The sequence below is a fragment of the Lontra canadensis genome, unplaced genomic scaffold (genome assembly GCF_010015895.1).
Source record: "Lontra canadensis isolate GAN:19392208 unplaced genomic scaffold, GSC_riverotter_1.0 scaffold136, whole genome shotgun sequence".
Lineage (NCBI taxonomy): Eukaryota > Metazoa > Chordata > Mammalia > Carnivora > Mustelidae > Lontra > Lontra canadensis.
Window position 1 is genome coordinate 3,528,665 of NW_022631130.1, and position 72,089 is coordinate 3,600,753.

Consider the following 72,089-nt stretch of genomic DNA (forward strand, 5'->3'; position numbering starts at 1 on the left):
TCAATTAAGACTTAAAGGAGCAGGCCCCCGGGCCACAATAAACCCACAATAGGTCCTAAGAAATCTTTGCACATATTTACTGGATAATCCTAGAATAATCTGTCTTATTTTTCAGGGTTGTAGTTGCAGCAAGCAACCTTTTGAGATGGAATAATGTCTCCTTCCAGCACAAAGAACAGGCTTGGCATAAGACAAGTGACTACCAACTCCACACACAAGAATGGAAATAATCAAGATTAGAGCAGAGATCAATGAGATAGAAACTAGAGATACAGTAGAACGCATCAATGAAACTAGAAGCTGGTTTTTTGAAGGAATCAATAAGATTGATAAACCATTGGCCAAACTAATCCAAAAGAAAAGAGAGAAGGCCCAAATTAATAAAATCATGAATGAAAAGGGAGAGATCACAACTAACACAAAGGAAATAGAAACAATCATCAGAAATTATTATCAATAGTTATATGCCAATAAGCTAAGCAACCTAGATGAAATGGATGCATTCCTGGAAAACTATAAACTTCCAAAATTGAACCAGGAAGAAATTGACAACCTGAATAGACCAATACCTAGTAACAAGATTGAAGCAGTGATCAAAAACCTCCCAAAAAACAAGAGCCCAGGACCTGATGGATTCCCTGGGGAATTCTACCAAACTTTCAAAGAAGAAACGACACCTCCTGAAGCTGTTTCAAAAAATTGAAGCAAAAAGAAAAATTCTAGACTCTTTTTATGAAGCCAGCATTACTCTGATCCCCAAACCAGGCAAAGACCCCACCGAAAAGAATTTCAGGCCAATATCACTGATGAATATGGATGCTAAGATTCTCAACATGATCCTAGCAAATAGGATCCAACAGCACATTAAAAAGATTAGCCACCTTGGGGCACCTGGGTGGCTCAGTGGGTTAAAGCCTCTGCTTTCGGCTCAGGTCATGATCCCAGGGTCCTGGGATTGAGCATTGCATCAGACTCTCTGCTCAGCGGGAAGCCTGCTTCCTCCTCTCTCTCTCTCTGCCTGCTTCTCTGCCTAATTGTGATCTATGTCAAATAAATAAACAAAATCTTTAAAAACAAAAAAAAGATTATCCACCATGACCAGGTGGGATTCATCCCAGGGCTACAAGGATGGTTCAACATTCGCAAATCAATCAGTGTGATAAGAGAGAAGAACTACATGGTCCTCTCAATTGATGCAGAAAAAGCATTTGACAAGATATAGCATCCGTTCCTGATTAAAACAATTCAAAGTACAGGGATACAGGGAACATTCCTCAACTTCATAAAATCTATCTATGAAAAACCCACAGCAAATATCATCCTCAATGGGGAAAAGCTGACGGCCTTCCTGTTGAGATCAGGAACACTACAAGGATGCCCACTCTCACCACTCTTGTTCAACATAGTATTAGAAGTCCTAGCAACAGCAATCAGACTACAAAGAGAAATAAAAGGTATCCAAATTGGCAATGAAGAAGTCAAACTCTCTTCGCAGATGACATGATACTTTATATGTATATAAAAACCCAAAAGACTCCACCCCCAAACTACTAGACTTGTACAGCAATTCAGTAATGTGGCAGGATACAAAGTTAATGTATAGAAATCATTGCTTTCTTATGCAATAACAATGAAAACACAGAAAGGGAAATTAGAGAATTGATTCCATTTACTATAGCACCAAGAACCATAAGATACCTGTGAATAAACCTGACCAAAGAGGTAAAGGATCTGTACTTGAGGAACTAGAGAACACTCATGAAAGAAATCGAAGAAGACACAAAAAAATGGAAGACCATTGCATGCTCTTGGATTGGAATAATAAACATTGTTAAAATGTCTATACTGCCTAGAGCAATCTATACTTTTAATGCCATTCCAATCAAAATTCCACTGGTATTTTTCAAATAGCTGGAGCAAATAATCTTAAAATTTGTATGGAATCGGAAGAGACCCCAAATTGCTAAGGAAATGTTGAAAACGAAAAACAAAACTGGGGGCATCACGTTGCCCGATTTCAAGCTTTACTACAACACTGTGATCACCAAGACAGCATGGTACTGGCATAAAAACAGACACATAGACCAGTGGAACAGAGTAGAGGGCCCAGATATGGATCCTCAACTCTATGGTCAAATAATCTTCGAGAAAGCAGGAAAAAAATATATAGTGGAAAAAAGACAGTCTCTTCAATAAATCGTGCTGGGAAAACTGGACAGCTATATGTAGAAGAATGAAACTCGACCATTCTCTTACACCATACACAAAGATAAACTCGAAATGGATAAAAGACCTCAACGTGAGACCGGAATTCATGAGAATCCTAGAGGAGAACATAGGCAGTAACCTCTTTGATATCAGCCACAGCAACTTCTTTCAAGATATGTCTCCAAAGGCAAAGGAAACAAAAGTGAAAATGAACTTTTGGGACTTCATCAAGATCAAAAGCTTCTGCACAGCAAAGGAAACAGTCAACAAAACCAAGAGGCAACCCACGGAATGGGAGAAGATATTTGCAAATGACAGTACAGACAAGAGGCTGATATCCAGGATCTATAAAGAACTTCTCAAACTCAACACACACAAAACAGATAATCATGTCAAAAAGTGGGCAGAAGACATGAACAGACACTTCTCCAATGAAGACATACAAATGGCTATCAGGCATATGAGAAAATGTTCGTCATCACTAGCTATCAGGGAGATTCAAATTAAAACCACATTGAGATACCACCTTACACCAGTCAGAATGCCCAAAATTAGCAAGACAGGAAACAACATGTGTTGGAGGAGATGTGGAGAAAGGGGAACCCTCTTACACTCTTGGTGGGAATGCTAGTTGGTGCAGCCACTTTGGAGAACAGTGTGGAGATTCCTCAAGAAATTAAAAATAGAGCTTCCCTATGACCCTGCAATTGCACTACTGGGTACTTACCCCAAAGATACAGATGTAGTGAAAAGAAGGGCCATCTGTGCCCCAATGTTTATAGCAGCAATGGCCACGGTCGCCAAACTGTGGAAAGAACCAAGATGCCCTTCAACGGACAAATGGATAAGGAAGATGTGGTCCATATACACTACGGAGTCTTACGCCTCCATCAGAAAGGATGAATGCCCAACTTTTGTAGCAACATGGACGGGACTGGAAGAGATTATGCTGAGTGAAATAAGTGAAGCAGAGAGAGCCAATTATCATATGGTTTCACTTATTTGTGGAGCATAACAAATAATATGGAGGACATGAGATGGAGAGGAGAAGGGAGTTGAGGGAAATTGGAAGGGGAGGTGAACCATGAGAGACTATGGACTCTGAAAAACAACCTGAGGGTTTTGAAGGGGCAGGGGGTGGGAGGTTGGGGGAACCAGGTGGTGGGTATTATGGAGGGCACATATTTCATGGAGCTTTGGGTGTGGTGCAAAAACAATGAATACTGTTATGCTGAAAAGAAATAAAAAATTTAAAAAAAAAAGGAAGATGTGGTCCATATACACCATGGAGTATTATGCCTCCAACAGAAAGGATGAATACCCAATTTTGTATCAACATGGACGGGACTGGAAGAGATTATGCTGAGTGAAATAAGTCAAGCAGAGAGAGTCAATTATCATATAGTTTCAGTTATTTGTGGAGCATAATAGGTAACATGGAGGACATGGGGAGAGGGAGAGGAGAAGGGAGTTGAGAGAAATTGGAGGGGGAGATGAACCATGAGAGACTATGGACTCTGAAAAACAATCTGAGGGGTTTGAAGGGGTGGGGGGTGTGAGGGCACGTATTGCATGGAGCACTGGGTGTGGTACAGAAACAATGAATTCTGTTACACTGAAAAGGAATTAAAAAAAAAAAAAAGGAGTGACTACCCACACTCAGCGATCCTCAGTTGTGACACAACTTCACTGCTTACGAAGTACCCACTTGGCATCTCAGTATTGACTCCATAGGATTTAGGGGGCAAGAAGTCCCACAGACATGATGCTATTCCAATTTGCTATGCTATGAGTAATGAAGTCCTTTGACTCTGAGCCAGAAGTATCATGTCTTCTTCCAGGATCCATGAGAGAGTAATAGGTTAATTTATTATCTCAAGGGTCAGCAAACTATGGCCTGTGTGCCAAATCTAGCACAAGATCTGTTTTTACACAGCTTACAAGCTAAGAATGGCTTTTATACTTGTAAAGGGTTTTAAAAAATGAAGAACATGTGACAAAGACCTTATTTTGCCCCCAAGGCCTAAAAATATTTACAATCTCACTCATAAAAGGAAACCTATACCAGCCCCCATACTATCTTATAAGGGTAAAAATTAGATCTGAGTTTCTGAACAATTCCATTCTTCAGTCAATTTCCTGAGAGTAGGAACATCATCTTCTCCCCCTGAAGCCCTCACAGCACCAGGCTTGGGGTTGATACTCACACAAGACAACAAACACCACAGTGGTTTTCCACAAAAATTTGGTGCCTGGCACTGTTTCAGGAACTGGGGACACAGGGGTGACAAAACAATAAAAACTCCTAGCCCCACAGAACTGACATCCTAATGGGAGAGAGAGACAATAAGCAAATATGTTTTGGGTAAGGGCTATGGAGAAATTATAGAAGAGTAAAGTTTAGGTGGGTGGCTGGGGTGGGAGGGTGGGTGAAGCTGGCTACTATTTTATGCAAGGTATTCAGGGAGGGCCCCTCTGAGAAGATGGTATGATTTGGTAAGTCAGTGCCTAACGGGTATCTAAACTGTAGAGAACCCTGAAGCCCTGGGGAAGCTCATCTCACTTCCATTTTCTAATGCATGGTTTTCTGAACTAAGTACCCATTCAAGTTGGGTTCCATCCAAAAAACTCCCCATCTCTCCTCTTCTTGTGAGAATTATACTCCTACACACTCCCCTGGAAGCCTGAGGGCACAAATTCAGTGCAAGTTGGAGCTGACATGTGTTTTGCACTCTATCTCCACCAATGAGTGTGTCCATAAAATCCTACTTTGGCACTAAAAACCCTCAAATTAGGAGTCACCATACTTATATTCTGATTTATTTTATTCTACCAAATACATAATTCTGTGATCTAAAACACATGAGTGATATATTCATACATATCTAAAAATGAGAAATAAAATGCATATATACATAAGAATCACTGAACTTTCACTTTGGTAAAAAGTATGATGACCTTGAAAGGACACAGGCTTTGGGATCATTTGGAGCTGGGTCCAACTCTCTCCTTCATCGCTTGTTGGCTGGCTGGACAACAGACTTCAGGCAAGTTGCTTTAACTCTCTTAGATTAGTTTCCATATTTATAAAGGGGGGGCAGTAATACTTACCACTTTAAAAAAGATACTAAATGCAGAGCACCAAGCCACACAGTAAATATTCTATAAAGTTGGTATCTTAATTGTCAGGTAGTACATGAATCCTTCACTTATTCAGTAGGCTTTAATGCTCCCATTTTTTGTCAGAGTGTGTCAAATGAGGGGACTCCTCCCATCAATAAGATTATGTGCTCTCAAGAAGAATGCAGAGTAGTAAGACAGCCAAGTAAATAAGCAAAGATGATACAGTGTAATATGTAATAAAGATAATCCCCAGTAGGATAAGAATGTATCAAATAGGGCTTCTCAATATGAACAGCTGAACTAACTCCTAAGGCAAGGCTCTCATCCAGAGGAAGCAGACATTCCAGACAGGTTATGTATAATGAGAAAAGCTGGAAGAATATGTAATTTGGGAAAGTTTAATGATGAGAATTACAGGGAAGAGGTAGAGTGCTAAGAGAGAACTGAATCAGAGCTAAAGGCCCTTGATTGCCATGCTTAAGGCATTCAGACTGATCCTAAAGAAAACAAGGGAAGAACCTCTGGCTTTCATATGGAGATGCAATTAGAGCAAGGAAATACTGGAGACGCAATGAGTTAGAAGGCTACCCAGCCTGATACCTGCCCAGGCCCACTAGATCCAGATCATGAAGGTGGAGGAGAGTACAGTCAGCAAATGCTGCCAACCAGCAGTCAAGCAATTCCATAACTCCAAGATCAAGTGCCCTGCCAGGTCACTTGTGACTTGTGAAGTGTGGTGAAGCCACACCTCACCACCAAAAAGCCCAATACCTCCTTTTAGTTCCAGAGCCTCCCTGTCCCCAGGTCTGCCCAAATAATGTCCTGGGAGAAGAGCAGGAGTGGAGGGAAGAAAGCTGCCTAGAAGTAGATTTTGAAGTTGGAGGGATAGAAATGAGATTGAGACCAATCTGTCTGGATTATGTTAGCAGAGTGTCCAGGAGGCAGACAGAGGTAAAAGAGTGAGATCTATGTTGGAGACAGATTTGGGAGTCATCAATATGTAGATAAGGCCATATGAATGAGACAATCTAGATTTTGTGTGTAGAATGAGAAGAGGGCTAATAAAGGAGTCTTAATAGACACTTACATAAGATGAAGAAGGGAAAAAGAACTCATGAAAGAAAGAGCATAAACCAGGAACTAGGGATAATGAAAATCAGAGCATTTTTATAATTTTCAAGTCATATTCCAGGTGAGTGAGATCAGTCAGCATAATAGCAAACTAGAAAGCTCTAAGATTTTTCTTCCCTTCCAAAAAACTGTATTTTAATAAATCAGCCAGAAGCTGCCTGAACCATTTTTTTAGAAGCTCTAAGAAACAACCAAGAGTTTACAGTATTCAAGTAAATCAAGCAATCAAGGAGAACCCATCTTTAAAACTGTAGGCAAGTTTTGTGGTATTTTTGCTGACCCCTGCCCCACTCATAACATAGTATAGTGGCATTCTTGATCTTGAGCAGTGTAAGCCCAGTTCTCAGTTCCTTCACTTAAAGAGCAGATCTTATCTGCAAATTATTGTCTGTTCTAACCTGTCTATGGAGTACCTGAATGATCGATTTACCTATTTCTGTTCTGCATGCAAGCAGGAAAAGTGGCAGTCACTGATCTTCAATGCTACAAGTGGAATCCAAATTCAAAGTTGCCTGGGGTAAGAGATTCTGGGTGGAGATATATAGTAGACCATCTAAAGGCTAAGAGAAAAGCTGGGGTTATGTGTTTAGGGAAATGAGGAAATTTATTTATTTATTTATTTATTTTGTTTTTGTTTTTAAAGATTTTATTTATTTATTTGACAGAGAGATCACAAGTAGATGGAGAGGCAGGCAGAGAGAGAGAGAGAGAGAGAGAGAGGGAAGCAGGCTCCTTGCTGAGCAGAGAGCCCGATGCGGGACTCGATCCCAGGACCCTGAGATCATGACCTGAGCCGAAGGCAGCAGCTTAACCCACTGAGCCACTCAGGCGCCCGGGAAATGAGGAAATTTAAAAGAAACTGCAGATGCAGGGGAACTTAGAAAGCCATGTATGCCCAGTCATGTACACAGAAAAGACCTGAGAAGACCTTAAATTTTACCTTGAGATAATCTCAGTCTTGGAGCAAGTTTAACTAATTAGTGAAGGACCACACTAGCACAGAGCCAGTCTTCAAAGACTATGAGAGGTGGTTGTTTTCTGTTTGTTTTCATTTTTGATGGTTTTGTTTGTATGCCTATTTTTGCTTTTGGCATTTAAGGATATTTCTGTTAAAACATTAAATGAAGGTAATGGCGATTAAGGAGTGCACTTCTCATGATGAGCACTGGGTGATATATGGAATTTCTGAACCACTATATAGTACTCCTGAAACTAACACTGTGTGTTAACTATACTGGAATTAAAATTTTAAAAATTAAAAAAAAACATTAAATGAACATGAGTTAAAAGAACAGAGATTTCATAAGCACACATGACTTTCAAAAGTAGTTTGGAAAAGTCTCAAAAGGAAAAAAAAAGCAAACCATGAGAAGAGGCAGAAATCTGATTTCCAGAATTACTGCATTATAATAACCAAATGCCCAATTTCTTCCCAAAATCATATGGCATATGTAAAAACTGGTTCTCTCAAAGGAACAAAATAAATAAAAAGAAACTATCCCTGAGAAAGACCAGGCATCAATTTTACTAAACAAGTTCTCTAAAACAAAAGGCTTAAATATGCTCTGAGATAAGGGAAACCACAGATAAAGAAATAAAGGAAATCAGGAAAGCAATATATAAACAAAATAAGAATATCAATAAAGAAATAGAAATTGCAAAATGATCTAAGCAAAATTATGTAGCTAAAAAAATAAAGTAACTGAAATAAAAAATTCACAAGGGAAGTTGACCTGCGCAGTTAAGCAGACAGAAGAATCAGTGAACATAAAGACAACATTTGAAGTTATCAAGTATTAAGAGCAAAAACAAGAATTTTAAAAAACAAAACAAAAAACCATCACTGTGGATCAACACACACATTTTGGGAGTCCCAGGAGGAGAATACAGAGAGAAAGGGGCAGAAGGATTATCTGAAAAAATAATGGCCAAGACTCCAAATTTACTGAAGTTTCTGAATTTATAAACCTTAAAAACTCAATAAACTCCGAGTAGTTTAAACCCACCAAGACAAAGTATAATCAAATTGTTGAAAGTCAAATACAAAAAACCTTGAAACCAGCAAGGAAGAAGTGATTTATCATGTACCAGAGACTCTTAATATTATCAGCCATTTATAATCAGAGACCTTGGACCAGTGAAATGACATATTTAAAGTGTTGATAGAAAAATACTGTAAATATATAATTTTATATATGGCAAAACTGACCTTCACAAATGTGGGATAAATTAGGTGTACCTATATAAAAAAATTTATGGACTTCAATACTGCTAGATCTACCCTACAGAAATGATAAACAGAGTACTTCAGGTTAAAAAAAGAGGACACTATACATTAACTCAAAGCCATATGAAGATACAAAAATCTCCAGTAAATATAAACATATGAATAAATGTAACAGGCAGTGTTATTGTAATCCTAGTTTGTAACTTGAATTTTAATTTTCTACAGGTTTGAAAGACAAAAGCATAAAAATAGTTAAAATCTATACTACTGGACACACAATGTATAAATTATGTACTTTGTGACACCAAAACATAAAGAGGGTGGAAGAAGCATTATTGGCGTCAGTTCAAATTAGATAATTATAACTATAGGGTAATATATGTAATCTCCATTTAACCATACAGAAAATATCCATAGACCGGCTACAAATGGAAATGAGAAGGGAATCAAAACATGTCGCTATTAAAAAAAAAAAAAGGCAATTAAACACACAAAAAGAGATAGCAATGAAGGAAATGAAAACAAAGTTGTAAAACACAGAAAAATGACAAAAGTAAGTCTCTCCCTGTCTGGAATTCAGAAGTAATGGCTTAGCCTTTCCAATCAAATGCACTGAATGAGAAAATTGGTTAAAAACCCCAACAACTGCATGATCCAACTCTATGATGTCTGTTAGAAGAGACTCATTTTAGATTGAAAGCCATAGATAGGGTGAAAGTAAAAGGATAGAAAAATATATTCCACGCAAATACTAACCAAAAGAGAGCTAAGGTGTGTCTTCTAATTTGGATAAAATAGACTTTAAATAAAAACTGTTACAAAGACATTACAGATTGATAAAAGGATCAATGCATGAAGAAAATATAACAATTTTAACATATATGCACCAAACATTGGAGCCCAAAATATATGAAGCAAACATTATAGAACTGAAGGGAGAAATAAACATTTCAATAATAATTAAGCCTTCAAAACATCACTTTTCATATGACAGGAAAACTAATGGAGGATCAATAAGGAAACAGAGGACTTGAATAGAACCATGAACTAAAGTTCTGAGGTTACAGAAATATACTGAATGCCCAAGAACAGCAGAATACACATTTTCTCAAGTGCATATAGAACACTCTCCAAAATGGACCATACATTGGACACAAAATGAGTCAGTAAGTTTTAAAAGATTGCAATCACAAAAAATATTTTTTTTATCTATCACAGCATGTAAAAATCAGTAACAGGAAAACTAGATTCACAAATATAGGGAAATTAAACAACACATTCTTTTTTTTTTTTTTTTTAGATTTTATTTATTTAAGAGAGAGAGCATGAGTGGAGAGAGGGAGAAGCAGACTCCCTGCTGACTGGAAGCCCCATGTGGGGCTTGATCCCAGGACCCTGAGATCACGACCTGAGTGGAAGGCAGACACTTGACCGACTGAGCCATCCAGGCATCCCTAAGTAACACATTCTTAAGCAATCAGTGGGTCAAAGAATAAATCAAAAGGGAAATTAGAAAATACAGACAGTCCCCACTTATGGTTGTTCAACTTATGGTTTTTCAAATGTATGATGATGCAAAAGTGATATGCATTCAGTAGATACCATACTTTGAAGTTTGAATTTTTATCTTTTCTTGAGCTAGTGATATGAGATATTATTAATACTTCTGTGATGCTGGGCAGTGGCAGCCAGCCATGGTTCCCAGCCAGCCATGTGATCATGAGGGTAAACAGCCAATACAATTACAAACATTCTGTACCTATAGAGCCACTCTGGTTTTCATTTTCAGTAAAGTAATAAATAAATTACATGAAATATTTGACACTTTATTATAAAAAAGGCTTTGTGTTAGATGATTTTTGCCTAAATGTACATTAATGTAAGTGTTCTAAGCATGTTTAAGGTAGGCTAGGCTAAGCTATGATGTTCAGTATGTTAGGTGTATTAAATGCCCATTTGAATTATGATACTTTCTTTTACTTTTAAAATGTTTTTATTTTAATTCCAGTTAGTTAACATGTATTTTTATATTAGTTTCTGGTGTACAATTCAACACTTCCATACATTACCCTGTGTTCATCATGACAAGTGCACTCCTTACTCTCCACCACCTATGTAACCCATTCCCCACCCCCTCCCCTCTGATAACCATCAGTTTGTTCTCTATAATTAAGGGTCTGATTCTTGATTTGCCTGTCTCTCTTATTTTGTTCCTTTAGCCTGTTTGTTTCATTTCTTTAATTCTACATTTGAGTGAAATCATATCATATTTGTCTTACTCTGACTGACTTACTTTGATTAGCATTATACTCTCTAGCTCCATCCATGCTGCAAATGGCAAGATTTCATTCTTTTTTATGGCTGACTATTCCAGCGTGTGTGTGTGTGTGTGTGTGTGTGTGTGCACATGCATGCATCTTATATGCAGGAGTGTGTGTGTATATATGTATACATGTATATGTATATATCTCACATCATCTTTATCCATTCATCAATCAATGGACACTTTGGCTGCTTCTATATCTTGGCTATTGTAAACAATGCTGCATAAACATAAGGGTGCATATATCCTTTTGAATTAGTGTTCCTGTATTCTTTGGATAAACACTCAATAGTGTGATTTTTTTAGATCATAAGGTTATTCTATTTTTGACTTTTTGAGGAACCTCCATACTGTTTTTCAAAGTAGCTGCACCATTTTGTAGTTCTATCAATAGTTCAAGAAGATTCTCCTTTCACCACATCCTGGCCAACACCTGTGGTTTCTTGTGTTGTTGATTTTAGCCATTTGGACAGATATGAGGTGATATCTCATTGTAGTTCTGATTTGTATTTCCCTGGTGAGTATATTGAGTATTTTTCATGTGTCTGTTTACACATGTTTTGGCCAGCAAATTTGACAGTCTGTATGTCTTCTTTGGAAAAATGTCTGTTCAGGTCTTCTGCCCATTTCTTAGTTGGATTATTTGTTTTTGGGGTGTTGAATTTTATAAGTTCTTTATATAGTTTGGATACTAACCCTTTATTGAATATGTCATTTGCAAATATCTTCTCCCATTATATAGTTTGGATACTAACCCTTTATTGAATATGTCATTTGCAAATATCTTCTCCCATTTGAATTATGATACTTTCAACTTATGATAGGTATATTGGGATATAACCCCACTGTAAGTTGAGGAATATCTGTACATTGAGACAAATGAAAACAAAAATACAAAATACTATAATCGATGAGATATAGCAATAGCAATGGTAGGAAAGGAATTTACAGCTATAAAAGCACAGATGAAAAAAGAAGATCTTAAATCAAGAACCTAGGTTCATACCTTAAGACAAAGAAAAGCAAATTAAACCCAAAATTGACAGAGAGAAGAAGATTCATAATACTAAAATCAGAAATAAAAACAAAACAATACTACTGAGGTACAGAAATAGAAAGATTTTGATGAGCATTTTTATGCCAACATATTGGTTAACTTGAATGAAGTAGACAAATTCTTAGAAACACACAGTGCACCAAAAGTGAATCATGAAAAGATAAAAAATCTGAATAAAAGTATAACTAGTAAAGAGATTAAATTAGTAGTCAAAACCTTCCACTACATCAAAAAGCTTTACTGGTGAATTAGATGAAATGGCTTTACTGGTTAATAGTACTAAACATATGAAGAAAAATGAACACATATCCTTTTCAAACCTTTCAAAATATTGAAGAGGAGGAAACACATCCTAACTCTTTTTATGAATCTAGGAGTACAATGACAGCCAAATTAGACAGACAATACAAGAAAACTACAGACCAATACTCCTTATAAATACTGTTGTAAAAACCTGCAATACAAGAAACTCATTTTAGACCTAAAGACACTTCCAGATTTAAATTGAGGAAAACAATTTACCATGCAAATGGACATCAAAAGAAAGCTGGGCAAAAATGAACTACTGGAACTTCATCAAGATCAAAAGCTTTTGCACAACAAAGGAAACAGTCAACAAACCAAAAGACAACCACCAGAATGGGAGAAGATATTCGCATATGACATATCAGATAGAAGGCTAGTATCCAAAATCTATAAGGAACTTATCAAACTCAACACCCAAAGAACAAATAATCCAATCAAGAAATGGCAGAAGACATGAACAGACATTTCTCCAAAGAAGACATACACATGGCCAACAGACACATGAAAAAGTGCTCCACATTACTCAGCCTCAAGAAAATACAAATCAAAACCACAGTGAGATATCACCTCACACCAGTCAGAATGGCTAAAATTAATGAGTCAGGAAATGACAGGTGTTGGCAAGGATGCAAAGAAAGGGGAACCCTCCTACATTGTTGGTGGGATTGCAAGCTGGTACAACCACTCTGGAAAACAATATGTAGGTTCCTCAAAAAGTTGAAAACAGGGGCACCTGGGTGGCACAGTGGGTTAAGCCTCTGCCTTCGGCTCAGGTCATGATTTCAGGGTCCTCGGATCGAGTCCCTCATCGGGCTCTCTGCTCAGCAGGGAGCCTGCTTCCTCCTCTCTCTCTCTCTCTCTGCCTGCCTCTCTCCTTACTTGTGATCTCTCTCTGTCAAATAAATAAATAAATTCTTTAAAAAAAAAGTTGAAACAGAGCTATCCTATGACCCAGCAATCACACTAATGGGTATTTACCCTAAAGACACAAATGTAGTGATCCAAAGGGACACATGCACCCAAATGTTTATAGCAGGAATGTCCACAATAGCCAAACTATGGAAAGAACCTAGATGTCCATCAACAGATAAATGGATAAAGAAGATGTTTTACATATATCTATATCTATATCTATATCTATATCATCTATATATATACCAAACACACACACACACACCCCACACACACACCCATATACACAATGGAATACTATGCAGCCATCAAAAGAAACAAAATCTTGCCATTTGCAATGACGTGGATGAAACTAGAGGGTATTATGCTAAGCGAAATAAGTCAGTCAGAGAAAGGCAATTATCATATGATCTCTCTGATATGAGGAATTTCAGAGGCAGGAGGTCGTGGGGGGTAGGGAAGGAAAAAATTGAAATAAGATGGGATTGGGAGGGAGACAAACCATAAGAGACTCTTAATCTCAGGAAAGAAACTGAAGGTTGCTGGGAGTTGGGGCGGGAGGGATAGGGTGGCTGGATTACAGACACTGGGGAGGGTATGTGCTATGGTGAGCGTTGTGAAATGTGTAAGCTTGATGATTCAAAGACCTGTACCCCTGGGGCAAATAATATATTTTATGTTAATTAAAAAAAAGAAAAAACTGGAAATGACCTGGATGTCCTTCAGCACGTGAATAGTTAGACAAACTGGTACATCCATGCAACAAAATACCAGCCATGGATATACACATAGCTTGGATGCATATGCAGAGAATTATGCTAAGTGAAAAAAATCTAAACCTAAAGTATTACATACTGTATGAATCCATTTATATAATATTCTTGCTTTATTTTTTAAAGTTTTTATATAAATACCAGTTAGTTAACATACAGTGTAATATTATTTTCAGGTGTATAAGATAGTGACTGAATACTTTCATACAACACCCAGTGCTCATCATAACAAGTTGCCTATTTCACCCATCACCACCATGTCCCCTCTGGTAACCATCAGTGCGTTCTCTATAGTTAAGATCCTGTTTCTTGGTTTGCCTTTCTCTTTTTCCTTTTGTTCATTTTGTTTCTTAGATTTCTCATATATGGTATTGTCTTTCTGTTCACTTAGCATAATACTCTCTAGCTCTACCTATGTCATTGTAAATGGCAACATATATAACATTCTTCTTTTAAAAATATGGAATACTTCAGGAATGTGTGTCTTTTTTAGGCATGCTAATCTTCTCTGTATCATTCCAATTTTAGTATATGTGCTGTTCAAGTGAGCATTATAATACTCTTGAAGTGATAAAATTATAAAGATGGAGAACAGATTAGTGGTTGTTAGTGGTTAAAGATGGAGGCATGGGTGTAGCTATAAAGAAGGAACATGAGAGAGCCTTGGGGTGATGGAAGTGTTGTGTGTCTTGATGGTACAAATGTCAACATCTTGGTTGTGATATTGTGCTACAGTTTTACGAGATGCTATCATTTAGGGAAAATGGGCTCCCTTTATTACTTCTTATAACTTGTATGTAAATTTATAATAACTCCCTCCCCAAATTTAAGTTAATTATAAGAATAAATCTTATTCTTACACTAGCTAATTTGAATCCTCAGGGTGCCCTTTAAGGAAATTTGAGCAAATTTTTCTCCATTTGCCATATAAGAAAAGAGAGGGCACATATACAGGCAAATTGTGATGATGAATCAGGTCTGAGTGTTGAGCCTGGCCATGTTGGAAATATGAACTGGAGACAGAAGACTAACTTTTAGAGCTCTGCTCTGAGCCAACCTGCACATGCCACAATTCCTCTGACCTACTCTCCTATCACCTGGGGATAACACAGAAGGAGAAACGCTTGTATTGCCACCTCGTGGTTTGACTGCTGAAAATAAGAATAAGCCAGTTGGAATAGACCGTGGATTTCTGAGTGGGACTGAGATGCTGACTTTATGGATGGAAGATCACTAAGAGGCTGGTAACTTACTAGAGTCAAGCAGTTAGTAAGCTATTCATTAATTAATAATGGAACAAAACCCATAACTATTTTATGCTGTTGGGTCAGAGGTGCCAAAAAAGCTAAAACGGAGAAACAAAAAGTTCAAAATTCTTCTTTAATCCGGTGAGCCAATTTCAGAATAGCCTCCTGCTTTCATCTCTCAGGGAAAGAGCCTCATGCAATCTGTTACCACCAGGGGGCAGTAAGGAATCCAAAACAGTCCTTTTCACTGGCAAGGAACCTTGATCAAATCAGGTTATTCACAGAACCTGGGGGTTTCTCCTGGAAATCCAATGCTATGTATCCCTAAGCCAAATTCCACCCCCAGGAGCACTCTTGCCACCTGCCATCACAAATGCACATTGCCCAGTGTTGCTCTATGTGGTTTCTGATCTACCATTTTGGATTCATTTCTGACCATGAACAACAGCTGACATAGAGAGGATTATAACTGTATCAGATATATGTCCTAGTTAGTTCTGCCACTAGTAGCTAAGTAAAGAGTAACCAGGATTGATTTCTGAGTCTTATTGTCTTCTTTCATAAAATGGGAGTAATGACAATAATATTTATTGAACCTTTACCTTACATGAGTCTCACGACAGCCAGATGAGATAGGCACTATAGTCTCATTTTATAGAAGATGAAAATGGGGCACAGAAAAATCAAGTAACCTGGTCATGGTCACATCAGCTAGGAAGTGGTGAATCAGGATTTAAACCCAGACAGTTTGGCTCCAAACCTCTGTGTGCCCATTTCTCTGAAGATTAAGAAAATCAACAAAAGAAAGTTAGTGCCCACAGTTAGCCCTGTATTAGTCATCTGACTTAGAAATTCGCAGCCTTAGGAGTCTTTAAAGCATGCTCTGCAAGCTAATACTGAGCATGTGCGTCTGTGGCCACAGGTGAGCACATGGACCAGCTGCAAGCTGGGAGGTGTCCATGGGCAGCCTAATAGAGGCTCTTCGAAGGTGGGCTACCATGAAGTCCTGAAACCATCCCACCAAACTGTACCACAGCTCTGTGAGGTGCTGGTGCTCCCATTTTACACATATGGCATTGATATCCCAGCCCTTTCTTTCTCCTCCACTCCTTTGTATCTTCTGGTAACCCATAATCCCCAAACAACAGGGAAATTCTTCCCTCTCATAAGGAGCTGGCAGAAAGACAGTCTCCTTTCTGAGTGACTCCATTAGAAACCCTATTAAGAACTTTGCACCTATCAGACAAAAGAACTTGCCAGAAGTAAGATTTGCAATTGTACCGAGTGGTCACAGGGAAGGAACACACAACTGGTATAATTCAGCTCAAAGCAGTTCAAAGAAGAAAGCTGGGAAATAGGAGGAGCCGAGCTCTGGAGTAATGTCTGCTGACAAGAAGCCTGGATGGGGGAACCAGAAGGGGTTTTTGCTGTAGCACTGAACAGCCTGTGCATACAGAAGCCAACAGGGCCAGTTTCCCAAGACAATCTTGATTTCAAAATTTCATCTGCTGTCCATCACATACTTATGGTTTTAGTACAAAAACTATGGTTTCTTCTAGGGCAGGTTTTAGACTAAATAAATCTTTGAAAACAAGGCTTACGTACTGGGATGTGCCTGGTGCAAGGCTGACATGGCATCTCTCTGCATACCCCTCCTCCCCAGCATCTCCAGGAAGCTTGAGTTCTGTGTTTTGATAATCAGCAGAGGAAGACACATTAACCCTTATCAATAAGGTGAACATCTTGAAACAGGCTTGAAGTCATTTTCAGAAAGCTAAGCCTACTCTCTGCAGAGAAAAAATGGCACTTCCCGTCCTGCTAGATGCAATCCCTATTCTTTTTTTATTCTATTTCATAAGTTTTATTTTATTTTATTTTATTTTAATTTTCAGTGTTCCAAGATTCGTTGTTTATGCATCACACCCAGTGCTCCATGCAATATGTACCCTCCTTAATACTGACCATCAGGCTTACCTAACCCCACACACCCGTCCCCTCCAAAACCCTCTTTGTTTCTCAGAGTCCACAGTCTCTCATGTTTCATCTCCCCCTCCGATTTCCCCCAATTCACTTCTCTTCATCTCCCAATGTCCTCTGTGTTACTCCTTATGCTCCGCAACTAAGTGAAACCATATGATAATTGACTCCCTCTGCTTGACTTATTTCATTCAGCATAATCTCCTCTAGTCCCATCCATGTTCATGCAAAATTTGGGTATTCATCCTTTCCGATGGAGGCATAATATTCCATTGTATATATGGACCATATCTTCTTTACCTTTTCATCTGCTGAAGGGTATCTTGGCTCTTTTCACAGTTTGGCGACTGTGGCCATTGCTGCTATGAACATTGGGGTACTGATGGCCCTTCTTTTCACTACATCTGTATCTTTGGGATAAATACCCAGTCGTGCAATTGCAGGGTTATAGGGTTGCTCTATTTTCAATTTTTTAAGGAATCTCCACACTGTTTTCCAAAGTGGCTGCACCAATTGCATTCCCACCAACAGTGTAAGAGGGTTCCCCTTTCTCTACATCCTCTCCACTTGTTTCCTGTCTTGTTAATTTTGGCCCTTCTAACTGGTGTAAAGTGGTATCTCAATGTGGTTTTGATTTGAGTCTTCCTGATGGCTAATGATGATGAACATTTTTTCATGTGTCTGTTAGCAATTTGTATGTCTTCTTTGGAGAAGTGTCTGTTCACGTCTTCTGCCCAGTTTTTGACATAATTATCTGTTTTTTGAATATTGAGTTTGGGGAGCTCTTCATAGATCTTGGGTATCAACCCTTTGTCTGTAGTGTCACTTGCAAATATCTTCTCCCATTCCGTGTGTTGCCTCTTTGTTTTGTTGACTGTTTCTTTTGCTGGGCAGAAGCTTTTGATCTTGATGAAGTCCCAAAAGTTCATTTTCGCTTTTGTTTTCTTTGCCTTTGGAGATGTGCCTTGAAAGAAGTTGCTGTGGCCAAAGTTGAAGAGATTACTGCTATGTTCTCCTCTAGGATTTTGATAGATTTCTGCCTCATGTTGAGGTCTTTTATCCATTTCGAGTTTATCTTTGTGTATGGTGTATGAGAATGGTCAATTTTCATTCTTCTATACATAGCTGTCCAATTTTCCCAGCACCAATTATTGAAGAGACTGTCTTTTTTCCCCTGGATATTTTTTCCTGCTTTGTTGAAGATTATTTGACCATAGAGTTGAGGGTCCTTATCTGGGCTCTCTACTCTGTTCCACTGGTCTATGTGTCTGTTTTTTCCACTCCCTATTCTTATGTAAATTGTAGAGTAGGCTTGCAAGGCACCATTTGCTCCATTTTCCAGATGGGAACTTTGTTCTCTGCCAGGTTAAATACTCACCTAAGGTGACAGCTGACACAAGATGCTGTGAAAACACATTTTACCATTTTCTATGCCCAATTTGTTTTGTGGATTTTCAGAAGGAAAACATCAAAGGCAGGGAGACAGGGTCTTTCCCTTTTTCTTGCTCTAGTGGTGAGAGAACCATAGGGAGAGAGTCAAGTTGATTTTTAATTAACAAAAAGGGTCTTCCCAGGATCTGGGGAAGTGGACCTGAGTTTCCTAGATTGTTGGCATGAAGCATCTCTTGAAGCAGGGTCCATGGGATTTGGAAGACAGGTGATGAGACTGACAATCAAATAATTTTGGAAAATACCATAAGATTAAATTGATTTTTCTTTTACAGACTTCTCAAAGCATCTGTACATTAGTGGTCATTTCAAAGGTCCAAGAGCAGGAAGCTGAGGTATAGATAATTTCCTTATAGGCCATTAGAGGGCTGAAAGAGGTGACTCATGACCCAGCTCTCCAACCGTCTGGCTGGGTCCCTTGGGTCCCTTTACGAACTGTGGTCTTTCTTCTGAAAATCCACTTGTCCTAGTAGAGCTGACGATTAAATGACCACCTATATTTAGAATTCTGACATGTAAGTAGGCACCAAATAGTTCCCCCTCCCTCAATTTCCATCTTGGAACTGACTAAGACTGCCATGACTTTGGGAGCTTGTTTAATTCATTCACCTCAATGCACACAATTCTGAGAGGATTACATGGGAATGGACACAATAAAATAAGGACCATTCAAACATGAAGCAATGCTCTATTCTAGAGGAAGGAGCAAGGCCAGAGAGCCTCTCCAGGACAGTGTCCTGGCAGCTCAAGGCCCATGACGCACTCCCTCCAGCTAAGCCAGTCTCTGGGCCCTGCCCCTATAAATTTCATGCCCTTTTCTGCTTTTCTATCTTAATGTGCTCATCCCACCTTCTCAAATGTACCCCTTCCTGACTATTCAGTTCTACCAAAAGTCTTATCCTATTTTCAAGGGACATGTTAAGTCTCACCTCTCCTGTTAAGCCTTGATCTTACACATTTTGCCAACATTGACCTGCTCCATCCTCTTAACTCCTCTCTCTTCTCCAGACAGGGGAGGAAGATGCATGAGGGAAAAGTAGCAACACATATAGAAGAAACAGTCTCAAAGGTCATGGATCTCTCCCGCAGAAGTATTTCTATACAAGGCCCCTGTATGGGAATGACTGAAGAGGATGACTGTTGTTCTCAGAGGCAGGAGACTTTTGCATTGCACCAAAACCTTGAGGCTCTTCAGTGAATGTGCCCAGAAAGGCAAATAATAGAGCTTTTCAGTTGTTGCCAGGGCAAGCCTGAGAGCAAAATGGTTCCCATTAGCCATTACTCATTCCAGTGAGGGGACCTCACTTTACTCTTTCTATGTTTGCATGCACCTAATGTCCAAGAAACAGTCCAGTTCCCAGCTAGAGCTCCTGGCCCCCAAGTTCAACAAGCAAAAACTCAGAACCATTTCTACCCTTTTCCTGCAGGGTTTTACTTGATAAGAAGTGGCCATTCTTCAGGGGAGAAAGGACTCTGTTTGAGTGCAAATGCATTAACTCTCTGCTCCAACACAGGACGTACTCCGCTGGTGCTCTGCCTGCTTCTCTGGCTTCCTCCCACACCCTTATTTCTCCTTAACTGTGGAAGTCATTGTCACCCCAGGGCAGTTTCTGTGTTCTTTCTAATTGTAGACATAGCCCCTGGGTCATCTGGTCTACTGTGGTTTCAAGTGATGCCTGTGTGCTCAGCACACCAAATAGCTGTCACCACCTTCCTCTCCAGACCTGCAGACCTGTCTACCAGGACTCACTGCTTATCTCATAGACACCTCAAAGTCAGATTCCAAACAAGCACAGTAATCTCTCTCTGCCTCCTCTGTGCTACCTATTGATCAAGGATACCATCATCAAGCCAACTGATGAACACAGAAACCTTGAGCCCTCTCTCATTCATCCCACATCTTAACTGGCTCCAAATCCTGTGGGTTATACCTCCTGAGTGCTCTTCTCTGTCCCACTGCCATTGATCCAGGTGTACCCTCTAATTAGCCGCAACTTCCAAAGTACTCTGCAGTCCTCCAGCCTTACTATTCCCATTTTGTTACCAGCCAGATCTTTCTAAACCATGAATTAGACAGTTTATCACATCTGTAAAATACCTTCTGTGTGGACTGAATAATAACTCCCATGGTGCTTATGTCCTAATATCCATGACCTGTGAAGGTCACCTTTTATAGCAAAAGGGACTTTGCAGATATGATTATGTTCAGGATGTTGTGATGGGGAGCTCACCGTGCATCATCCAGGTGGGCCCAATGTAATCACCATGGGCCTTCTCAGGGGGATGAAGGAGGATCAGAGGAAGAGACTGTGTGATGCTGAAAGCAGAGAGGAAGTAATGCTTTTGAAGATGGAGCAGGTCATAAGCCTAGGAATTTAGGCAGTTACTAAGAGCTGAGAAAGGCAAGGAAATGGATTCTGTAATAAAAGTACCAGATATCAGAATAATGAGGCTCTAGGAGGAGATATTTCAAGAGTTACTAAGCCTATTTTATTGAGTACCATGTAAATGGCCACCTCTTACTTTATTTATAAGGCTAGTCCTAGGTGGAATGAGGCCATCCTGCTGTTAGTTAGGTTCAAACCTCATCCAGACCCTATAGCAGACCTGGTACTTTTATTCAGTTCTAAAAAGTTTTCCCTGTTCAGGTTCTGAACCTAACTTGGCAGGGATTTTAATCCACAAAGGAATGTGGCTGCCCAAAGAGCTAATGCCATCTTAGGATGCATCAGTTGACAAACACTGTACAGAAGAAGGAGATCAAGTCCCACACTCAATCATTATTTGTGCTGTATACAAGCTACATCTGATGTCACCACTCTGACTCTCTACCACCCTCAGAAAATGTCTGGACTAAAACCCATACAGGCCCTACTCTCATTTCCAAAACTATCTCTTCCATGTCCCAGCACATATCCTGTGCTTCTCCTGAGAGTCCCATGCTTGCAACATATACCTTTACTGATTTTTTTTTACCTTTTTGCATGTTGTCCTTTCCTGATTCATCAGGCTCCCCTCAACTCACTCTTCAGAGTCTCCCTCAAGTTCCACTTTAGCCTGTAGCCTTCTTTGAGGTTCTGTGGGCAGTAGGCAGTAGGCACCCCTGACACCAGTGCTTCCCACAGTCCTACATAATGGCCTATTTACTTCTCAGTCTCCCTGGTTCCCCAGGGTTCTCCCCTTACTCCCCAGGCAGGGTTGGGTGCTTTCTCTCCTGGGCACCCTAATTCAGACTACTTTTTGGTTCAAACCCAGGCTGCACAGGAATTGCTGTCATTATGGCCATTGATGCTGTTGCTGCTGCTGCAGCTATTGGCTGATCTCTCTCCTCCACTAGACAGGCACTGCTGAGGGGACAGCATGACTCAGTCCCTCTAGAACTCCAGCTCCCCGGACAGGGCCTGCACAGAGCAGCTGCTCAGCAGCACTTCTGAGTGAAAATTGTGCAGTTGGAGGAATTTGTCTCTCCTATTGCAAAAATAACATCTATAACAAAATAGTTAAATATGAAATGCTCACCACATGTCTAGTACCTTTTTATACATTATTTAATCTTAAAATGATGCAGGTGGTATTATCTTTATTCTACAGACATCTTTATGAAGCTCAGAAGACCAACCTGCCCAAACTACTTGCACAAGTTACTATCTGGTGGATTTTAAATCTGGATGAGGTCTTTCTGACTCCCAAGCTCTGAGTGTATAGACATTAACTCATGATGTCTCGTGAACATTATAGAATCCCCAGGACAATGGCACACACTTCATATTCTTACATTTCTTGCTGGCTATGTACCCAGAGGCCCTGTGAGGATCAGTGACTTGCTCTAGATCACAGATGAGCTGATGACAGAGCAGTCAGGAGGATTATAGTAGACATGTGTCCATGTTGGTGATGTCACTCTGCTTCTTCTTGTGACCCACAAGATGCTGGACTCTCACCTGCAGCTTCGCAGGTACACTGGAGGTCCACAGCCTATCCCACTCCAATCTCTTGGACCAGAGACAGCATGCAGCTGCCCACCCAAATCCTGGCTGCAGCTCCTGTTCCTCCTTAGGCCTAACAAAAGAGGTTTGCCCAAGCCAAAGGAACTGCTCCCGGGCACTCATTGGGGCACATTCTTGCCCACATATCTTAGCAGTCTATCTCATGGGGAAGAGTGTGGCCTTCTTTTTTCTGAAAAGACACAGCTGCCCAAGAAACAACACCACACAATCTACTAATGCAAACCAGAGCTGGGTGTGGAGCCTGCACAGACTCTTCTCCCAACAAGTGAAATAATGAGCCACATACCAGGTAGGTCTCACCTGCTTGTGGGCAGCAAACAATGTCTGTCACCATCTATGGACATGTCCTGATTTGCATCTTCTCTGCCTTGTCTTTCCCAGATGGCGCCTCTCTCCCACCCTGCCACAGGCAAAGAAAAGGCAGGCGCTGACCTTTGGTCCTGGAGAACCTGTCCCATCCCAGCTACAGTCAGTACTTGTCCTTCTCCAAAAGCAAATACATCTGCACTTCAATAGCAGTCAGGACTCCTGACTTTTGATTAGTGCCCTACACAGTGCACAAACCTGGAGAACCTCACATCCCACTTAGAGGAAATGAGTGAATTGCTTACAGTGGATCTGCAGGCAGGGCAGTCCCAGGTCCCAGCCCAGGCCATTCTGTAGGCTGCATGCTGGGGCCTGGAGTACATCATGCCCTGCACAGGGGTAATCTTCTTCCTCCTACACAGAAGCATATGCATGACAGAGGCTCTGGAGGCCCCAGAATGTCATCAGAAAGGGTATCACCGGTAAGCCTAAACTGCTAGGGCTGCCCAGTATGAAGAAAAGTGGAAGTTTTGAAGTTGGATCTTGTTCCATTGCTTCCCCACCACCACTGTGCTCATCACCCCCGAAGAGTTTTAATTCTTTCATCTACAAAATGAGGCCTCTGCCTGTTGCCGCATCACCTCTGCTGGAGGCTCGGCCATTCCCACAGTCTGTCTTGATTGTCCACTGGTGGTGTGTTTTATTTATTGTGTTGCCTATTGTGTTAGAACACATGGAGTTGGCCCAGAGGGGAACCTGTGTGTCCTGAGAGAGGCACTGGGCCAATTTGAGGGGATTTGGAATTGTAAGTTGAGGGCGACAGACAAGTTGGAGGAGGTCCCATGACCTGGCTCACTGGAGAAGCATAGGACCAGTTCCCAGAGAAATGCAATCTTTGCATGTGGTGGCCCAGCCACTGTCTGTGTCAATAACTCTCTGGGAAAACTCCGTTGCCAGAAGTGCCTATTCTCTGAAGTGCCCTGAGTGGTGACTCCACCTGCATGAAGAAGAATATAGCACAACTCAGCAATGTGGCTCTTATTTTGCCCATCAGACACAACCATGCTGATCACATACACTTCTAGTAAGATGTGATATAGGCGGCTTTGGGGACTGGGGCTGGAACCTCTGAAAAAATTTGAAGGAATCTGTTCCTTCTTCCTGGGGAGGGTTATCCAGCTATCTTTGTTTGTCATTTTGAGGATACTCTCAAAATGTGCACTCCAGGCTCCTTCAAGAACTCTCAATGAGCCAGACTGGCCTGACCTGGCCATTATAAGCCCTCCAGGTAATGGTGGTGGGGGACTGGAATTGGGTTCTCCTGGGGAATGTCACACACTATATTTCCTGATCACATATGAGGTTTACAAGTATTCTATTTCCTCAAAGCAAAGATGTCACTAAGTTAATGAAGCTTTTAAGAGGGAAGAAGAAATCCCTTTAAGTATATACATCAATTCTAAGTACATCTTGATTTCAAAAGTAATAAGCTGTTTTTTAATAAGTTTATCTTAGACTCAAGGAAAGGTGGAAAGTTACAGTGCCTCTCCTGAGTAATTTGAAGTGAGTCTTCTTCAGGTTCCATGGAGAAAGGTGACCTGGACCAGCCCTCTGGGGCATTCCCCAGGAGTAGGTGGCAGCTGTGCCCATACCTGGCAGCTAGGGCAAAACTTCCATGCATCCCAAAGTCTCTCTGCACTGCCTGTTTCTGTGCCCCTGGGACATGGCACTGAACACTCAATAGAGTGTCTTCTCTATAAACCCCTGTGAGGAGCCAAATCTCCCAGAGATCCCTAATGTTCCCTACTACTCTTCAGAGGGAGCTGCACCAGGTAAAATGTGCCCATTTTATAGAAGAACAAACATGCTCCAAGATTCTGCTCTGCTAAAGGCTACACTGAGTGGGGCCATAAGATCCAGAATCCAGGCCACTGGACTTGGAGAGAAGAGCTTCTGGACGGGGCCTGCAGTGCACATAGGCAGGCAACACTTCTTTGTTTTTTGGGCCTGTCTCTCCCTTCTTACCTCTGTGCTTTGTCACCAGCTCTCGCCCAATGACTTTGGCTGGGATGGAGGTTCAGAGGTATCCAGAGCCCATTCAGCTTCTCCAAGGCATGGCCCTCTGGCTTCCAGGCACCATCCCTGGCCAGGTCTGTCAGCCTGTGCATGATCATTTCCCCTTTGGGCTCACTGCTTTGCCAGTGCCTGATCCCCCAGGAACTCGAACCTCTCCAAGGCCTCCTCACTCTGGTCCCATTGAAGCTCATCCCCCATGAGTAGTGTCTGACTCCTTGTCCTACTTACATGGACAGCCTACCCCTCCCGTAGAACCCAGATCTCCGTCACCTGGAATAAAAGGCCATGATACCAGTCAACTTACTGAAACATGCACAGAGCCTCCACTTCACTCAAAGCTTCATGCTGGGCCCTTGAGGATGGGAAAGAGAAGCAGTGGTCTTGGTCCTTTGGAGCTCACTATCCAGAGCAGGGTTCTTAACTTGCCATAGGTTTTGTGATCTTTGAAATTGGAAGCAGAAGGTACATGCACACAAAAGCAGGGAAGGTTTTCAGTATGAGGGGTCACATCCTCTACTGAGTACTCAAAAGGATGCTGGCCTTATAACTCAGGAGTGCTTGAATCACTTATCAGGGGCTTGTGGCTGAACAGGCTGTGTCTTGCTCATGGTTTAGTGTCCTTAGTACAGGACTTGGGATCAAACAGGGCTTGGCAAATTCTATGTGTTAGAATGAATGAATCAAATGTCAGCGTTTGAATGCTTTAGATTAGTCCTGGTGCAAGGGAGCCACTGCACTCCCAGTGGCAACTGCAGAGGGCAGCCCTGAAAGACAGCAGTGGTCAGGGGTACACATTTGCCCCAGAGAACGTGGTCTCACACAAATACTATAACACTGCAAATACAGACCCACTCCCACCTTGAAGCCTGGGACCTTCAGTGCCCCCTCCCTCCTCACCCATCCCCAGTGTCCCACATCCAGGTCTCCTTCCCCCTTTATGTTAAAGAGTTCCTGCTCCCCATGGGGTTTCTCCCATATCTGTGGTCTGCATGAGGCTAGTCAGCTTTGCCCAGAGGTGACCTACCACACATGTCTGCCCACAGAACTCCCTGTCCAGAGGCTGAGCTCCTGCCCTGTTCCTGATTCAGGGCTGGAGGAAGGCCTCTGGGGAGGGTAAAAGGCTGGCCTGGGGAAGTGGAGCAGGGGAAGAGGTACCAGGCTGCACACAGGGGTGGGGCCACATTAGCTGTCTTCTCAGAGCTGCCTTCCCAGTGACCACCTTCTCCATGTTTTACTCACTGCCCTCCATCTGGAGGCCACACCTTTTCTAAACCAGTGGGGGTTTTTTGTTTTTGTTTTTGTTTTTGTTTTTCTCCAATGAACACTGACCTGAGGTTTTATAAACTCCAGAACTCACAAACAAGGGACTGGAGTAGACCCAGGAGGGGACAGAGTTACCAGTGTGTTCCTGCCTTGGAGTCTAGTCTCAGGAGCACTCAAGTCTCCAGGCCGGGCATTTTACAAATGTGAGCATATTGACTTTCACAACCATCTTACTGTGACATCATTAGCCTATTTTACTGATATGAAGACTGAGGATTTAGATAACAATTCATACCAAATATGTAGTTAGGATTTTATGGTGTCCCCAAGTCCACTCTGGTGACTGACACCACTTGTCTCTCTGTCACAGGCCTCTGCCCTGTGAGCTGTGAGGACTCACACTCTCCCTATGGCTCTTGGGGTTGAGGCATTCATTTCCACAAAAAAAGCAGGTATTAAGGGACAGGGACAGGGTGTATAGCTGCCCCCTGGTGAAATTTTGTTCATGCACTGAGCAGCATGTGGACAGCCTGCAGGGTTGGGCAAGGTCAAATTCTTGAGTGGGGAGGAGAGAACCTGCTGAAGAGTAGAGCTGGCTTGGTTATGGGAGTGGATGAGGGAGGGGTCCAGAGTGCCAACTCTGCTGGACTCAGCAAGTCAGGAGTATATGTGGGCTATTAACCATGGTACACAGCAGAATCACCTCAGGGCTTTTCCAGAAATACCTGCTTGAGCCCCCTCTGTAGTAACCAGGGCTGAGAGTATCCTGCCCTGTATTTGTAGATAAAGTTCTCGGGGGTTAGATATGTACCCTACTCATTTCCAAATGAGCAAGAAAGACAAAAGCAATGACAACATGCAGGAGCTGTCTGGTGTCACAGTTGGGCGCTTTTATTATCCTGTGGAACATGAACAATGCCACAGAACATCACCTTTAGGCAGGGCCACTTTGGGACCATGATGGAGAAACAAGCACCTGTCATATTCACATCTGGGCACAGATGGAACATGCACATTGTCCAGCTCATAAAGACCAAACGGCCCCATGCTGGCTACTTTGAGCAATGGCTGCCACTTTACCAGTCCCAGATTTAGCCTCAGACTTGTCCCTTGTGCTGGGAAAGATTTCTTAAGTTGCACAATCACAGAATTGCCCTTATGATTCCTTCCCACATCCAATGGAGAGCAAAGCCCCACTTCCATAAATCTCACCAAACCCAGCTCACCAGACCCAAATGCCATAGCCAGTCCTTCCAATACCACCTCACTGAGATGCAAGGAGGCATTTGCATTCTCCCAGGAGTGAGCCTCAGATGACCAAGCATCCCACGTGGGCACAATCTCTGGTCTTACACCTATTATACAACCCACCAAAAATGACACATCATCAGTGACGCACAGACATGCTTGTCCTAAGGACGTCTCCTGTTGGGTACTCAACTGAGGAAGCCAGAATCACCTTTCCTATTTTATTCCTATTTCCTATCGCCTTGCTCTCACTAGCTCTCATGGTCTCTGTGTCCATGGCATCCAGGAAGGGACTTGTTCTCAGAGAAGGAAGAGTGCTTTGAGAAGCTTTGGGCGGGAGACCTTAGGCTGGTTCTGCCAAGGAGATAGCCTGGCTCGAAAGAGGTGTGATTGACAGGAGGTAGCTGACAGGTACAACTGCACTCACTGAAAGTATTACTGGATGGTTCAGAAACCATGTAAATGGCATAACATATAAATGGCATAAAGCTATCACCACATGCAGAGCAATGCATGCCTCCAGCAACTCCTGTCCATATGTCATACCACTTTCCTGTCCCCACTGCCCTACACCCTGTCCCCAGGCACTACTGATGAGCTTGCTGTCACTACAGATTCATTAGTGCTGTCTGGAATGTAGATAAATGCAAGCATTCAGCATTGTGGCTTCTCTCTCTCAGCTTAACTCTCTGGAGATTGACCCAGGCTGGCATAAGCACCAGCAGCTCATCGTTTCGGTTGCTGCATGGTAGTCTACAGTGTGCACAGACCACAAATTTAGTTCTTTCCCATTTTCTCAAAAGTCTCAGTGTCCACACAGAGGAAACTGGTCCCAGGACCCTGGCTTCTCCCATTGGCTGTATGAACCACTCAGAGGCAAGATGCTAATAACCAGTGATCTCCTGTTGAACAGGGACTTTGTGCCTATATCAGGAACTGTAGCCAACAGCATCAGCATAAGCAGCACCCTGATGGTCCAGTATCAGGACATGGATTTCCATTCAATCCCACTGGTTATAAGGAAAAACAAAACAAAACGAAACAAATAAACAAAAAAAAAACCAAACATTTATTTGAGGGAAGAAAGGCACAAGGAGATAACTAAAGATGTTGAGTACCCACTCTGTGCTGGGGAATCCCACGCTTTCCCATGCTTTTACTATCAAGCTAACTTCCACAATACCCCTCAGATGGACAGGCTTGCATGAAGGTACACTGAGCAGTGTGGGAGAGCTGGGCTTGCTGGTGCTCCATGGGCCCATTACCAATGCAAAGGGACCTGGGAGGAGCGACAGGTGCCATAGCAGGCGGCTTCTAGACTCAGACTTTACTCCAAGATCTCTTTTCAAGCTTACAGGCAAAAAGCTGTCAAAGAGAGACCAATTGGCCTACTTGGTATAAACACGGATGATGCTGAAGGCCTATCAAGCTGGCCTGGGTGGGATGGTCTGTAATGGTTACTGATGGGGTTTACCCATATTCACTATAGTCAACAGAGTGGTGTTGACCGGGCAGGGAGGCACTTGTTCACCACCTCAGTTATTACAGGGCAGTGGGGGGTTGGAGAGCAACTATGGTCTGACTTCAGCTTCTCTTTAGTCAAGAGAAGCCAAAAACAGCCCTGCTCTGGACTGTGCAGGAAGCTCAGGGTCTACCGTACAGGAATGCTTAGCTAGTCTGCACACTGGAGTCATCCTGGAGCCTAGGAGCCAGGGCCTAGGCCCCTGCCCTGACTTACTTCTGACACACTTAGTCTGGGTGTAGCCAGTGGCTCTGACACGTAATTGCAGCTCAGGAGGGCTACAGCCTCAGGTAACCAGGCTTGTTTTTGTGTCAATGTGTATGGCACATCATACATCTGAGTAAGATGGAAAAGCTGGGAACATGAGGGAAGAGGAAATTATACTGTGTGGTCATGGAGTCTCCTAAGAACAGCAAGAAACAGAAATAGCAATGAGATCCTTAATAAAGGGACATCTAAATGAATGAGCGAGAGGGGTGCCTGGGTGTCTCAGTCAGTTAAATGCCCAACTCTTGATCTCAGCTCAGGTTTTGATCTTGGGGTTTTGAATGGAAAGCCTATGTTGAGCTCTGCACTGGGCATGGGGCCCACTTAAATAAATAAATGAGTGTGCACAAGCGTGTGTGTGTGTGTATGTATGTATGTGTGTAGGGGTGACAAACAATTATAAGCCGGTATGTTCCAATGGTTGAAGAAAGCTGAGCTGCAGCACAGAGAAGGACCTGAAAGGGGCAAGGAGTCATCAAGGAAGACTTCCTGGAGGTAACACTGCATCTTGAAAGGGAAATGGAGCAGGGGACTTCCAAGAGGCTGATGCACTGAGTATTCCCTGGGGCAGGGCACCTTGTGAGCATGTGGGAGCACCCAACTTGATGACCTATGATACATGGGTCAGCAGATGAGGGGCTGCAGGCCCTCATAAATAGCACCATCCACACCTCCAGAAGCTTCAGAATGGGTAACTCAGGAGGGTTCAGAAGCCAGGCATGGGACCAGAATAGGCAATATCACTTAAACTCACAGCCTTACGACTGGCAAGGGGGAGACTATCTATTGCAGAGATGAGTAAACAATGAAAGGGCTCCGTAAAGACAGAGCAGCCCTCATGAACCAGGAAACCAGAGTGCAGGCATGATACCCAGTTGTACTAGGCTGGAGAAACAAACAAAACATCCAGGTCAGCAAGCCCTACATTAGACCAAGAACAATTCTAATCCAGTACCTCCCTGGGGTTACATACAGTGGCTGGAGATTCAGGGTTGGCACATCAAGGGCTGAGTCTATAGCAGGTAGTACAGTATTGTCACTGCCTACAGCAAAGGGGAGGCAAGGCAACCCCAAGTCTGGAGGGCAGAGCTGGGCTTCCTTAAGTTTGGAGAGAAGTTTGTAGGAATCTCCAGAACCATCCAGCCTGGGTCTGCCTGCTCAGGCTCTCTGGAGTAAGGGGTCCCCTAGGGGCTCTGACTTGGCTGAGGCCTTCCAGAGCTAATACATTCATGGGTGATTCCCTAGCAAATGTCCCAAGGGATCTGGGGCTTACACTTTTCCACCCACAAATTTGGGAGTTTGAGTTGGTCCTGGTGGGATTTTTGCTTAATTGCACACCATGAGGGGGTATTTTTTGCTTTCCTGCCCAGCATTTGAACAGCAGTCTTGCTCATGGGGGTTTAGGAGTAGGGAATCCCAGAAAGCTGAGAAACCGGGGCCCACTTATCTCAGAAATAGAAAGGGGACAGATACCCTCTCTTCCCACCTTCCAAAGGGTAGTTCAGCTGAGTTCCAGCCAGGACCTTGGATCTTAAGGACAAACCTATATGTCTACAAGAGGGAGCTAGAAAGTATTCTCAGTGAGGAGCAGTAGATCTGAGAGTCCCCCAGGGACATCCTAAGAAGCTGGCTGCTCTAGAAGGACTTACTGTGCTTTGCCTCTCTAGATGACTGCCCAAGCTGGGTCCTGTGAGCTACCCTGCACCTTGCCAAGACAGTTACTTTTTCACTTGACTGGAGTCTATTTCTGTCTTTTGCAACCAAGAGACTTCACTAGTAAAGAAATTGGTACCAGGATGATTTCAGATAACAAAACCAACAGGAAAGGGGAAGGGAGTGTCTCAGATTGGTTATTCCATCTGTTTAAGACCAATCGCAGTGAAAATATATTGAGAATGAAGTTATGGAACTCTGACATCCTACTGCGCATGGCAAACCCCTAATCAAATCAGCTGTGGCCAAATGTTCACTGGGGCTTTTAGGTGAAAAGTGACTCTTAAAACAAAACCTGAGAAAAAGGAATGAAGAATTCAAGCACTATGGGGTGGGTTAATTTCTTCTAACTGTTGTGTTCAGCTTAAAGGGAGAGTAGCAAAGTTAAATCCCTGAGCTCCTAGGGACTCACTATGACCATATACGCAGTGTCTCTTTTCTCTTATAGCCACAGGCTTGAGACATCCCTAAAGCAAAAGCAATGATTCTATCCATCTGTGGGCTGATGAATTATAAAGCCCACTGAAAAGATTGCTTCCCTGCTCCTGAATGAAAGTTAGAGTATCATTTAGTAAAGAGTGGGACCCCTGGTCCTAGGAATGGGGCTCTGTTACCCCTAACAGAGGAGGATTCACAAACCTACTGAGTCCTTATCTGGCTGCTTCAAGAGCCTGTTTGCACCCATTCTATAAAGTGAGACCAGTTCTCCTCATGTCCACCCCTGCTGAACAAAGTAGAGTTAGATCTCAGTATGGCCATGGGAACCAATTATAAAGTGAAATTATGGAGGAAAAGCCTCATATTTCAGAAAATTATGACTTTGCTAATTTGTACTGGCAAGAAACTTAGGATACTGGTGGAAATGGATCCTGAGAATATTTGACCAAGGAGGGATCAGGATGAATGCATCAGTGTGGATGTCCCCATCCATTCTAGAGTCAGTGTACTAGGTCTGAGAGCCAGGATTTATTCCAGCATGTGATGTGTTTGTTGACTAAAACCTCAGCTTGATATTGCCCCCCACCATGAAGTGAAACAAGAAAGACATAAATTCCTTGAAGGTATCCAAATATCAAAAGGAATAGAGTGCTGGAATGGATTCATCAAGAGCAACCTGCTCACCGGTCCCTAACTATGTCTCCTGGAGGACCAAAAAGACACATCTTGTCCCCCAAAGAACCAAAAAATACTTTGGCAAGAAGAATGTCAACATCTTGGGAAGCTGCCATAACACTATTCTCTACCAGCTGGCAATGGTGATGAAAGATGCTACCTTTTGGGTGACTTCTACAGATGGGATGCTAGGAGGTAGCATGACAAGGAGAAGTAATATCAGAATATTTTGATGCCAGGGGCCCTTTGGGATTGACTAATAAACTGTGGGACTGCCAGGACTGAAATGGGTGGGCAAAACCAATTGAGTCCTATTGTACTTGTGTAATATTGATAAAAATGTAAAAAAAAAATTGAACTAAATCTGGTAAACACAGGGCTCCATGAGTGCCTAGAAGAGTGTCTGGCAGGTAGTAGATGTCCAATAAATGTTTGTTGATTAAACTCCACTGCCCTTTGCTTAATTCCCAAACTTGAGTCAATGGTTCCAAAGTTCCTTTAATGAAGGGGAGATGATTACCTGCAAAAACATCCTGAGTACATACTGCTCCTATACAGAGAAATATTTAGATCTTTCAGAGATTACTGAAAACTGGCTCAGAGTTAACATTAATTCCTGGAGACTCAGGATGCCACTATAGCTCATGAGGATCCATAAGAGGTGGGAGGCATGCCAGATCATGAATGGAGCCTAGCTGTGCATCCAACTTGACAGCAGGCAACTAGATCCTGAATCTGTCCTATGGTGATTTCCTCCGCTCCTGGGTGTTCAGCTGGCAGAGACTTGCTCAGTTCCCAGTAGAAACTCCATCCTAGTTCCTTCATCCCCAATATGGGGACTTTTGTGATATGAAAGCTTTACCAGAAGCCTCTGGAACAACCTCTCCCTTCCAAAATGGGGCATCATAAGCAATGGTCAATAATCTCTGGTCAACAGGAAATCACCAACCAGGAGTGCATCCCTACTAAACTTCCCAGTTTGGCTTATGCAGAATACTTGAGACCTTGAAGAATGCCAGTGAATTGTTTCAGGTAATTGCAACTGTTCTGTGCTGTCCCACATATGATCTTCTTAAATGGAACAGATCCATTATGTTCCTTGGCCAATGATTTGGTAAAAACTGTGCTTGTGTGTGCCTGTGGGTGCCTATGTGTGTGCTATGTGGTATGTATGTGGTATGTTTCCCATCTTAACATTCAGGGATCAATAGAGGTAGGTTGCTTTACCCAAGACAGGGACAGTAACATAACTATCACCATCCTGCCTCAGGGTTTCAGCTACTCCCTGGTTTTGTGCCACCATTTAGTTAGCAGAGACCCTGACCTTCCTACTCCAAAGGACCTCACGCTGGTCTGCTGCTGTGTACTGACAGGACTTGGAGAACAGCAAGTGACAAGGTACGCTTCTACTTCAGTGAAGGCTCCAGGAAGGCGGAGGAGGTGTTCAATTGTATGGAACATTTTGGGATAGCTCTTTTAAAGCAAAAAACCGTTGCTAGACATTGGCCCCCCTACCATGAAGAAAGATGCACAATGCTTGGTGGACCTCAGATTTTTGAAGCAACGTATTTCCTCCTTGGGTGTCCTACTCCCACTCATTTGCTAGGTGATCGATCCCAAAGACCGTGAGCTTCATGTGGGACTCATGCAAGAACAAGGTCTCTGGTTCACCTGCACTGTGGGGGACTCTGTCACACCCCATGGACCCCACAGCATAAGAGTGTCCACGGCAGAGCTGGACACTATGTAAAGTCTGCAGCAAGTCCCAACAGAAGTCTTACCCAGGATCTGGAGTTCAAGGGGCTGCTCTTGGCCTGGGCTTTGGTGGAGACTGACTGTGTCTCTGCTACCAGAGTCTGAATGTGGGATCCAAGGATCTGAGTTTCCTAGGACAAAGCAGTGTTCTTGATCAACCAACAACCAAATCAGGTGCCCATCAAATTTTTTGGTCAATACAGTCTCAGGCGGGATCAGGAAGTGATCTGAGCAAGTGGTTCCCATCACCTCCTGCACCTGTGGCCTCCTAGAGCATTCTTTATGACCAGTGTCTGAAGAAGAACATGTGTGAACTGTGTTTACAGGTGGCTCTGCAAGATATACCTCCAAAGCCAGAAGTAGACTGTGATGGTGTTAGGGCCCCTCCGTGGGTGGCTCCGAAGGACAGTAGAAAGGGAGATCCTCTGAGAGGTACATCTGATCTGCACCATATGTACAGAGATAGAGGTCTGAGGTATCTCAGGACAAACACTGGAGTCTGGGCACAAGGAAGGGTAGTACAGCCTCCTGGAACAGGTTGGGAATGTGAGATTGTGTGTCCCTTAAAAATACCTTCCCAAAGATTCCCCTTTCCAAGGAGGCTCCAGTCAGTAAGTGGGCAAGGTGGCTGCCCTGAGATATCCAACAACCTCTTCCCCATCTATACCTGCCTGTTCCATGAACTTCTGTGGCCAGTGGGGGCATCTCAGATTCTGCCTGGCCAACTTCCCCTCACCCAGGTGACTTGCTATCACCAATACCATGGATGGGGAAGGAACAGGATCCCAGACTCATCTCTTTATAAAAACACAACATTTTATAATAAGATCCTCTCATCCACCCTGGAAGGTGGGGATTTACTATCCAGTTTTGAAACGGGAAAATAAAGACCAAAGTGGTTATGTCCCAAGATCCTATACCCTGTTGGTGACCAAATCAGAATTCAAAAAGGAACACCTGTGTGCTCGGAGCCATAGCTCTGACACCAGCCAGCCTCTTGCGTTCTCTAAAGGCATCTCCTGCACTCAATAACCTAAGTGAGTACCCTACAAGCCTGAAAAACTCCATCCCTCTCCTCTGCTGATGTTTGTAAACAGGTGATTATCCCAGAAGTGTGAGCATCCACAGGCTGCTCTTCTATTCCACACTGGCTGAGGAATGGGTTCAAGGCAGCTGGGAGCATGTCCAGCCCTGGGTCATCTAGCCTCTTGCCACTTTCCCCCAGAGCTCTCAGAGTGAGAGAGCTCAACCCCTCAACTCACCAGTTCAGTCTGCACCTCCAGGAGAAGGTAGCCTCCCAGCCAAACAGAGCTGGGCCTCCCCCCATGGACAGGACTGCTGTCTGGCCTGGCCCCATTCATCACAGCCCACTCCTCTGGCTGTCACTCTGGCAGGTCTTCTCTGCTTCTTTTGTATGCAGTTGTTTTGGCAGTCAGAGCCATCCCCACCCTGCCTCCCTCCCACCCACCTCCCACTTGGCTCAACTAGGGAGGTGGAGCTTGGCAATCTGCAGATGGCCACCCCTCTGATAGTGCCTTGGAGCCTACTGCTCACTTGGGGAATCTCCGTTGGGGGCAGGGGAGGTAGAGGGTACCCTTGGTTCATCCCAGATGAATGGGTCCCTGTGGCCACTTGAGAATAGTCAGGGACTTTGGGTCTGGGGAGGTCATACCTTGGGCAAAAGTCTAACACTCTCTCACGTTCCTGTTCCCCTACTCCTGCTTAAACACATCTTCCTCAAAATGGTGCCCCAACCTCCATGGTACCCTCCCTTAGTACCCTTGGGCACCCTCAGCGGAGGTAATAATAATACCAACCACTTCCTGGGCACCTAGAGGGTCGGGCACAAGCCGTCCTTCCGAGAACTGGCGGTCCTGTACGGGCCTAGGCTGCTCAGCGCACTGCCTGCGGAGAGCCAGTAGGTGCCGGCGAGGCCGCGCACCAGGCGGTCTGCCTCCCTGGAAGAGGCTGGTCCGCGGGAGCCTCCGACGCCACACCTCTCCTTCCCCGAGTTTGGGGAGACCACACTCTCGGTCTACTGGTCGGCACGCCGGAAAACTGTGGGTGGTCAAGTGCCTCCACCCACCCGATGCCCAGCAGTTGGCCCAGGGCGCAGCGGAGCACTCCGGCTCTCCCCACGCGCGGCCAGACGCTGCCCGGCGCCCACCGCTGGGCCGCGGACGCTTCCTCTCACCTTGAAGAAGCTCCGGAGGAAGTGCACGACGCTGAGCATGGTGGCCCGCGGGGCAATGCGCCGAGGCGCGCAAAGCCTGGGCACCGAAGCCCGCCGGCAGGACAGAGAACCTCGTTGCCCAGCCGTTGCTCCCGGAATGCCAGCCAGCGCCCCGCCCTGGCGCCCGCCCCGGGCCGCCGACACGCCCCGCCTCCCGCGCAGGGCCACTCCGGGCACTTGCGGGTCTCAGGGGACGCTCCCGGGCGCCCGCCCTGCTCGCTCTGGGTGTGGGTCATCCGCAGAACTGGAGACTCGGGGCCATCCGGGGACTCGGGCCAGGAACCAGGGAACACCCCCCAAACACCCCAAACACCCCGCCACACACACACACACACACACACACACACACACACACACACACACCGCTTCCTGCGAAGTTCCTGCTGGGATTGGGAGCTAGGAGTGTTTTCTAAGAAAGAACAAGTGAATCCGCGCCTTGGACATCTGCACATACAGAATGCAGGCACGCATCCCGCTGGGTCCCTGGGCCTATCCACCAGGCCCTCCAGACGACTTTGTCTCTGCCCCTACTCCGAAGAAGGGGCGGCCTCTCTTCCTGCCTGAGAGCTTTGCTTTTCAGTGTTTGAGAATTTAATGAGCATTTGCCCAACGTTCTCATTTACCACGTGAGGAAACTGGGTTCCATAGAGGCTCAGCAACATGTCTGAGCTCACACATCTGGTGGGCAGTAAGTATGGTAGAATCTCTGAGACATAATTCTTGGTCCAAAACGCACTCTTGCTCCTCTCCCTAGGGTTCCAGGTATGCTCCTGTAGGTAGAAGGTAAGTGGAGAATCATCCCTCAAATAGGGCAGAGCTATCTGCTAAAGGGCAAAGAGAAGTCCTGGCTGTTTTCTCTGTGGTGTTTAGGGACAGGAGGCCTATCTGGGAGACACACTCCCACTGGCCACTAAGACCACAATATTGTTATGAACCAACTAAAATGTTTTAATTTTAATTGCTTTTAAAAACAAAAGAAAGTAAAGTAATATAAATTGCTGAGTAAAATAATACTGTTAACAATATCCAGCCTGGATTAGATTCATCTTTATACACAGTTGTGAAAAATAAATGTTAAATATATAAAGGGGGACCCAGGAAAGAGAAATGCCAAGGGCCCAATGGGTGTCATACTGCAGTCCTGCTGCAGGTCTATCATGTCTGGTATCCAGAGACCTATGGATGCTTGTAGCATCTAACCAGACTGGCTTTGCATATCCCCGCCCATGCTTACACCCCTCCCCAGTTCCTGGCCCCTTAGAATGCTATTCCTGATCAGCAGCTCATATCTAGTATTGCCTGGTGGAGTGGTTCCCACGCCCCCACCCCCACACCCAACCTACCTCTACTTCTTCCCAGACCCTCAGAGCAGCTAGGCCAGAGCAGAAAGCCTGAATGCTCAGAATTTGTGGGGTCTGGAAGCAGAGGAGAAGGCCATTAGATCATTTGAAAGTCTTGGTCCTAACCCTGCTCTCCATTACCCAGGGTCCATGCTTGTTTTTGCTTGCCTGTCCCTGAGGCTCATGGTGGTACGAGGAAAGGCATGGGATTTGCAGGCATGTATGAAAGGCGTGGGATTTGGATGCCTGGCTGTGCTCTGCACAAACAGTATGATCTTGGTCTCCCTTATAAACTGGTTTCTTTTTTTTTTTTTTTTTAAAGATTTATTTATTTGAGAAAGAGAGAAAGAGAGTGCTCATGAGTGGGAAGAGGGGCAGAGGAAGAGAGAAAATCCTCAAGTAGACTCCTAGATTAGCACAGAGCCTGACTCAGAGCTCGATCCCAGGACCCCAAGATCATGATCTGAACCAAAATCAGACTGGGCTACTTAGCCAACTGAACCACCCAGGTGCTCTTATAAACCTGTTTTTTTTTTTTAACCTGGGAGAGGAAGACCTGCTTGATGGGGTTTCTATGGAGATTACAGAGAAATTAAAGCTCATGGATACTCAGAAAATGTTAATTCCCTGTTTTTGAAGCCTTCAGGTGCTATGGTGGAGGCTGGGGGGGTAGTCCAGTAAAAATACACAAACACCTAGCCACAGATCCCAGCATTATCTGGACGACTTCTCTGACCAGCAGAGGAAGCCCTGGATCACAGTTTCTCAGACTTAAACAGGCATCAGAACCACCTGAAGGGTGTGTTAGTACACAGGCTTCTGAGCCAACCCCAGAGTTTGCAGATAGTAGTCTAGGGTGGAGCCCAAGTATTTACATTTTAACAAGTTCCCAAGTGACACTGCTGCTGCTGATTGGGACTGCATTCAGAGAATCCTTGGACCAGGAACTGGGTGGTTGGGCCAGCCTCAGAATGTAGCAGAGATACAGACCCCAGATCAGATAACAGCCATCCTAACATTTAACAAGCTTCCATTTACAAGCACCTAAGGTGTCTCAGCCCTGGACTAGGTCCTTGCCATACCTTCTGCCATTTAATCTATCAGCAGTCTTGGGGAAAATGACAACACTGGATGCTGAAGGGGATGTAAGTTAAATGTAATCTTATGTCTGAGTTTTCCTTCTCGGGAACATGACTTTGAGAGAATTTAACTGTATTGTGGAATTAAAGAGTGTGTGTTCCCAATTAGCACAGTGTTTAAATTCTATGATCCCAATTTTGAATCTGTCACATACAGCACTGAAGCAGGTTCAGCAAGTCAGGGGGTGAGTCAAGTGATCAGAGACAAAACATTGCACCAGATGCAAACAGGCACTGGGGCAACGGGAACAGCATGGGCTCTGGCACAGACAGGGCCCAGGAGTGCCCTGTGCTTCCCTCACCAGTGACTGTCCTTCATTTGCTTTACAGCTCAGTCCCAAGTCCCCAAGTACACATATAGTTGGGCCTGTACCACCAACCAGGAGCTGGGTCAAAAAAGACAACTGGCCCCTACCATCCACCTTGCAGGATGGGGTTTCTGGAAAACTGTGGAGTAGGTCACAAGTCCACAGGCAGGTAGAAGGATGCTGACTTAGGGAAGAGGCAGAAAGCTGGAGAAGCAGCCACTGTAGTTGGCAGCCACAGCCAAGACTCTGTAAGAGAAACCGCCCTATTGGAGAGTCCAGTACTGGGTCCTCTCCATCAACATGCTTCAGCCCCAAACACTTTTACTTTGTTCCTAACCATTGGCCTGCCTCAGTCTCTGCCAGTGACCCCTCTGTTCCTGGACCCAGATCAGCTTCGAAGATGTGAAGCCCAGGATTGCTTGAGTCTCCAGTTATGCGCCTGCTGTGGGGCGCTGAGGTAGGGAGAGGATGAGCCTTCAGCTTTCTTGGTAAGAAGTTGGCCTGTGTGCACTGCTGTCACCAAATGGGCGACAAATCATAGACATACTAGAAACAGAACTTAAAAGAGCTCCTCAGGCTGGAAAGCCAGGCTGACATCAAATGGTACTGTTCTCTAGGGTGAATGTGAAGTGCTGAATAGAGACCAAATGAACCCCAATATAAGGGCAGTTCTACAGAGAGCTGGTTCAGATGGCCAGGGAGACATAGCTGCTGGTGGTCAGCCATCAGACAGATGTGGCAACATTGGTGTCCCCTCTTGGATGGTCCAGGAAGCTGTGCCCAAGAGAGGGGCTTTCCTGCCTTTACAACCTTGGCTCTGTTATGCCCAACTCTGTAAGTCAGATTTTCATGGGAGCGTGGGACAACCTGACATGTTTTCCTCAGGGACTTCCGAACTGAATTGGGATCCTGAAATAGTGGTTTGTGGGAAGCGCAGAAAGGAATTAGGGAAGGCCCAGGGGGAGCCCACTCTGCTTTCCTCCAAGGGCTATCAGGAGAAGTAGGCAGATGACTCTGCTGAGTGCATAGAACTAGCATAGGAGCCAGGATGGACCCTGATGTAAAGAACTTTGTGACAGTGGCAGATGTAGGACAGTTGGCTGAGAGCATAGAGTCAAGCAGAGGCTGGTAACACTTGTGAGGAGTTCAGAAAAGCACGTAAGAGAATCCTGAGCCTCCCAGGTTCCAGGATAACTGTCTGTGCAAGGAAAAGGGGAATGAGGCCCTTGGACTGAGCCACTTGCAAAGGATTCATCCTGCCTCCCACCATTCCTATCCCTTTCTCCCTTTCTCCAGGTGCCATACCTGCAGGGAAAGAGGTTCCTCTGTTCTAGGCAGCTCAAACACCTGACCTCATCACCTCTTTTGGGGATGAGTGAACATCAGCACTCCTCACTGGTGAGGAAGCAGTGCACCTATGACTTGGGTGCTCAAACTGTCCTACCCTGGCACACTCCCTCTCCTCATTTCCCCATCTTCTTTTTGGACCCTCTTTTATGTGGCTGTCTCTCTAACACCCCTGCCTGTCCCCTCATCTCTTCTCCACACCTGTCCCCCTGCCAGGAAAGGCAGGCCCTGCAGATGCACTGCCTGGGTGGCCCAGGAGAGCAATTTAGAACAATAACCAACAAAAGATGGACATGCTCTTTGGCTGTGCATGGAAAACTTTCATACAGAACATGCGCAAAAGCATGGAGGAAAGATTTACCTCCATTTCTATCTTATCACCTGAGAAAATTGAGGTTCCGAGAGGTAAAGCACCTTGTATGATGGCCCCTGGGGAGGCAGCAGCAGGAACCTGGTGGTCAGGGACAGGTGAAGGCAGAATGGAGTGTGGGGTGTGGCTAAGATCTGGTGACCAAGCAGAGCAGGAGTGAGCCTTGTGATCTGAGGTCTCTGTGAAGCTGTGCAAAAGGGACCCTGAAAGGAGCTAGGGAATCAGTGAGGAAGAGTTCCTGTGCTGGATGGAGTATCCACAAGCTCTCTGCTGGACCCTGGCCTGCATTTCTTCTGAAGACAGCAGAACCAGGAGAAACATTCTATGAGGATTCCCATGAGGGTATTGGTCTCTGAGGGAGTGACCCCTGCAGGATTTCTTACCTATTGTCCTCCTACAGTGAAAGAAGACCAGACAGAGCCCAGGTCAGGTGGGACATCCCAGGGATCAGCAGAACTGCGATTAGAAACCATCAGCTCTGTTGCCTCTTCCTGAGGACACAGACCTAGAGAAGATGGAGGCAGGATTGGTGCCCAGAGCCCAGGCCTCTGCCCAGGGTTCTCTTATAGTCCACCTTCCTGTGGGGATGGCTAGAAATGAGCCCCACCTTAGCCAGTTGATTTTCTTCTGCCTGGTCTGAGAAGCCAAGCTGACACCACTTCTCTGGATATTGGTGTCTTCTGACCACCCCACAGGGACCCGGCTGCAGTGCACCTTACTGTGCTCTCCTGTCTCCTCACCACATTTGCATGTGGGCTGGATTTGTCTTGTTCTGTATAAGGACGATGGAGGTTCTAGGCTGGGGTAAAGGAAGGAGGCAACAGTGCATATGTAATCCCACTTAGTCCTGAAGTCAGTGAGGGAGGCCAGCTTTTTTTTTTTTTTTCAGTCAACACTTGTAGGGGAATGCCAACCCCTTCCAAAGTGGCTGTGAAGGGCATGACTGTGGCTAGCATGCAGCCCAAGGCAAAGCTGTGAGTCCCCTCCCTTATGGTGGGGAGATGTGAGTGGCAGGAGATCCTGTCCAGATTACCATGTGTACCTGTGTGCAGATGCTGAAAATGGAAAGAAAAGTGGGGAAAGAGGTGAGAGTCTAGGTGTGGACATAGAGCAAGAGGGCCTGGGAGGCTACAGGGAAGGCAGTGACAAGCCAGTGAGTTAGGTGCAGAAGAAAGGAGACTTTTAAATAATCACTTTGGAGGCCTTACAGGAGAGAGATGGCCCATAGTTAGAGCAGAGCTGAGGCAGAGCAGGTGGCTGGGAACAGTGGGACTGGGGTGCATTTTGGAGACTCATCCAACAGGAAGTGTTGCTAAATTGGGTGTAGGGCTTTCGGGAAGGGAGGATACTGACTTTTTTGCCTGATAAAGTAGAGGAATGATAGTGCTATTCAGTGAGATGAGAGGACCCCTGGGGAAGATACCTTGTGGGTGGGCATGGAGGACAATAATTCAGTCTTGTACATGTGAACTTTGGGGTGATACTCTGGGTCTAGTCCCAGGGGACTCAGAGGGCATGAGAGCAGGGTGCCTGCCCACCCTGGGGATGGGGAGCTCACAGTCTGGGCAGGTAGAGTATTGGGGAGCAGGGATCATGCAAGCTAGGTGGCAGGATAGGAGACCTAAGCTGAAGGTGTCCTGTGAGTGCTCACCTGTATCCAGGGCCAGCAGAGAGAAGAAAGAGAGAATGACACAACCGCAGACTCAGGGTCCTCTGGTCCCCACTTGGCCAACACTGGCCCTTGTCCTCTTACTTCATGCTGCTTCCTCACCTCTGGCCATGTCCTTCTCTACTCACAGAATGTCCTTGCCCCACATCCTTCCTGACTCCCCTCACTCTCATGTGCCATGCAAACCCCTTCTCAGTGTCCACGCTTGATTGCTCAACTCCTGGGAAGTGGCCTGTCTGCCTTGGTCCATAGGTGCCTGGGTGCCCTCACCCAGAGCTGACCACTGCCTCTAGCAAGATGGGTCTCCTGAGTGCAGAGTGGGATTGAGCTATGTACACACTGAGCCACAGAAGCTGACACTGCCTTGGTTGCTCCCCAAGGCTGCAGGACTGGTAGATGCTGGTATCAGTCAGGAAGCACTTTTTGCTCCCAAAATTAACAATCTTGCCTTTAATGAGGTCTTAACCCTGCTACCTGTTGAGACCTCAGTGCTCATAGGTCTTCAGAAATCCTGTTGAGACAAAGTAGATGCCTCTGTGGGTGAAGGGAAGGCAGGTGCCCAGAAGGAAGATGGGGTCACATTAAAAAAACAATGGAAACTCATTCTTATACAAGAATTTCATACACAAATAGCTGTACAAGCTCCCTATCTGATGAGTCCTGGCACAGAGGTCTGGAGCAGCTGCACCACCCAACTCCCAGGCAAATCTCTGCATGGCCCTACCCTCATCCCCCAGTAGCTGTGTGCAAATTCCAGACCCCCCACTGCACCAATCATCATCTGACAACCCTCCCCCAGTCAGTGGAACTATAAGGACAGATGTCTGCCTTTGGAGGGTTCCCAAGTTGAGTAGGGAAGCAAGCACCACATCAGGCCTGGCCTGTCTTCCTGGAAAAGTCAACTCACACCCATGCAGACTCTCAGTGAGACACAGACATAATGCAGTGTGCACCTGGGAGCAGGACACACATGCCTCTCCCAAGCCCCTGGTATGCACACTTGGCATTTCCTGGTCTCTAATAACTGACCACTCTGTTTCCATCCTTTTCAGATCTGAATGGAATTTCCCAGCATCCCTGTCTGGAAGGTAGCCTGGAAGCACTGCCCTTGGGGACTTCTCCTCTCCATCCTATGGGTAGTCACCCTTCTGTCACAGAGGGCACTAGTATTTCAAACTCAATTCTGTTGAGGGAAGGAGCAGAGCCTAGTCCCCAGCTCTGTCTTTCCAGTGGTGGGACTGAGGACTTAGGGGCTCTCAGGCAGAAGAACACTTCAGGAAGGACCATCAACTGTGTTCTTCCCAACATAGACATGTCATTGGTTCCCCAGGAAAAGCTGGGCCTCAGCCCTATAGCAGGATCAGACCATGCTTCCCACAGGGCTCAGAAGTGGAACACTGGAGAAACTCCCCAGGTACAGACCACAGCTCTGGTCCTTTTGCAGAATGCTCACTAGATGCTACTCCCTCCCATAACCTCCCCACCCCCTACAAGAGCCAGGACAGGGCTGACTACAACATAGGCAAAGCTTGGGCATTTTGAGCCTAGAGAAATGGAAAGATTGGGCACTCCTATGACCAGCTCAGTGCACTAACAAACTACTCTCCATCTCTGCTCCCAAATCTGAAAAAACCTCAAGTGAGACTCTGTTCAGCTTCCTGAGGTCATGCATGACTCATGAGGCATGTTCTGAGCGGGGCAAAGAAGTATCCACAGAGTCTCTGGCCAATACCATGGGTGGTTTATTACAAAGTGAAAGAGAAGAAAAACACGTGTAAAGGAAGAAAGGAAGGAAGGAAGGAAGAACCAGCAGAGTCTTTATTAGAGAACAATGGAAACCTTCTTCTGTCTTTGCTCTTGGAACCCTCAAGCTGGGAGCAGGGTGGGTATGTTTCACAGAGTTTCAGGACCTCCTTTGAACTCTGGGTCCTGCATGCATCCCCTACATGCACAGTGCCCCCCTCCATCCCTAGGGAAACCACTGGAGGTCAGGACCATGGAGGAGGGGCCACAAGAGAACTGGTCCAAGCCCTGAGTGGGGAGAGTCTCAGAGGACTGGCCAGGGTTGAAGAAAGTCTTTGGAGGCTGAGCTAGGATATGAAAAGAGTACTGTGCCTCCTCATAGCACACCATCCTGTGAAAGACAGGATGTGGGGAGATGAAGTTTACCGAAACCTGTAGAGGGTCAGGACTCTGACCTACAGCCCTTCCTCCCCACCACACATTCCTCTTTGCCTTCATGTCCTCCTGCCTTGTACTTCAAGCACCCCTCACATGCTGAGATGAATTCTGTCCTTGTATGGGACTATCCTCTGTTTGTCCCCATCCAAATCCCCTCAGCTCTGGAGCAGGAGTGGTGTGCTGCTGATAAAGCAAGCTTGTATCACAGCTGGGCACCACTCTTCTCAGTGGGAGGGCACAGCTGACTTTTAGCAATGAGGCAGGACTACAGCGGAGGGTGGACCAAGTGAAGATGGTATAGGAGAAGGAGCATGCCTTTGAACCAAGGTATGCAGGTAACAAGGAGCCAGTGACTTCAGGATTCTGAAGCAGACCGTGATTGAGGATGGTCTATGTGGGGTTCCTCAGGTGTGGGGTTCCTTAGGTGTGTGGATAAGTTGCCCACTTTGGATGCTGTGTCTGAGGTAGCTTGGGGACCTGCACGGAACAGCTGGAAGCATGGGCTCTGGGCCCAGCCAGAGGCAAGTTACTTGATTCTTCTGTACCTCTTTTCCTTATATGTAAAATGAGGCAGCGATTGCACCTGTCCCACTGGACTACTATTAGCCTGACTGAGCAAGCATGTGTGGACACGTCAGCCAGAGCCTCAGTCCACTGATCTGAGACCTCCTTCCCCTCCCAGGTTCTGGCGGGGGGGGGGGGAGTATTTGTGAAGAAAGAAGGAATTGTTTTGATACCCAAACTGTTGGCAGCAGTCATCTCTGGGGCTAGGCTTTTCTTTTAAATAGTTTCCGTGGGGGGCACCTGGATGGCTCAGTGGGTTAAAGCCTCTGCCTTCGGCTCTGGTTATGATCCCAGGGTCCTGGGATGGAGCCCCACATCAGGCTCTCTGCTCAGCAGGGAGCCTGCTTTCCTTGCCCTCTCTCTTTGCCTGCCTCTCTGCCTACTTTTGATCTCTGTCTGTCAAATAAATAAATAAAATCTTTTAAAAAATAGTATGCATGGTTTGAATTCATTTGATTATTATGGCTCTAATGATAAAGGACACCAATAAGAAGAAGTGGGGCCTTTTGTGTGCAAATTAGGCACTTGCCTACCAACTCAGATCACTGGGCCAAGGCCCCTCTTACATTGGCCCTCCTCCACTTCTTTCTCCCCACAGAGAATTGCCCAGCTGAGTCCTGTCAACCCCCTGAACTGTGAGAGATAATGACAAAAGGTTGTGTGAAGCCCCTAAATTTGGGATACTTCCTGCCTCCTCTTGTTGAAGTGAGGCCCAGAGTCAATACACAAAATAAGAAACAGCATCTAGCACCTGGCACATGCAGCCACTGGCACATATAGCCACTGGTCAACATCAGCTCCCAAGTTACTGAATCTGCTCCTATTAGTGAGCTGTGACTTACCATCACCAAGTGGCATGACACTCCAGGAAAGGGTGACATGTACTTGTGGCCCATGTGCTCTGGCACATCATGTAGGTTGTGGCTCAAGAACAGGGGATGTGGGGTTGGAGCATCTCATGGTGGCATCATGGGGATTGGCCTATGTGGGGCTCTGGAGACCTTGAAGAACCAGAGAGAGGGACATGCTCAGGGCCACCGGCAAGTGTAGGACAATGGCAGCAAGGGAAGTAGACCCTATCTGGGAACAATAGGAGACAATAGGAACCCTGGAGACAATAGGAAGCCTATCAGATACCTGGCCTCCTGGAAGAGGTAGCAAAGCAGCTGAAAGGGGAGCAGTAGGCAGGGCCCTGTTGCTTACAAGCCTACTTGGGGCTTAGCTGGGCTAGCATGGGGGCCAAGCTGGGCAGAGGAGGGGACAGATGGGCTGGGCCGGAAGGCGCTGAACTCCCAGTCGCCGGGGTGACGCTGCCACTGCCTGGCCTCAAAGAGAGAGCCCAGAATGAGCTTTTGTGTGCAGCAGAAGGGGATGTGTGTTCCCAGGCCTGATGGGGAGAAAGGAATGGAGGGAGGAGATGACTGCAGGAAAGAAAGGGGGCCATAAAACATGGCAAAGATGCCACCTAGTACCCTCACTAGGCAACAAGTAGCTTTTATTCTAGGCCCAGAAGGCCAGGGGGCTGCATGCTTTGAATAAGGGCCTGACCAGGGGCTTTGGGGGCCTGAGAGAAGCTCCCCATTCAAAAGGAGAAGGCTCAGCCTGTGCCTATCTGGATGTAGCAGGGCAGTGGGCACATTTGCAGTTTTAGCAGTGCTGTTCCCATGGTAGAGCCTTCTCCCTCCTACATGAAGCCAAGAGGCCACCCAGCTTTAGTGGGAGGAAGCATAAATCAGAGCCAGAAGCCTAACTTTTCTGAACTGTAGCTTCATGTCCCATAGTAGGTCTGCCCAGGCTGTGAATTCTGTCTCCTGACCTGGCCGTGAGGGGAGCATCAGTCATATGGAAGTGACCCTGGGGATACCCTGCCTCTGTGCCTGCCCCTGGCCTCATAACACATGTGTTATGGGGGAGGCTGCCTAGGGTGGGTGAGGCCCCTAGCTGACAGGTGCATAGGGCGAGACCAGGTATTCCTTTAAGAAAGGCCCTGGGGCTGGGGAGTCCATGCACTCTGGCCTCCCACCCACATAGACCTACTTTTTGAAAGGAGGGACCAGGGAGCCTGGGAAGAGGGGAACCCCTCAGAAATCTCCAGGATTTTACTCAGGCTTGAGTGAAGGGCTTTTTTTTCTGCTGTACTGTGTGGCTGTCCCAGTCCCACCTCTTTTATAAGCTAGGCCAGAAGCTGACCTCAGGCTAAATACTTCCTTACAAAAAGTGGCCCCTGCCCTGAAGGCCACTCCTGGGAGCCCATGGACAGGGGATGGGCAGGGAAAGGGCCAGAACAAGGGCAACCCCACAGCACTGCCCACTCACCATGCCTTCACTCTCCTTATTACAATTGCAACTCCACCACATAGTAGGACCAGAGCACCTCACCCCACTCTGACCCCACAGCCCTTGCCAGCAGCAGGACAGACACTGGGTCTCTGTGCCTGGCAGCCAGATCAAGGGTGCTCTCAGCAACGGGGTGCACAGGGAGAAATCTGCTCATAATTCAGGCCAGGCCTGGCTGCTGGCCACTACGATTGTGTACTTGTGTGAGACGCCTTTACAGAGGGGAAATGTGTGTGTGTGTGTGTGTGTGTGTGTGTGAATCATTCCTGCTTACACATGAGACAGCTGAGCTCAAGCAGAACAAAAAGATTGAATGAGGCCCATCACCCTCATTCACCATCAGGGGATTGTTTGAGAGCCTTGGTGACTCATGCTTCCATGCAAAGAAGAAAACAGAAGAGATTTGAAAGTTTCTGTGCCATGTGCATTTGTGTCTTTGTGAATCAATTCTCTCACACAGAAAACAATCTGAATTTTTTTTTTAAAGGCAGTTTAGCAGCAGTTTGGGCTATGTTCACAAGAATATTTCAGTTTCCAAGAAGAAACTATCCAGGTGATCATGCCATGGGGTGTGCAGGATGTCCTGCCTGTGTGGGTATGTATAGGACCCAGCTGGTGACACTGGGGAGCAGGGCCAGCTCTGTTGGCCTTCTAACATCTGCTCTCCCCAGTGTCCAGACCCACAGAGTAGGCACTTCACGTACTTCAGTAGCCCATTTCATGGATGAGGTAACCAAGTCTCAGAAGTCATGAGTTCCCAATGTTATCCCCTATAATGAGGGAGTGGCAGAGTCAATATTGGATCCCAGGTGTGGCTGACTTTCTACTGCATGAAGAGGGAATGGGAGGTATGTCCTAAAACCACTGGGCTCACGAGGGGGATCACTGGGGATGCAGCTAAGTCACAAGGGCATGACCGGTCTTCAGTGTGCCTGGGGTGTGTGGGGGGTGTAGCTGGGGCTGAGCTGCCAAAAGAAAGGTCCAGGGAAGGTCCTTTTACTCTCAGCCCTGGGAATGTCTGCCAGATAGAACAGAGAGGTGGCAGGACTGGGGCCTTGAGAAAAAGTTCCAGCTCTGTAGGCATCAGGTTTCTCACTGGGGTCCTGAGGCTATAGGCCTCCCATGTGGCCTCAGAACATCCATCTGTGTGGAGGGGGCTTGTACGAAAGCATGAGGGAATGAATAAGAAATAGGGTATCCTGGGCTGCTTGGCTTTGTTGCTGCCCCATTACTGTGTCTTGGTGGTTGTCCAGAGAGTGCTGGCTGACCAGATGTTGAAATCCACACAGCCATGTAGTGTAAGCTCTGGGACATCTCCAACCAGAGTCAGGCAGACATAGAATGACGCTAATGTGTACTACAGTGTGTTCCCCACAGTTGGTCATTGCCTGGAAACAAGGTGACAGCAATGGGCACTGTCTCACAGGAGTACTGCTGGTCCTGCACAGATACAGGGAGGGACAGAAAGGATTCTTCTCTAGTCCCTCAACAGTCAGAACTCAACTTCTCCCAAAGCAGGATGACCTAAACTGCCTGCCCACCAAAAGCTCCAGGCTAAGTGAATTTCTGCTAAAGTGTCAGCAAGTGGCCTCAAAGCCCCACTCCTACGTACTTCTTCCTCCCCCTATGAACAGCTATATTCTTCTGGAAGCCGTCTCCATATCTTTCCAGGCATGCCGATTCCAGTGGGACCTGGCCTGGCCATCAATTCCTGCTGCTTCTGGTTCCTTGACTATAGAGAGTTGATCATTTCTTTGATACCACCCCAAACTTTGTGTACCTGCCCTGATGCCTTCTATGAACAAGCAATGCCACGGACTTACAAGGCACAAGGAATGTGTGGTGGGGGTTAGCCCTACACCAACAGACTCTCGAGGACACTGATCCAGTCTGAGAGGATGTCATGTAGGTGCTGCACCAGCTATTCCCCCTCAGAAAGGACAGAGGATATTCTTAATATAGGATGGTCAGGGAAGGAGGCAGCCAGCAGGATAGCAGTGACCCAGCTGAAACACACGGATCTGTCTTCATTGTGCAGGGCACTCCTCCAGGGCAACTTGGCCTGGCACAGAGAAGTTGCCTATCTCCCTTACCTAAGGGAAGATGCTGGGTGAAGGTGGTTAGCTCTAAGCAACCTTCCCCTTCCCAGTAGGAGGAGGCTGGGCAGTGGAGTCATCCTTTCAGCACTGGGGCCCTTCAGTGTAAGTTGGTTTCCTCCAGCTGGAGTCTTTGAGTGGACTGGTCAGAGCCATAGCCTGCTGAATGGGGAGAACAGGAATGAACATGAAGCCATTTGTATGGACATATACCCCAAACCAGGATGCTTTGGAAGTAAAAGGAACATTGTAAGTTATTACACTATTACATTTGATTAAGACATCAACCAGGAGGAGTATGCTGGGAAAACAGGGCACGTGATCCACTAGTTAGATTCCCTCTTAGCACCTATTAACTTTTAGTTCATAATCTCAGCAGTGATATATGACATGTAACTTTTCAACAAGAGCAGTATTCTTCCCCCTCCCACTCTTCCATGAGGTCTTATGCTCCCTTCCTTTCCCTCACTACAGAAAACTTCTCCGAGGTTTTGGAGTGTGTTCTTGGAACCAGGTGTCTTGTTTTTCATGTGAGTATATTTTGAAAGTACACAAATTCTACTGTGCTTTCGTTGCTGTGTTTCTTGGTGTCTACCTTCTGCACTATGCTTTGGGCTTAGCCAAGTGGCCCTGGGTGCCCTCTGGAGTGGTATCTAGGGAAAACCTTCCTGGACTTTCCCTCCCTCACACACTCAACAATACTTAGACACCAGATGTGTGAGGTTTACCCCACCAGCATGTGTCTTGCAGTTTAAGCCAATTCTGACAGAATCTGCCCGGGACTCCATCCCAGTAGCATAAGACAGCACTTCCCACTTTAGAGGAAAATGGCAAGCCCAAGTATGTCCCCACTTCTTCTGACCCGCTGGCTATGAATCAGGATTCCTACAGATACCTCCTTGCAGTGGATAATTGGCAAGAATGGCTCATGGAACTCAGGAAAACAATGTGCTTACAGGTTTATTGCAAAGGATATGATAAAGAATACAGATGAGCTGTCAGATGAAATGGTACATAGGGTGATGTCTGGGGAAGGAGAGAAGAGCTTCCACGCTCCCTGGGTGCACTGTCTTCACATTTCACCAAGCCACAAGCTCTGAATCTTGTACTTTTGGGATTTGCATGGAGGTATGACTGGTTATTAACTCTATTTCCAGCCCCACTCCAATCTCTAAAGAATAGCAGATGGGGCTGAAATTTCCAAGCTTCTTGTCATGGCTTGGTCTTTCTGGTGTCCAACCTCTATCCAGAAGCCCACTGAGAGTCTCCTCAGAACAAAAAACACCCCCACCACCCAGGAAATTCCAAGGGATTTAGGAGCTCTATGTCAGACACTCCTATCAGGATATTGCAAAGGTCTTAGGAGTTCGGTGTTAGGAACTGGGGACAGAGACCACAAGTGTGTCTCCCACACTTCCTCATCCTGGCCCCAGGAATGGGAGTCAGGGAAACCAGTCTCCTCCCAAGTGAAGGAGGCTGGCTGCTCTTCCTAATTATTGTCACTAGCTCCTTCCTTTTGACAAATGTATCATGGGAAGGAAGAAGCTGAGGTGGACCCGGACTGGTCAGCTACTCTCTGTCAGCTTGGCCTCTGTCCCACACCAATGGTCTTGACCTATGCCACCTGCAACCTCTTCTGCAGGCCTTCAGCCCACAGGTGGGACTCCCACTTCCCAGCCAGGTGAGTCAGGCCAGGAGCATAAGGCCTGCTTCTCCTGAGTTGCCCTAGCCCCCAACTGAGCTCAGCACAGCCTGCAGAGGGGTGATATTGTTCCCCTACAATGAGCTGTGCATCAGAGAGGGAAGGCTGGACAGGGGAAGGAGAAAAGGGGAGATGACTGGGACCTCTAACCTCCTCACTGCCTATTGAATGGGTGGGTCTCTTAACTGCCATCACTTTCCATGTCCACACACTGGGGATAGAGATGCTCTTTCTGCAACTGCTATGGCCCTTGAAGAGATGGTTCATCTGGTGCAGAGCCTGGCAGAGCCCTCTGGCAGCCTTCCCAGCCTCTCCCTTGGCACAGATGCCAAGGCTGGGCAGTGGGAGCCAGGGCACCAGGGTTAGGCCCTCAGTGATACTCTAGAGTCTGATCCAGTCGTCAGGAGCTGCTGGTGGGGTCAGCCTCTGCCACCTTGAACTGTCCAGCCATTTGATGGAAACCATCGTTCTAGGTGCCAAGGCTGGTCCTACGTGTGGAGAAAGGCTCCCATTCTGTGGCATAGAGCTGGCTGCTTCTGTGTGAGCATTCCTGAGAGCTGAGATGCATACAGACCCTCAGATCATGGCTAAAGTCAGACGGAGCTGTTGGTGCCTGGGAAGAGAGACCAGTGGGTAGAGGAGGGAGGGCTCATGACTCTCTAACAGTCACGAGACATCATGTGTGAGGTTTGGGAAGTGGAAATAAAGCAGCGCCGTGTTGTTTTCACTCAGGAGGTTGGTGAAGGGTTTCACAGTACTCCCCAGCTGGCTTACCTTGTTGGTGTGAGCAGCAGCCTGGCCACAGCTCTGCTAGCCCCTGCTGGGCCCTCCCTCACCTTTGCCCAGAAGCATGTTCAGTCCCTGAAGAAGGGTGACAGCTTTAACTGCAAGATCCCATCTTCTAGTTGGAGGCTTCAGTTTAAGCTAGTCCTGGGGATTCTGGTGGATCCCTTCCCTTCCTGCTTTCCCCCTACACATCTATTTCCTTTATCCCCACTGACCTCAAGCCCCAGCCTAATGGGCAAAGACAAGAGATTTACACATGCTGATGATGCATCTCTACAACCATGAAGGATCAAACACCTAAAATAAAGCTCTGATCATGTCTCCCCAAGAGGTCTGCCCACTCTGCTTTGAGTAACATCTATCAGTTAGTGAGCTCACCCATCCACTCCCCCACACAAAGCCCCAACAGGTTCCAATTTCAGAGGTCCAGAAGTCCCAGTCTTGCCTTCTGAAATGAGCTGGGCTCAGATGGCCACACACTCTTCCCTGGGACAGCCCTGCCTTGGTTTGCAAGCAGTGCAGGTGTATGTATACCCATTGTCCTCTCCCAGCCATCCTGCATCATGCCCAGACCCTTCAGCCTTCCAAACATGCATGAGTTCCCTCCAGCCCCCTTGCTGATTTAGCTGGTGGCTACGAGAACAGAGTCCAGTACCTTGGGAACAAATGGTGCAGGGAATCCACCTTGAGCAGAAACCACACATCTATAAGACGGCTCCTTTAGACAGTGTCTCCAGCCACTCAGGCAGAAGGTGTTTCAAGCCCAGACTAGATTTTACCTTGTGGGCCAGGCTTCGTATTTCAGACCATATCAGCACAGAAGTCAACACTCTGAAATCCACAGAGCATTTATTTTTCTATTTTTAAAGATTTCATTTATTCATTTGACATAGAGAGAGTGCATAGACAGGGGAGTAGCAGGCAGAGGGAGGGGGAGAAGCAGACTCCCTGCTCAGCAGGGAGCCCAATGCAGGACTCCATCCCAGGACCCTGGGATTATGACCTGAGCTGAAGGCAGGTCTTAGCAGAATAAGCAACCCAGGCACTTTTAGTAATCCATTCTGGGGTATGCTCAGGAACCTACTTCAGATTCAGACTTTAGCTGAATTAAGAGTCAACTCTGACTAGTAGGAGTCTTTTCTCCCTGGTACAGTCATGAGGTTCTTAAGAGTGAGGCATTTCATTTCTCTCCATTTATTTAATTTCATTTCATTTCACTGGATGGTAGAAGAGCTTGGAATAGAGCTAGACTGCCCAACAAATCCCAGCTCGGACACATATTTACTGTACGACCTGGAGCAAGTTGCTAAACCTTGAAGCAAGGTTCTTCAATTGAAGCAAGTGCTTCAATTTCCTTACCTGTGAAATAGGGATAATGGCAATATCTTTCAGGGCTGTTGGGAAGATTAAAATTGACAATGGATTTAAAGCACAAGTTTCATGTATGTTAACCATACTATCACTTAATTTCATCAGATTTAGTGATCTTTTCCTAATCCCCAATACTGCTGGGCACTGCAACTTTGAAGAGGGTCCCTCAAGTTGCTCACAAAGCAGTCACTAATGGCCTCGGGTTGATAACTGACCCCAAATTGAAAAAGTCTGTGTGAAGGAGCCTCCCTCCCTGGTGTCCATGTCTCTTGGGGAACACCTTTTCTCACACTTGGAAATAAATGCCTCCTCACCTTCTGGAAAACTCCAGAACTGGAAGCTTCGAGCTGAAAGCACTTTGTTTTATGATTGTGGGAGTAAATTTGTCATCATAAGCAGTGGCTCCAGGCCAGATTCCTTTCCTGCTAAGGAAAGTTGGTGCCCAGCTGGGGAGCATTTTCTTTCCTTCTCTGTACAGCCTGTTCATTCCACAGCTCTCCAGGAAGAACATCGTTTTTTTTGTTGTTGTTGTTTTGTTTTGTTTTGTTTTGTTTTTCCCTACACTGGGCATGCTTTTCTGTGAGTGCACAGGGCTGCCAACTGTTGAGCAGAGAGACAAAAGTGCAATAATGATTTTACTTCTGTAGTCTAGTTGTAATTAGAAGGTCTTCCAAACATTTCAACCAACAGAAGATGGAAGGCCAGACCTAGATGCTTCCTCCAGACAGTAGCTGGCAGCAACCCTCTTCACAGGCATCCAGCAAGCAACACAGCTGAGATGACTAGAACAGACTGAGCCCCGCAGTTCAGGCAAGGCGCAGATGTCAGGAAATGCCAAGGTCAGCTGACTCTGTGCTCATCAGCCCCAAACCCTCATGCCCAGCTCTAATCTGGGTCTGCCATGGTGGCTATGAGTTGCCATATTCCTCTCTGCCACAGGCACAGGGAGTGTGGCTAGAAGGTGGCTAGAAGGAGGTGAAGCCCTGGGGCTGCCTTCTTGCCCTAGGTCCTGCTTAACCCTGAATTCTTCTGTGGCCTTGCAGATAGAGACCTACTAGTCCAACCAGAAGGCCTTCTACTTCTTTCTGCTTAGAGTGGATGCCTGTTGTTTCATGGGCATCCCCATGCACGTGGTTCCATCTTGGGCTGGCCTGGGTACTTCCAGGGGTGGCAGGAGGAGTGTGGTACTGACCTTTGGCCCTGCCCACTGTCCAGCACCTGGCACCTCAGGCACCTCTTAGTCTTTATTATCTGTTTAAATATTGCTTCTATCCCATTTGTTCCATCCTTTCCTTGTGCTAGTCCAATTAAATGTTTATCCTACCTTCTCATTGTATCATCTTCTGTGGTTTTTATTTTCTTGCTTCTTGTACACTAGTTTGGAAAATCCCCTTCCCTCTTTTTCAGTATCTTGTCTTTCTTTTCTGAGGAGTATGATTTTCATACTCCTTTTCATAAAAAGAAAAGCAGTGTTTTCTTTTTGGCACTTCAGATGCAGGGAGTTGAATTATTCTTACTTCTCATTCAGGGTTCACAGATTACCACCAGTATGGCAATGACCTTCTCTTTTAAACTTTATTAATATGATAAACCATTTTGCCTTAGATCATTTTATTATTTTGCTCATTTTTTCCTGAATACTTACTTACTCTACTTTCCTCAGCTCATAGGCAACTAATTTCATATTCATATTTTTAACACATATTCTCTTCAGGTATATACGAAAAGTTTGTGCTTTTCCTGAAAAACAAATTTGGTGAGGGGAAAAGGAATTCAGTGTAGTAGTGGACTAATTTAATTTAGTTGTAGTCCTTAATGACTGACATTGCAGATTTGCGCTTTGCAGACATTGCTTATTCCACATGGTATTTATGTATTTACAGGCATGCCTCATTTCGTGCACTTTACTTTATTTTACTGCTCTTTGTAGATATTGTACTTTCTGCGCACATGTACTTGTGTTTTTTTGCTGTGTTGAGCAAATCTCCTGGTACAACTTTCCCAGCAGCATTTGATTGTGTCTCTGTGTCAATAAAGCATTTTTAAATTAAGGTATATGTATTTTTTTTTAGATTTTAGATAACACTATAGCACACTTAATAGGCTATAGTATAGCATAAATGTAACTTTTATATGCACTGGGAAACCAAACAATTCACTGGACTTAATTTGTTCTATTAATTTGCTTTATGGTGGTGCTCTGGAACCAAAATCACAGCATCTCTGAGATATGCCTGTATTCTATATATTTATTGTCCACGTATTATTTCCATATATATATATATATTTCAATATTTGAAATAAAGATTCCAATTTTTAGATACTTTTTATTCCATGTATTTTAATGTGTTGTTTACATAATATGGTTACATAATATTTTTATATTTTTAAGATTTTATTCTCTATATTTTTGCCTTCACTGCTACACAGAGGTAATGCAGAGCAGATGAAGGAAAGGTCAATTTTGTTTTTCTCCACATAGAAGGTAAGAGAATGAGTCAGGAAATCCTAGGAGGAAGAACATACCAAGCTGAGGGATAGCTAGTGTAGGGACCCTGGCATTGGGAATGCATGGCATGACCAGTTTACCAGTAGTGGAGTGAGCTATAATGAATAGTATGAGACGTCAGAGAAGTAGGTGTGACAGGTGATGTGAGGAATTATAGGCATTGTGAGACCTTGGTCTTTAAGTGAGACAGAAAGACTTTGGAGGGTTTGAAAGAAGCAGCGACATGGTACACACACGTATGTATCCATTTTTATCATCTATGTATGTATATATTATTGAGCTTATTGAGGTTTATTGAGCTATAATTCACATCCATACAATTTGCTTTTTAAAAGTATTCAGTTCAGTATTTTTATTATATTTAGAGTTGTACAACCATCACCACTGATTTTTAACACTTCCAAAAGAAAGTTTTACCTTCCTCTCTCCAAATGCCAATCACATAAATGGAATCATACAATGTCTTTTGTGATTGGCTTCTTTCATTGAGCATAATGTTTTCAAGGTTTATCCATGTTGTAGCATGTTTTAGAACTTTTTTCTTTTTATTGCTGAATAATATCCCAATGTTCAGATATATCGCATACTTTGCTTGCAATGGTTTAAGTTCATTTTGCTTTTTGCAACCATCAATTCATGCCTAAGACTGTACCTAGCAGCCACGTGAACTATATGTGTAGGTATGGGAGTGCACATCTGAGCAGATGAGTGCAAGTTTGTTACATGTATGAGTGGGGGTGTGACAGTATGTGCTCTTAGCAGTGGCTCATGTGTGTAGGGAGTTTGTCCAGCTGGAGTAGGTCTGGGGGGCTTCGAGAGGTGGGGACAGGAGACTTCCTATGTGCCAATCTGAATCCCAGGGCCTGAGAAGTGTGTCCCCAAGGGACTCGCCCTTATCCCTTGAGCCCTGCCAGGGCATGGGTCAGCCTCCACCACCATAGACAGCCACAGACTGCTTGGCTATCAACCTGTGCTGGCTGAGGTTGGGTGTGTCTGGGAGTAGCCATGGTCTGGTTTAATGCTCTGGGTCTTGGTTCTGTCCCCCAGAACTTGATAAGACCTGTCCTCTCAGAGGCCTGCTCTTTTCTTCTACCCACTTTAAAGATTCAAACAGTGCTTTCAGTGCTTTTGCTGGTCTTCGCTGAGAAACACCTGATGAGATGTGGTTCATGGTAGGAGAACTACTGTTCTAAAGAATCTCCCTGCTCTACCATCACCCACCAGTGCCTAGAGTTACACTCAGAGATTTTAATACATTGAATCTTGAAGGATTTGAGGTCTTCAAGAAATTAAAGAGGAGTAGAAAGCTCTAGGGCGGGAGATCTGGGTTCAGATCCTTACTCTCTGCATGGCCTTGGGCAAAGCACTTAAGCTCTTTTAATATGTAAAATGAGGTTAGTTATCATCTTACATGGTTTATTGTGTTAAATGAGGAAAATAGGTCAAACATCTAGCGAGGTGTTTAGCACGGGTAGATGCTTGATGAATAGATATTCTCTTATCATTGGAATGCCAGGCCCCCCCAAGAAGGGCGACATTAGCTCTCTGCTGGAAATCAGCGACAATGATTTGGACAAAAAAGGCCCCCAGACACTGGAGGAAATAAATGAGTATTTAAGAGACATCAGTTTGTTAGTTTGTTCATTCGTAGATTCCTTCCTGTAATTAATCAGCAGTATTGAGTACCTGTGGTAAGTGTGGGGATCTCAAGAACCACTGGGTTTCCCTGGGGGTCATAGTCAGCACACATGCAAATGCAACTCCTAAAGCAAATGTAAATAATGTGGACATTTCTGAAGTTTTAATAAGAAACAGCAAAGCAAGTTATAAATAACAAACTTTGTAAACACCACTTTTAATAAATCCCACTCTCTGGCACTTGCTGTGCCACCCCCACCTATTCTCTCTCTTCACAGCACTTCCCCTCCCCCTGTTCCTTTTCCAATGGCTTCCACTTTCTGGGTTGCAATATTCACACCCTGCCCCTTCTAAACAGCTTGATTGTGATAGAATTAACATACCACACCATTTACCTTTTAAAAAAATCTGTCATCTATCTATTATCTACTTATCTATCTATCATCTATCTATCCATCTATCATATGTCATCATCTATCTATCATCTGTCATCTATCTATCATCTTCTGCTAAGGGGTGTTTCTCTGCCTAGGGCTAGTTTCAGGTGGCTTCCTTGACCCTGACACCCTGCTTCTGACCGTGTTGGACAGCTCCTGTTCTCTACTGGATGTCGGGGCAGGTGAGCAGGGGCTGGACAATTCATCTTCTTAAAGTGTACAATCCAATAATTTTTAGTATATTCACAGAATTGTGCAATCATCACCATAATCTAATTTTAGAACATTTCATCTCCTGGGACGCCTGGGTGGCTCAGTTGGTTAAGCAGCTGCCTTCGGCTCAGGTCATGATCCCAGCGTCCTGGGATCGAGTCCCACATCGGGCTTCTTGCTTGGCGGGGAGCCTGCTTCTCCCTCTGCCTCTGCCTGCCATTCTGTCTGCCTGTGCTCATTCTCTCTCCCTCTCTCTCTGACAAATAAATAAAATCTTTAAAAAGAAAAAAAAAAAAAAAAAGAACATTTCATCTCCCATCCCCTTCCAAAAACCTCCATTTTCCTTAGTAACTACTCCAAATCCTCTTCTTGAGCCCAAGGAAAGCTCCTATCTCTACAGATTCGCCTCTTCTGGACACTTTATGTAAATAAAATCATACAATATGTGGTCTTTAAAAACTTTTTAATTGTGTTTAAAAAAAAGGTAAAATGATCATCCTAACGATTTTTAAATGTACAATTAGTGTTAACTATATTCACATTGTTATGAACAGTTTCCTAGAACATTTTCACCTTTACAAACTGAATTTTATACTCATGAAACGACTCCTCATTTCCCTTCCTTCCCCCGCCCCTTGCCACCACCATCATACTTTCTATGAGTTTGGCTACTCTAGATGCCTCATATGAGTGGAATCAAACAGTATTTGTCTTTTTGTGATAGGCTTATCTCATTTAACATAATGTCCTCAGAAGTTGTTATGTTTGATTTCCCACTTTTTTAAATTGAATAATATTCTACTGTATTTTCGTAGCACTTTATTTTTATTCATTTATATATCAATGGATGTTGAGTAGCTTCTGCCTCTTGGCTACTGTGGGTAATGCTGTAATGAACATGGGTGTGCAATTATCTCTTGAAGATCCTACTTTCAATTCTTTTGGATATATACACAGAAGTAGGATTGCTAGATCATATGATAATTCTGTTTTTAATTTTTTGAGAAACCTCCATACTGCTTTCCATAGTGGCTGCACCATTTTATATCGCCACTAACAGTGTACAAAGGTTCCAATTTCTCTGTATCCTCACTAAAACTCATTATCCTCCTCCCCTTTTATTCTGATAGTAGCCATCCTAATGGGTGTGTGGTGGTATCTCACTGTGGTTTTTATTTGCATTTCCTAGATGATCAGTGATATCAACCACTTTCTCATGACCAATTATATATCTGTCCAGTTTTATTCAGGTTTTTTTTTCTTGCTATTGAGTTTATGAATTCTTTACATATTTTGGATTTAAACCCCTTAGAAGATTATAATTGGCAAATATTTTCTTCCATTTTGTAGGTTGCCTTTTCACTCTGTGGATTATTTCCTTCCGTGCAAAGAATTGCTTAACTTTAATGTAGTTTCATTTATCTGTTTTTCTTTTTGTTGTCTGTGCTTTTGATGTCATATCCAAAAAATCATTGTCAAATTTCATGTCATCAAGGTTTCCCTTTGTTTTCTTCTAGGATTTTTAGAGCCTTAGGTCTTATATTTTGATATTTGATCCATTTTGAGTTAATTTTTGTATGTGGTGTTAAGATAAGGGTCCAACTTTATTCTTTTGCATGTATATATCCAGTTGTTCCATCATCATTTATTGAAGAAATTTTCTCCATTGGAACTCCCATCAAAGATCTGTTGACTAGGTATGTGAAGATTTATTTCCGGTTTGTTTATTTTGTTTCACTTTATTTGTTCCACTGATTCATACGTCAGTCTAAATTCCAGTGCCACACTCCTTTATAACATGCTTTGAAATCAGGAAGTGTAAAGTCTCCATATTTATTCTTCTTTTTAAAAGAATGTTTTGGCTCTTAGGAGCTCCTTGAGATTCTATATGACTTTTTTTTTAGGATTTTTTTCTATTTCTGCAAAAAGTACAATACATTGTATCTGTGTTCACTTGGGGGAGCATGGACAATTTAACAATATTAATTTCTTCTGATTCATGAACATGTGATGTCTTTCCATTTATTTGTGTCTTTAAAAAATTTTTGTGCATGTTTTATATTTTTTAGTGTACACACATTTCATCCCCTTAAGTTTATTCCTGATTATTTTATTCTTTTTTTAATATTTTATTTATTTATTTGACAGAGAGAGATCACAAGTAGGCAGAGAGGCAGGCAGAGAGAGAGAGAGGAGGAAGCAGGCTCCCTGCCGAGCAGAGAGCCCGATGTGAGACTCCATCCCAGGACCCTGAGATCATGACCTGAGCTGAAGGCAGAGGCTTAACCCACTGAGCCACCCAGGTGCCCCTACTTTATTCTTTTTGATGCTATTGTAAATGCAATTGTTCTCTTAATTACCTTTTTACATTTTTTATTCTTATTGCTTAGAGATGCAATTGATTTGGGGGGTATTAATCTTGTAGCTTGCAACTTTGCTGAATTCATTTATTAGGTCTAAGAGGGTTTTTTTGTGTGTGTGGAATCTTTAAGGTTTTGTAGATATAAGATCATGTCATCTGCAAACAGAGATACATTGACTTCTTCTTCCTTTCCAAATTGAATGCCTTTTATTTCTTTTTCTGGCCTTTCACTGGCTAGGACTTCCAGTACTACACTGAATAGAAGTGGTAAGAGTGGACATTATTGCCTTGTTCCTGATCTTAGAGAAAATGCTCTCAATTTTTCACCATTGAGTTTGATGTTAACTATAAGTTTTGCAAATATGACTTTTATTATGTTGAAGCAGTGTCCTAGATTGTTCAGTCATTTTATCAAGAAAGGATACTGAAATTTGTCAAATGCTTTTTCTGCATGTATTGAAATGATGGTTTTTAAAAAAATTTATTTAAATTCTAGTTAGGTAACATATAGAGTAATACTGGTTTCAGGAGTAGAATCTACTGATTCATCAGTTACATACACCCAGTGCTCATCATAACAAATGCTCTCCTAAATACTCATCATCCACTTATCCTATCCCTCACCCACATCCTTCCATCAACCCTCAATTTGTCTCTACAATAGAATATTACTCAACCATCAAAGAAGATGAACACCTACCATTTGCATCAACATGGATGGAACTGGAGGTGATTATGCTAAGTGAAATAAGTCAAGCAGAGAAAGACAATTATCATATAGCTTCACTCATATGTGGAACACAAGGAATAGCAAGAAGGACCATAGAGGGAAAACTGAAGTGGGAAAACTGAAGAGAGGGAAAACTGAAGGGGGGAAATCAAGGAGACAAACCATGAGAGACTATGGACCCTGGGAAACAAACTGAGGGTGTCAGAGAGGAGGGGAGTGCGGGGCATGGGGTAGTCGGGTGATGGGTATTAAGAAGGGCACGTGTTGTGATGAGCACTGGGTGTTATATGTAACTGATGAATCATTGAACAGTACATTAAAAACTAATAATGTACTATATGGTGGCTAAGTGAACATAATAAAAATAGGGCACCTGGGTGGCTCAGTCATTAAGCGTCTGCCTTAGGCTCAGGTCATGATCCCAGGGTCCTGGGTTCAAGCCCCGCATCAGCTCCCTGCTCAGCAGGAAGCCTGCTTCTCCTTCTCCCATTCCCTCTGCTTGTGTTCCCTCTCTCACTGTGTCTCTCTGTCAAATAAATAAAAAATCTTAAAACAAAATAAAAATAAATAAATAAATTCTGATTCAGGCATCTTACTTATATCTCTTTTGATCAAATCCCTGGTCTTTACTTCTTCCTGTTCTTTCTTTTGGGGTGAATTCCTCTATCTTGTCCTTTTGTCTAAGTCCCTGGTTTTGTGTGTGTGTTAGGAAAGCTATTATATTCCTGTTCCTGAGAGTAATGGCTGTATTTAGAAGAGGTCCTATACTATATTGGGCCTGATGCTTCAGGAGGTGTTCAGAGTGTATACTCTGTTGTAGTGTTTTAGCTGCTCCTTATCTCAGGCAGTCCTCTGCAGAGTTTCTCCTTGCCTGCAGTGGGGGGTGTTTGGACCTTATCCACTGTGTGGCAAGTTTTAACTAGGTGTCTTTTGGCCTTTGTGTTATAAGAAGCCAGATCCTATTTCCCCTTGAACTGAATCACTCTATCATCAGTAGACTTGGTACGTGTGAGGAGTATGTGTTGGCCTTCTGGGGGAGGGATCTGCTGCACTGATTCTCAGGCAACTTGCTCTAGTGGAGATGCACCTGCAGGGCCTGGGGCACCAGGTTTGATGTAAGTGGCTCCAGTCTCCACTGAGGGACACTGTGTTCCTCACTGACTTTGGTCAGTGCTGATGGGGGAGGAGTGGGAAATGGCGTTGGCCTGCTTTCTCTTGGCCCCAAAGCACAAATGGAGTTTGAGTTTTCAGGAAGCCCTCACAGAAGAGAAAACAATCTCCTTTCTTGTGTACCTGGCTTCCATCAGATCCCTGCCTTCACCCTGTCTGTTTTGGAGCTATCCGCCTGCCAGATGGCATAAGACTCCTGTGTTTTATCTCAGGTGTGCAGCTTGGTTTCCAAAACTCCAAATTTTAGGAAACCACACAGCACAGATCAATGCTGATCCTCTGGGGGAATGTCTTATAGCAGTGTGGTCAGTACTGGTTTGTCCTGGAAAAGCAGTTTCACGACCATGCAGCACTTCAGAGTTCATGGTAAAACACAGCAAAATACCAGCACTTAGGTTTGCAGCCCTCAGTGAGTGTCTCTGTTCTTATGCTATTGAACAAGGTAGCACTGTGGCATCCACCAGCTTTTTTGTTCCGAGAAAGGCCATGATACCACTTCCAAATGCACTCCAAGAAGAGGAACTGTCTCTCCCAGTGTAACCCAGTTTTCCTCAGACTATTCTGCCACACCTGGGCTTCAGGCTTCTCCAGAGTAACACTAAGCCCACCAGGCATGACCCCTGGCAATGGCTCAGACTTATAAAACTTCAGACTTTGAGCTCTGCTGCTTATAAAAACTTGCACTAATCCACCCCTCTCCTTTTCCCAGTCAGTGGTTTTGGGGGAAGAGCTTTTCTTGTGCAATACCCTACTTGTTACTTTCACTTTCTCTCTTTCTCTCTCTCTACCTCCATTCTGCAGCAGAAGTAATTTTTTCTCACCCAAATCAATTCTCTGCAGCTCCTTCCTTCCATGATGTGGCCATTTTTGTTAACTCCAGATGTACAATTTGCTTTCTCAGCCCTCAAGATGAATTTCTTGGGTGTTCAGAATGATTTGATATTTACCTAGCTGTGTTTAAGGGATGAGGCAAGCTTAGGGTCCACCTGTTCCTCCACAATCTTAACTTGAGATGATTATATTTTTTGCCTTTCATTGTGTTAATATCATGTGTTTCATTGATTGATTTTCATATGCTGAACCATCCTTGCATCCAGGAATAAATCCAAATTAATGATGGCGTATAATCCATTTAAGGTGCTGTTGAATTCAGTTTGCTGGTAGTTTGTAGAGAATTTTGCATCTATGTTCATTAGGGATGTTGGTCTGTAGTTTCTTTCTTTCTTTTTTTTCTTTTTTTCTTTTTTTGCAGTATCTTTATCTGGATTTGATATCAGGGAATGCTGACCTTATAGAGTGAGTTTGGAAGTATTCCTTCTTCTTCAGTTTTCTTGGGAAGAGTCTAAGAAGGATTGGTGTTAATTTTTCTTTAAATGTTTGAGAGGATCCTCCAGTGGTCATCTGGTCCTGGGCTTTTCTGTGTTGAGAGATTTTTGGTTACTGATTCAATTCTTACCTAGTTATACTCTGTTCAGATTTTCTATTTCTTCATGATTCAGTCTCAGATTGTGTATTTCTAGGAATTTATTCATTTCTCCTAAGTTATCCAATTTGTTGGCATATAATTGTCCATAGTAATCCCTTATGATCCTTTTTGTTTCTGTAATATTGCTTGTAATGTCACTCTTTCACTTCTATTTTAGTTATTTGAGTCTTCTCTCTTTTTCTCTTGGTCAATGTAGTTAAGGGTTGATCAATTTTATTGATCTATAAAAAAGAAAATACTGTAGTTTTGTTGATTCTTTTTCTATTGTTTTTCTTTTCTCTATTTCATTTATCTTTGCTCTAACATTTATCTTTTCCTCCCTTCTGCTACCTTTGAGTTTAGTTTCTTCTCTTTTCAGATCTTAAAGTGTAAAGTTAGATAACATATTGGAGATTTTTTAATCTAAGTATTTGTCACTATATATGTCCCTCTAAGTACTGCTTTTGTTACATCCTCATAAGTTTTGGTATGATATAGTTTTGTTTTCATTTGGCTTGAGATATTTTCTAAGTTCTCTTGTGATTCATTTACCTCATTAGTTGTTTAAGAATGTGTTGTTTAAACCATAAGAGACTCTTAATCTCACAAAACAAACTGAGGGTTGCTGGAGTGAGGGGGGGTCAGGAAAGGGTGGTGGGGTTATGGACATTGGGGAGGGTATGTGCTATGGTGAGTGCTGTGAAGTGTGTAAACCTGGCGATTCACAGACCTGTACCCGTGGGGCTAATAATACATTATATGTTTATAAAAAAAATTTTTTTAAAGGAATGTGTTGTTTAATTTCTACGTATTTTTAGAATTCCCAGTTTTTTTTTCTGCTGTTGATGTCTGGTTTCATTGTATTGTGGTCCGAAAAGATATTTGGTATGATTTCAGTCTTCTTAAAATAAGACTTGTTTTATAGTATAACTTGTCGTTTATTTTGGATAAGTTCCAGGTATGTTTGAGAAGAATGTGTATCTTTTGTTAGGTAGCATATTCTGTATCTATTGGTCTGTGGTGTTGTTCAAGTCCTCTCTTTCTTTATTGAGTCTGGCTGTTCTATCTACTCTTGGAAGGAAGGTGTTGAAATCTCCTGCTATTATTGTAGTGCTTTCTATTATTGAAAGTGGGGTATTTCTTAAATTCCACATATGAGTAAAATCATATGGTATTTGGTTGGGGGAGGGAAATAATAAGAGACTTTTAAAGATGGAGAACAAACTGAAGGTTGATGGAGGGAGGTGGGTGGAAGATGGGCTAGAGGGGTGAATGGTATTAAAGAGGGCCCTTGTTAGGAGGAGCACTGGGTGTTGTATGTAAGTGATGATTCACTGAATTCTACTTCTGAAACCAATGTTGCACTGTATGATAACTAACTATAATTTATTTTTTATTGTTTTTAAGATTTGTTTATTGACTGTAGACTCTGAGAAACAAACTGAGGGTTTTAGAGGAGAGGGGGCTGGGGTGATGGGTAAGCCTGGGGGTGGGTATTAAGAAGGGGATATATTGCATGCACCACAGGTGTGGTGCATAAACAATGACTCTTGGAACACTGAAAAAATAAAATAAAATTTAAAACAAAAACAAAAAACTTACCAGTCTATGTTTCAGTCATATTATACTACTTCATCTAAAATAAAGGAAACTTCAAACAAAAAAAAAGAAACAAAACAAACAAGGAAAAAAGGTTTATTTATTTATTTGAGAGAGACTGCATATGCACACTGAGGGAGGAGGAGAGGGAAAAGCAGACTCCCCTTTTAGCAGGGAGGCCAGTGCAGGGTTCAATCTCGGGACCCGGGGATCATGACCTGAGCCAAAGGTCATGATCAACTGACTGAGCCACTCAGGTGCCCCATATAACTAACTAGAATTTAAATAAAAATTTGAAAGGAAAACAAACAAACAAACAAAGTGGAGTATTGAAGCCTCTTACTACTATTGTGTTGCCATATCTCCCTTCATTTTTCTCAATAATTGCTTTGTATATTTGGGCCTTCTGATGTTTGGTGTATGTATAGTTCTAATTTCTATATCTTCCTGTAGAATTGACCCTTTTATCATAACATAATGTACTTCTTTGTCTCTTTTTACAGTTTTTGATTTAAAGTCTATTTTGTGTAACAAGAGTGTGGCTTCCCCTGCTCTCTTTTCATTATTATTTGTATGAGATATCTTTTTCATTCTTTCCCTTTGAGCTTAGGTGTTCCCTTACATCTAAAATGAGTGTCTTAGATAGTATATAGCTGTTTTTTTTTTCTATTTAATCCATTCTGCCAGTTGGGGTTTTTTTATTAGGAACTCTAACCCATTCACATTTAAATTAATTAATAATAAGAAAGGACTCACTATTGCTATTTTGTTGATTGTTTTCTGTATGTCTTGCAAGTATTTGGTATCTCATTTCCTCTCTTGCTCTGTTCTTTTGTGTTTCATTGATTTTTTTTTTTGTAGTGATGTGTTTTTATTCCTTTCTCATTATCTTTTGTGTATCATCTTCTAGGTATTTTTATGGTTAAAAATACATAAAACATCTTTCCTATCTCTGTTGTGATGGAGCCAATTTAAAATTAAAGGTCTGAGCAATCATTGCCATTGTCCTCTTCTGTGCCCAGCACTGAACCCAGTCAGTTGGTCCCTGTGGACAACCCTGTTCCTCAGTGACATCCCAACAAGACAACCCTTTCTGCCTGCACCAACTTCCCATTCTCATGACCATTCTCACAGGGTTGAGGGGAATGGGATTCTTGCACATGGATGTCAGAATTGCTGGATTCTAGGTGACGTGACTATCAGACTGGCAGACTTACTTCCAGAGGGGTCTGTTGCAATTTACACAACTTCAAGAAAGCCACTAGAACATGTAAATTCCCGTTTTATCCAATAAAGTTCTCCCCATCCCTAAGGTGAGAAAGAAAGGGGAAGAGAAATCACCAGGGACAGCAACAAAGGGCTTCATCTAGTTTCGTTTCCATTCTAACATCCCCCTTACTTAATCTAATGATTACTGAAAGTCTCCTTTCACTTCTACTGGATCACAACTCCCTCTGGAGGCTCTAAGAGGAATAGCACATTGTCTCCCCTGGGTTTGGCTGTTTCCCTCATGCTCCTTCCAGAGGTGACCCTAGAAGGCAGATTGTGCGAGACATGTCTGAGAAGGCCACACGACTGGACTCACAGTCAGTTCTTATTGTCTGACAGACTGAAGGTGCTTAGGCCACCTTGGAATGACCCTGTGTTGCGCCAGCAAAGGCTGAGCAGCCAATAGTGCATTACCAAGCATGCCCACCAAGAGGCGGAGTGGATCTGACCCTGCAGGATTCCAGCCTGCATGTGTGTCTGACCTTCTGGCCAGGCCCTTTCCTTGGTTTCTGAAAAGAATATTCAGGTCTTCAGTGAGATCAAAAAGCCCTGGGGAGGGACACCTGGCTGGCACAATTGGTGGGGCATGCAACTCTTGATCTCAGGGGTTGTGAGTTAGAGCCCCATGTTGGGTGTAGAGATTACTTGTAAAAAAATCTTAAAAAAATAAACAAAAAGCTTAGAAGAGAAGACCCATGTGTTTCTCTGGCAGGAAGGTGACTGCTGAGCCCCAGTCATGGTCATTATGTCATGAGCCCTCTTGTACAAAGTGACTAAAACTGTCTGTGGAGAGAGCAGGTGCTAGGTGTTGTGCTGGTGGCATGAGAGGCTCAGGCTCTGGATTCTGATACCAGTGTGACTATGGACAATCCAAGGAATCTCTCCCTGCAGGGGTTTCTTCCTTTTAAAAATGGAGAAAACTATAGTGTCCCCTCACTGGACATGGGCTTAGTAAGTGCTTCTGCTGTTAATAAGGAAGAAATTATTAGAAACTAATTTCAAAAGTCTGATGTGTATTACATTTAGCCAAGAGAAATAACTGAAATTTATTATATGATCCCACTGGGCACTCCTCAGCAAGAGTATCTTGATCTTTAGGTTCAGAGAGATACACCATGTGTCTCTCATAGAAAGCATGCCCCCAACCCCTGCTACCCAGTTTTGGCCAGAGTAGGTAAAGTATCATTTTCTGGGATCATGGACTTACACAATGGTGAGGTCAGAGTTCATCTCCAGAACATCATGAATTTCTAACCCTGCAGGGTCTGGGCCTCCATATGTCCAACCCAATACCACCCTCCTCAAGTTACAGAGGCTTCATGTCCATGAGGATGTGGGGTGAGGGCTCCCTGACTAACCAGCAGTGTACTTGGTCTAGCTCTGTTCTGTGTTGGAGGCAGCAGGGAACCCATTTCCCATCTACTCTTCCAGGTTCATAAAGGAGATGGAGAACTTGGAAGAAAATCTGGTTTCCTACGTATAATTGGACACATTCCCTACTGAGGGGCTTTATTGGCCCTATGCCTGTGAGGAACTTTCAAAACAACCTGGTCCATGACAGGGAGTAGTGGATCAAGCTATCCTGGGTCCCAAGCAGGCAGGTTAATAAACTAAAACCCACCTTTCCGAGCCTAGTTGGGCCAGCCACTCCTTCACCACATGTGACTCCTTTGCACAGAGCATATAGGGTGTGCAGAAATCAGGATTGCGTGGTGGGGAGCGGGGGTGCACATTACCAAGGCAAATGGAGGAGGCTGCTGTGGAGGATAGGTTTTTAAAGCAGACCTCGGTCTGAATCACTGCACTGCTGATTATCAGAATCATGACCTTGGAGCTTCAATTTCTTTATTTGAAAACTAGATCAGAATCCTTACCTTCTGGAATTGTGGGAAGGCATTGCACTCATTTGAGAAAAGGGCTCAGCCCAAGTGTGGTAGGAAGGAATGCCTGCCTCCCTCTCATTTCAGCAGCCCCTGGGCTGGGCAGAGAAAGCCCAAGTAGTCCCTCAAAGAGACCACTTCTCCTTACTCTCTACAAAGCTGGGAGTGTTGTGATAAGGAAGCTGCTTTGGGAAGCATCACCCAGGATTCAGTGGCTCTGGCGGCATCATCTGGAAATGTCAGTTTGGGGGACCTGAAAAGCCGTTGGTGAACACCATGAGAGTATGCTTTTGGAGGCTTTTCTAGTTGGGAACTTGTTAGAGATGCAGATTCTACAGCCCACCTCAGACCTGCTGAGTCAATGATTTATGTCTTAACTAGCCCTCCATCTGAGGGTGCAAATGGCCCCAGTAGAGACCATCAGTGGGCCCTTCAGAGATAATATTCAACATAATTTGCCATTGGCCTGCCCCAAACCCAGGTTTGTTTTTTGTTTGTTGTTGACAATTTTTGCTTATTTATTTTAAGACCACCTCTTTAAAATTTCTGGGGAGAAAATACAAAACAAGAAACAGACTTGATTTCATATACACAGTGTGCTAGACTTTAAAGAATTACGTGATGTGATGAGCACTGAGTGTTATACTGAACTGATGAATCATTCAATATTATATCAAAAACTAATGATGTACTATACTTCGGCTAGTTGAATTTAAATTAAAAAAATAAATAAATAAAGCATTGTTGGTAACATTACCGAATATCACCTTACTCCAGGGCACTTCAGTATTTCTGAAGAGCAAATAAACCACAATTTCTCCTTTTCTCCCACTGGATGTTCTCAGGCATAAGTCACTCCTCTTGTTTTTTGACATATATTCCATGTAGAAGATACAGAGCCTAGAAGTCACTCTGACAGTTGGAGTAGGTCATTCCCAAGCCCATGCCAGAACCAAAGGATGTCCAGCAGAAAACAACTGCTCCCTAGGGGTTGGTCCCAGCCACACTGACCTTATCACAGACTAGGCCTTAGGATGTATTTGTGGTGAGTCTTCCATGTGCAGGCACTGGGCTGTCCATGATCATCCCATGCAATCTTCACTGACTATGAGGCAGGATCACCATGACCAAGGTGAGATGGTGGTGCCAGGAGACTGTTCTGATGACCAAGGTCAGCAAGTAGTGTCTTAGAGCTTTGGGTTCAGGTAGTTCATCTCTCCTCAAATTCTAGGGTGGAGCCAACAATGGTGTTGTAACAAGCCCTCCAGAAGACTCTGATATGCTCAAGTTTCAACCACTATTTAGGCCAGGGTAAATAAACTTTTTGCAATAAACCATAAAGTATTTTAGGAATTGGGAACCAGATACAGCTTCTATAATATATTCTTCTGATTCTGATGCAAACTAAAGTGTGAGAACCTCTGACCTAACAAATGAAAAAATAAGCCAGAACACTGTGGGAAGGACTTGGGAGATAAGGGTAGACTGAAGGAATGAGGAGCCAGTGAAGGTTCTAGAGAGGCATGCTGCAGCTGCCTATGCGTTACCATTGTAGTCCTGCCTTTTCTGCAGTCCTGGTCCCATTTATCTCAATTTGGGGTTTATACTGCACCATCTACCACCCATGGACTGGCACACTTCTAGCAAACAGGGCCAACCTTATAGGATGCAACCTAGCAGTCTCAAATGGTCCCATTTCACAAGGCTTTGCACAGATTTTGTAGCCAGTCTTGTGGACTCATCTTGTTCAGCATATGTCCTTTGTTGGGGCACCAGCTTACCAACTTGTCCCAGTTTGCCTGGGATTCCCAGTTTTAGCACTGAAAGTTCTGTGTCCATTGTGTTCAGTCAGACCAGGATGTTGGTGATCTAGCCCTCTGCTCAGAGAAGGTAGGAAGGGCACACAGCTTGTTGACTGGCACTTTGCCCCATAGTACTCTTACTCTGTCCCATGACCTGTGAGGTTATGCCTGATGGCTCTTACAGCACTGTCTTCCCCAAACCTGTCCCACTCTTGGGAAACCTGCCTCTTGCCCCTTGATTACAGCTTAGCACCTGGAGTCATTGGGGAACTACAGAATTTATGCTGAATCAATGACTCAATGTAAAGGTTTTAACCAGTTACACCTTGGAGATTTCAATAGTCAGGCTGTTGGGAGGGTGCCCCTGGTGGCTGAGCAGGCATGAAGGGATGGCTGCTGGGATAGAGGATGGCCTGGTCCTTTGGGTTCCCAGTGCAGTAGGAGGCAGAGCTGCCTAGCCATACAAATCAGGCAGTTCTTCACACTGTAGTGTTTGAGCTGTGTTAACATGAAAAAACAAAAACAAAAACAAAAAACAAAAAAATCTTGGATATGTATTTTTAAAAAATTTCGTTTATAATAGGGACAAAATATATAAAGGCCTTATGGATAAAAGTAAATGCATGCATTCTCCAATAGAGAAAATTGAAAAACTTTTGGAAGAACATGAAAGAGAATGGAATAATATATGTGAAAAATGTCAGTTCTCCTCAAATTCATGTAGACTCACCATAATACTAAACAATCTAAACAGCTTTGTGGGGGTAGTGGGAGGATGGAAGAGCAGTGAGCTAAGACCATTATGAAAGTAAAGAAGATAGGAAATACTGCCAAACCAATAGTCAAGATGTCATAAAACTATAATAATTGCAATAGGATGAATATGGAGAAGTACAAACTGACCATGAATGTAATAGTACACTCAGCTGCAGACCTTCCCATAGGTGGAAATTCAGTTTATAACAGATCTTGCAGATCAGTGGGAAAACTGTATGCTGAGAAATCAATTTTCCAGAGCAATTTTCATCCATATGGAAAATGAAATAAATTGGATCTTTGTTTTAAACCATAAACAAAAATGAATCGCCAATGGGTTAAAAACCTAAAAATGAAAATCAAACATTTAAAACTTAAGAAAAACTTGCAGGAGACTATATTTATGAGTTTGCTGTAAGGATTTAATAAACAAAACACAAAAGTATAAATCATAAAGGAATTTGACAACATCATAAAAAACAACAAAACCAAAAACCCATAGACAAAGAGAAAATAATAGATTAATATACAGAATGGATAATGAAGTTGCATATGTCAATAAGAAAAATATAGAAAAATTTATGGGTAAGAGACATGTAAAAACATTTTACAGAAGAGGAAGTGTGGACTGCCAAGAGAATGTGAAAAGATGCTTTGTCTCATTAATCACAGAGAAATGCCAAGTAAAATCACAATGAAATGCTATTTTATACCCACCAGATGGCCCCCCAAAAAATTTCTGACAATATGGAAGTCCAGTTCACTGTTGGAAGCAGAGTCCGTCATGGCCAAGAGGAGGGCAGTATGGCAGGT

General features: G+C 44.1%; 1 pseudogene; it reads right to left on the minus strand.

Annotated features, from left to right (window-relative positions):
* Window positions 1–14,514: 14,514 nt before the first annotated feature.
* LOC116858423 lies at window positions 14,515–14,612 on the minus strand (annotated as a pseudogene).
* Between the last annotated feature and the right edge of the window lie 57,477 nt (window positions 14,613–72,089).